General features: G+C 35.9%; 1 protein-coding gene across 2 annotated transcripts; it reads right to left on the bottom strand.

Annotated features, from left to right (window-relative positions):
• Positions 1 to 4,120: 4,120 nt before the first annotated feature.
• Positions 4,121 to 27,371, bottom strand: Frg1 (FSHD region gene 1). 2 transcript variants are annotated; one of them, XM_077792622.1, is made up of 10 exons: positions 27,289 to 27,371; positions 27,054 to 27,174; positions 25,602 to 25,672; positions 12,434 to 12,559; positions 11,577 to 11,634; positions 9,088 to 9,202; positions 8,195 to 8,299; positions 5,961 to 6,052; positions 5,363 to 5,473; positions 4,121 to 4,218 (listed from the first exon to the last, which is right to left on the bottom strand). In XM_077792622.1, the coding sequence occupies exons 2-10, from the start codon at positions 27,113 to 27,115 to the stop codon at positions 4,182 to 4,184; spliced, it is 777 nt and encodes a 258-aa protein (XP_077648748.1). In that variant the 5' UTR covers positions 27,116 to 27,174; positions 27,289 to 27,371; the 3' UTR covers positions 4,121 to 4,181. The 2 variants fall into 2 exon arrangements, with proteins under 2 accessions (XP_077648748.1, XP_077648747.1); XM_077792621.1 differs by lacking the exon at positions 27,289 to 27,371 and having other exon boundaries at positions 27,054 to 27,282.
• Between the last annotated feature and the right edge of the window lie 44,718 nt (positions 27,372 to 72,089).

Genomic DNA, 72,089 nt, shown 5'->3' on the forward strand with positions numbered 1-72,089 from the left:
TAAATACAATCCCTACAACATTTGAGGATTAGCTATGGACTGATCAGAATCTCCACATTGTATTTGTATGCATACTGGGTCATCCGATTTGATGAATCCATTTTATGAATTCAGGTGTATTTTAAGATGTATGAATATTTCAATTATTTTAATGATGTCATTATTTATTTCACTATTCAGGATGTCAGAATTTTGTCCTCGGGCTGTGGCTATGGCTCAGTGGCAGAATGCTGGCCAGCACTTGAGGCACTGGGTTTGATCCTTAGCACCACATAAAAATAAACAAAATAAAGGCATTCTGTCTATTTACAACTACAAAAAATTAAAAAACAAAACAAAAAACAAACCCAGGTCCTCAATCTTGGGAGGACAAGAGACCAATAATTGTTAGAGCAGGTCATAGTGGAGTAACTTCTATTAGAATAACCTTCTACACACACAATTAAACTTTGGTCAAAATGTTTTTTAAAATTATCTAAACAGATATTGGCCAAAAGCAGGCTGAAAGTAGAGGAGAGTTGACCGTATTAAAGGAATTATAAACCAGGCATGGTGGTACAAGCCTGTATTACCAGGGACTTGGAAGCCTGAGGCAGAAGGATCCCAAATTTGAGGTCAGCCTCAGCAACTAAGCAAGAACCTGTCTCAAAAGGGCTGGGAATGTAGCTTGCTGGTACAGTACCCCTGAGTTCAACCCACATTAACACAAACACGAATTTTTTACATATCTTAGCACAGGTGCCATGTAGTGCCATTCAGAGTCATGAAAACTCAGAGAAACCAAAGTCCTACTAGCTGAGGAATCAGAGGATTAAGTTTAGAGTGACAGAAGTATCTGGATGATAATGAGGAAATCTAGGCAAGGAAAGAGCCACAAGAGAGCCACACTGCCCTTATACCATACTGTTTTGAGTCTGACATGCATGAGACTGATTTCAAAAGTCCAGATAAAATTACAAGAATTGAAGGAAGTTTACAACTATTGCCCACTGTAGAGAGACTGAATTTTGGGCATGAGGTCAACCAAGTTAAATGTCTACTAAACCAACAAACGAGCACTCTCTCCACACCAAAACCTCCAAATTCGGGGCTGGGGATGTGGCTCAAGTGGTAGCGCGCTTGCCTGGCATGCATGCGGCCTGGGTTCAATCCTCAGCACCACATACAAACAAAGATGTTGTGTCTGCAGAAAACTAAAAAATAAACAATAAATATTAAAAAAATTCTCTCAAAAAAAAAACCCTCCAAATTCTTCAGAGGAACAAAACAAAATCCAATTTCTATCGTGTTCATGACATGATCCAATTATGTCAGACATATGAAGAAACATATTTAAAATAAAGGGCAATATGAAAACTGATCCCAAGGTGGCCTGGATGTTGAGATTAACAGATGCAGATTTTTAAGCAGTTAGTAAAACCTCTACCCAGACACAACCGTCAACCCCCTCGAAAATAAAACAAAACACACAACACTGTAATGAAGGAAGGAAATCACAGTAAAGAAATTAAAAGGAACTACAGAAAATTCTAGAAGTAAAAAATACAATATATCCCCAAATACTCCCCCCCTGAAAAAAATTGCCAGGTAGTGTTTAACAGCAGTTTAGAGATAGTAAAAAAATTGCCAGGTAGTGTTTAACAGCAGTTTAGAGATAGTAAAAGAATGTATTGGTGAACATGAATATAGAACAATTACTTAACATGAAAAAATTCATGTAAGCACTTTCTCTTGGATTAGCACCTTTATTATTATTTAAGATTACTAGACTGGTAAATTGGGAGAATGCTTAGTCAGAATGTATATGAAGTTCAACAACAGTTTAAGGAAATTCTCTCATCCTCACATATAAGAAAATAACATATGGACCAGATGACAATATTTAGATGCATTTTTAAAAATTTTGCAATGCTAGGGATCAAACTCTGGGCCCTGTGCATATTAGGAGGGCACTCTACCACCCTCAAGGATGTATTTATTAATTCTTACCTTTGCCATTCCTCCAGACAGACTTCAGTGCTATAAAGGCACTGGTATAAAGTACAATGGGAGAAAAAAGAGAGCACCTGTTATTTGCAATTGCTTTCCCCTTCACTAGTGCATAAACTCCATGAGAGAAGGTAATGCATATTTTTCATCTTTATCTTCTGATTTGGACCTCTAATTAGCTCTGCTCACTTCATAAGGGCAGGAACTAGAAATATGAGACTAAGTGAAATGATAAAGGGACCCAGAAACACACTATGTGCAGTAATGCAGGCAGATAGAATATTTCTTCCAGGGAGTAAGTCATCAAGGATATGGTCTCAGGTATCAAGCTAGCAAGACTTAATCTCGAGGGAATCTTCATCAAAGCATTATTCCTTTTACTTGTTAAAATGCAATTTTCCAGCCTAATCCTAGAATCACTAAGTATTGGTCTTAGAAATCTTTATTGGAGGGCAGGGGTGGCTCAGTGGTAGAGTGCTTGCCTTTAGCATGTGTAAAGCACTGGGTTTGATTCTCAGCACCACATAAAAATAAATAAAGGTCTATCAACAACTAATAAAACTGTAGGTGTTATAGGTGATTCTTTTTAAAATTTTTTTTTAGTTGTAATTGGACACATTACATTTTATTTATCTTTATTTGGTGCTGAGGATCAAACCCAGTGTCTCAGACATGCAAGACAAGCGCTCTACCACTGAGCTACAACCCCAACTCCAGTCATTCTTTTATATACAAATTCAAACTAGGGATTGGGAGCTGATAAAAGCAAAGAATAGATGAAGCCCTAGAGTAGGTTTCACATCTTGAAACGGTCGGCTTTATAGGCTGGATGATCTCTAATGGGGGAGAGGGGTGGCAGGTGGCTGTCCTGTCCGTGGTAGGATGTTTAGAAACATCCCTAGCATCTTTCTTGTCTCTCAATTTTTTTCAAACAAACAAGTCCCCATATTGATATATGTCCCTTAGGAGGCACAAAATCCTGGGATTGAGAATCAGAACCACTGCATTGGGGGATTCTAGTAGTAAACATTTTCCCAGTAAGAGGATAAGAAGCAGGAGAATACGTGGTTGGGGGCAGGGGGAACATCCGATTAATGGAGTAGGAATGCCAAGTTGGGGCTATACCTCCAGCATTAGCTTATATGAGACTGACAGTAGTAGCTTAGCTACCATGTTTGCAGAGGGGCCATATACAACTCTAGATTTAGTGACAGATGGAATATAAGGTTAGCACTAGACAGGATCAAATAGATCGGGAAGGTATGAATCCTACTTGTGAACTGGATTCAATTCGGACTTTTAAAAAAACAGAAATGCGTAGCCAATGTCAGTTCTAAATCAGAATTTCCTGTGGTGAAATCCAGGCATCTAGTACACAGTGTGGATTTGGAATCAACATCTAGAGTACTGTGTTCAACTCAGAAAGATTACCCTCAGCAAAGCTGAATGTGTTAGGCAGCTCCCATCCTGGAAGTGAAGATAAAAGCATTACACACATATAAACACTGAGGCTAACCCCCTGTCCTAATTAAACTCAGTTTTTAGAGTGCTTGCTTATCATGCAAAAGGCTCTGGGTTTGATCCCCAGCCTGCAAACAAATAAAAAACAAGAGGGAGAATCAAAGCCTTATTGATTGACTGCAGTGTGAATTTCTATGCTCCTTCTAAAGGTTCTGATTAAGCAATAATTGTGTCAAGTGAAGAGAGACTAAAGCAGTATGATGGATTTCACAAGCCACACAGGAAACATTAGTTTCTTAGAGTAGTACTTCACGCTTTATAACAAGAATTCCAGGGCTGGGGATGTGGCTCAAGCGGTAGCGCGCTCGCCTGGTATGCGTGCGACCCGGGTTCGATCCTCAGCACCACATACCAACAAAGATGTTGTGTCCGCCGAGAACTAAAAAATAAATATTAAAAATTCTTTCTCTCTCTCTCTCTCCTCTCTCACTCTCTCTTTAAAAAAAAAAAAAAAAAAAAAAAAAAAAAAAAAAACAAGAATTCCAGTAAAGAAATGTCTGTAGTACTTTTAAGTGTGAATAATAACTGAAAAGTAAATCTATCAAGAATCTTAATTAATCTTGATGAAAGTAGATACTAATAATTTCACATAACCCAAGAACTCTGTAAAAGCACTGCCACTGAATATTTTATTCAGAAAAAACAAAAGGAGAAAGAAATAAAAATCCTGGTCATTTGCAGTATCTATCAGCTTTCAATTTGGCTCTCCTGTTTAAGACAAATAAAAATTAATTAATGTAAAACATACTTTATACAGTCACACTATTACTAAATATAAAACTCAAACTTAAGTATCTGTGTTTTGTTTTGATTATATTACTACAATTATATATATAAAAGTTTTACTAAAACTTTACTTTTTAGCATTCTTTTTTTTAGAAAATAAAATGTAGTTTTATGCAATTTGTTTATTAATATTTAATAAATATTGCCTAATGGCTTTTTCAAGTTATAACAGCAATTTTAATTACTTGAATTTAAGCCTTCCTAAATTCCTATTGGGTGCTCTGGTATATTTTTTATAAGAGATAAAGTTACAGGGCAAACAGCTTATTTTATTTTAGAGTCCACATCTTGAATATATTTTATACCTTTTTTGATTTCTCAGAACTATATACATATTAATTTGCTCATTGGAAAAAATTCTTATGACACTTACTGTTTTCAGGTAAGAATTCCACCAAATAGTTACCAAGAAATATATGATTATATACTACCTTTATCAGACAATGTAAAGAAAGGATGAGTAATTTTGCAACATAGAACTTAAATGAGCGATAGGAAATTACTAACTCTTCTATATGGCACATATTTGATTTATAGCTGCAAGCTCACAACTAAACCTCTCTACCTATTTTTATAGGTTGTAAATGTAGAGCACTATTTATTTAATTAGAAATATTAATGAACAGTTATTACTATGCTATGATAAATTCCCTGCACATTTCTGAATCTAAAATAAAATAGATCTAATTTTACTTATTTAATTTTTATACTTGAGTTATTTTAAAAATTCATCTATTTTTATCTCATTTTTAGGAACTTGTACTATTCTAATAGAATCCAGAGTTCTGATATTATTCAAACAACCTTCTAATTCTGGTAAGTAAATTTATGCAATAGTTTCAATCAACCCTGAATTTCTTACAATAAAGCATATAATACTTAGACTCTGGTTATCATTAATCAGATTTATGATGTCCTCGCTAGGTAATAATACTATATACATAAATTAGAGATAAATAAAAACTGAAAAATGAAAACTATGGTAGTTTAAAAAGTACAATGGATTTATACATGCCACTTCTTCTGGATACTGAAAACAATTGGAAATACATAAACATATAATTACCTGTCCAGAAGTGTCTCATGCAAAAATCCATCTTTTCGAGCCCGTTTAAGTATTTTGCTGTCTTCTTTACTTATTTTAAGCTTGTGGTCTTGGAAGCTCTGAAATTTTTTTCTGTAAAGAAAATGTCATCATTGAGAAGTATCTCAAATTTTGATTATACATGTTTACTGATGAAGTTGCTAATATCATTCAAGTTTTTCTCATTGAAAGAATCTAAGCATACTTAATAATTTAAGAGCTTTTAAACTACAAAATGACCTCTATGACTACCACTAAGAAGGACGTCATTTGGGTAATTCTGAAAAGTTCCTTCTTCCAGGAAATATGGGCTGGAGTCCCCTGGGTTCTGAACATGAACAGCTCCTGGGTAACATCACAGAAATTCTTAAGGAACCAAGAGACATGAGGAGGCCAAGGGACTTTAGCCTAGAGGACAATTAGAAAAACTGAAGCTGAGAGAAAAGCTTTTAGCTGAGTGCTTTGCTTTACAGTATTCATTATGCTGCCTCTTCTTGTTATTCAGCTGTTTTTACTTTAAAAGTTCCTTGAGAAGTGCTTCACTATCAGATCTGTGAATCTAAAAGAGAAGAATACATACACATAATTGATTTCACATTGTTTTACATTTCCTTTGTCTTCTTCTGGGATGTCATCTTTTTTCTTGGTTTCCCTTTCAGCACAGGACCTAATCTGGATATTGGAGAGATAAGAGCCCAATAGGTTATACATTCATCTTCACCATTGCTTACCCAATTTATTACACAAAGCACAAGGACATTCTGGGTGATTTCCTTTTTTTTTTTTTTTTGTTAATAACAGTGCTAGAAAATTAAAATCAGGGCCTCCAGCAAGCGCTCTACCACTGAGCTACATTCCCAGCTTTCTAGGTGATTTTGTATGGAAAACAACATAATTAACTTAGGTATTAGACTGAAAAAAGGCTCTAGGGATGTGTTTTGGATTTATATGTGATTTATATAAAAAATTACCAAAATTACCATCATATGTTTCTCTAGAACTAACATTTAACTTTTCAAAGAATAAGATAAAATACTTAAGTTTTAAATGAGATTTCTGGCACTCAAAAGGCAGCAAAATTTCTAGTTCTCATACTATCTTTTAGGGGGTGTACTATTTCTCCATCAGCCAACTTCAAATGATGCAGTAAGAGTTAATGGTATTATTCTTGTCTAAAAAGATTAGCACTGTTTTTCAAGGAAAAAAGAATACTAAAAGACTAAATTGACTGCTGTGAAATTAAGACCATCTGTCAAATGAAATCGAATGTACAAAGAATCTAACACAAAGCATGTATAGATATTGGATAGATACTTATGGATTATGCTGGTAGTAGAGAATATGACAATCATTTTTTATGCTTTATTTGTAAAGATTAAGGTCATTTTAGAAATGGCTCCCCCCATTTTTAGAGCCTTCCACTCTGGCTCTCCCCAACGTGTTAAAAACACCAAATTTTGTTGAGACAACCTGCAAACTGTGATTCCCAACAATACAAATGAGGGGAGGTCCAGAATACTCAGTACTGAGATAGACACCAAGAAAAAGAAAAGTAATCTAAGAAGAAAATGGTAATTATTCTTTAGACACATCTTCATATGTGTTTGTCATTAAGATAAAGTGGATTTTTGAAAAAATTAAGGCTTTACTAAATGGCTTCATCTCCTTTGAGTTAACCACCTGATTCAGTTACTGGGCACTTTTATTTAGAATTTCACCTTGACATGAAAATGAGTGTGTAACTTTCACAAATAAAAGAAAGTAGGATTGGGGAATTTGCCTCACATAAAGAACTTTTATTTCCAGCTTAGTGACTGATAGGAAATTTTAAAAATGCCCTGTGTGTTTCATACTTCTCTTCACGTAAAGACAACATACTCATTCATAGAAAGAACAAAAATTTTAGGGATAAAGCCCTAGAAGTTCTGCTATAACTTTGCAGTGATTAGCTTCACAGATGGTCAAGTATTAATAAAACAACTTAGTAACCTTCTTATACATGTTGGTGCAAATATAATTTAGCACCACCTCTATGGGAATTAATCTTCAGATACACTTGCACATATACAAAATGATGCCCATTCATAATATTAAGTGCTACAACACTGTTTTTAAGAATAAAAGCCTGGAAACATCTCAAATTTCCCTCTACAAGAGAATGATTAAGTAAGTTAAAGTACATCTCTAAAATAGATCACTATGTAATTATCAAAACAAAGAAAGAGAAAGAGGGAGAGGGGATGAAAAGAAAGGGCAGGAGAGAGAACTTTCTACACATATACTAATAGGAAAAATCTCTAAGATACAATATTAAGGGGAAAATTTAAGGCATAAACTTACAAACATATTCATATATTTATAAAAAAAAAACTTTAGGGGCTATTAAAAAATAGGGAGTAATAGGGACAGGGTAGATAGAGGTGAACACTGTAATTTATGACTTTATATACTGTTATTTAAAACCAAGCCTGAGGGCTGGGGCTGTAACTCAATGGCAGAGCGCTTACTTTGCACATGGGTGGGTTCGATCCTCAGCATCACAAAACAATAAACAAGAAAATAAAGGCATGGGGTCCATCTAAAACTATAAAAAATAAAAACAAAAACAAGCCTGAAAAGTGCAGTAATTTCTCTATCACATTGTGCAAAAAAGTCAGCAATTATGGGATTTATAATTAAAAATAAAATCTATCTGGAACATATTATAAAAAGCCATGATGTCTTTGAAGTGATAAGTCAATGTTGTATAGAGCTGTAGTCATATCACATATGTGACATGTATTGTCTGTAGAAAAAAGTTAAAGTTATGATTACCTTTATCATTTCTTCTTCTCCTGCTGTTTTATTTTTTGCTTCTATATCTCCTGCTTCATTACATCTAATAAAGCAACTATTTGAGGCCAATAAAGCCATCTTCCCCTAAATAAAGCAAAATGGAACACAAAAAATATTTAGAGCTATGAGAATGCTGGCAAAAGAGTTTTTAGATTAAATTATTTTTTTCTCCTTGATTTTAAAAGCAACGTTATTTCTCAACTGGATTGGGGTTAAGAGTTTCAAAGTCACTAACTCAAGATTTTATTTTAGAGGGTAGAGAAATGAGTCTTACTTTTTGAGGGAATGTTGTGCTAATTTATGATCTTGAAAACCACAATTGGGTTCTATCTTGAATTTGTTATCCTATATAGCTGGTACTATCCAACTACTGAATTTCTCCTTCCCTTGATCTACCTGATGCCCACTGGTCCTTGCTATTCTTGCTGCAATTCTTTGCAATTTGTTTAGTCCCTGTATATTTTTGTTCAGTCTAGCCTTTCTTGCTCCACTCTCCACTTACCACATTCTGTAATTTTTGGAAAAAATACATGATTTCTGTTAGGAAGATACTCCTGAATTATCCTGTTTCCCTAGTTGGAGACTCAAGATTGGCCATTATTTAAAGTCCTGGTTAGATAAAAGAGACTTATATCTAGGCCCCATGGGTGTACTTAAACTATAGTAGGCAAATGTACTACTGTTCTTTTTGTTGCACTATTGTGTTTGAGTTCTTTTGAAGATTACAAGTTCATATTGATCTTTTACAATTTAATGTAATTATATTATTGCATATTGCACCTGTTATTTTTATTTATTTTTAGAAAACATGCTTTCACTGACTATTTAAGACTTAATGATAGGGAGCTTTTATAAATAACCATGGTACTTACATCTTGAAAGACAGGTTCCCATTGTTCTCTTGGTCCAATTGCATCTGAACGACCAACAACAAGCCCATCTGAATTTATACCAAGGTATTTTCCATATCCAGATTTCAGTGCAATTCTTTGAATTAATTAAATGGATAAATGTTAAAAATTAAGAACGAACAATAAATATAGAACATAAAAACAGCATATGAATATGTACCTGTGTATGTTTATATTTTGAAATATGCATACATTCAGACTAGATATAATTTCAGTGTTCAAAAACTGTATGTGGCTTGTTGATATCATATTGGTGACACTGTAATTTTATATACACAATATTACATTTTGCTTCTGAATATATGCATTATATAATATCTTACATTATATATTACATAACATTTTCTAAATGCACTATTCTATAAATGTGTTACTTTCAATACATTTAATGTTCTATTATAGGGGTATTAAAATTTATTTTTCTGCCATTATATGAAGTCCTGTTAATATAGTTTTTGATTATGAAATTACTAATTTATCCTTAGGAGAGATTTCTAGAAAAGGAAGTTACTGAATCAAAAGGTATCAACTTTAGGGACTGGGGTTGTGGCTCAGCAGAGGAGTGCTCGCCTAGCACATGTGAGGCCCTTGGTTCGGTCCTCAGCACCACATGAAAATAAATAAAATAAAGGTATTATGTCCAACTACAACAAAAAAATAAATAAATATTTAAAAAAGTATCAACTTTAAAGTTACCATATTCTGTAAAGTTACTTTCTAGAAAAGGATGTATCTATCAACTTGTTTTCTCAAGTTACAACTTGTTTTTAATCATGGATTTTTTAAATACATTTTTTGTAAATGGAGACAATACCTTCATTTTATTTTTATGTGGTGCTGAGGATTGAACCCAGTGCCTCATGTATGCTAGGCAAGCACTCTACCACTGAGCCACAAACCCAGCCCTAATCATGAATTTTTTTTAAACATCCTTTCTCTAAAAAAATACTTAAAAACATGATACAGAAAAAATAGCACCCTATTTAATTTGCATTACAATTATTGGTAAGAATGATGTATACATTTTTTTTTCATTTTTAATTTTTAAAATTATCTAGTTATATGCATGTCCATTCTTCTGTTGGGGGCTTATTGTTGGTCATTTTTCTTTTTTTTTAATATTTATTTTTTAGTTGTAGTTGAACACAATACCTTTATTTTATTTATTTTTTTGTGGTGCTGAGGATGGAACCCAGGGCCTTGCACATGCTAGGTGAGTGCTCTACCGCTGAGCCACCACCCCAGCCCCTGTTGGCCATTTTTCTATTAGATCATTAGTATTAAGAAACTCATACATATGTATAAAGAGTAGGAACTGAATGCTTATTAAAGTTGTTGATCATTTGTCTGTTTATAATGTTTTTTGTTATGACAAAGTTTGCATTTTTCCTACCAGTTTCATTTTTAAAGTCTTTTACTAACTTATTACACTTTTAAAGAAAGTATAAAACTAATCATCTTAATAATTTTCCCCACAATTATGACTTCCAATTATTTTACCATACTAGTCTCCTGTGATGCCAGAATTAACAAAGTAGTCATTTATAGGTTTATGACAATATAATGCAAATCATTATCATATTGATGTAACCAATTAACTAGAATATTAAAATTCAATTTTGGTATCTAATACCCATTCTGCACTTCTTTCTCACTGTGAGAAAAAAAAGATCAGCTCATGAAAGAATTATAAAAACAGTAAATAAAATATTCTTTGGGTTCTTTAGGATTAAGTAACATTCTATGCTGGTTTCAAAATACTCCTTTCTTTTATCCTCCTGTTTCTTGACTTCTGAGTAATAAATTTATATGCCACAGCATCAATGAACCAGGTTTTATGCCGTTTATTTTCTTCACATAATCTTTCCAACCTATTTTATTTGGTCTCTGGTAGCATTAATTTTTTTATAAAATCATGTTTTATAAAAGTAAGTATTATATATTGTAAGAATTATAATATATATTTTATACAGGTTGAACATCCCTACTCTGAAAATGTGAAGTGCTCCAAACTTCTCAATTATACACATTACCACAGGTGGAAAAGTTTACAGTTAACCTCATGTAGCAAAATGTAAGAATACTAAAAGTATTGTATGAAATTATCTTTAGTCTATATATATGGGGAATATGAAATATAAATGAATTTTTTTGTTTATGTGTCATTCTATGCCCAAGATATATATCTCATTATGTATGTGTATGTGTATAAAACTTTATATATAAATATAAAATTCAAAATCCCCCAAATCAGAAATCCAAAACACTTGGGCATTTTGAATACGGGACAACTAATCTATACCTGAAAGTTTCATTTTCCTCTTAAATAACAGTTAATACAAATCTAACTAAAAACTTAAACATATACTGGGTATATAAATAACATTTTTGAATGTCACAAAATCTACTTTTCAAAAAAGTTGCTTAATTGTAGGTCAACTCAAACTTACCTGGAATCAGACAATTTGACAGCAGTAAACTGCTCTGGAGGACTAGGACCCTCATCAACTATAGGAGAAAAGGATTGAAAAATATTTTTTATATATATATATATATATATACACACACACACACACACACACACACACATACACACATGTAAAGATATTTTTTGCTTTAAAACATTTTTCTCCTCTGAAAATTAAATCTAAGAAAAGATACTTGGGCACAATTGTGATAATATAGTGTCCACAGTATTATGATCTTGTTATCTTATCACTACACAGTTAATTTTACATACTTCCTAAGATATGTTGGCATGAGATTTACTTAATCACTTCCAAGATATTTTCTCTTTGTGTCTTAAAATACAATACATAAGTAAGCACTTAATATTTAAAATATTTACTTGTTCAAGGAATGACCATTCTGACCAAATGATACTACTCCTTTTTACACTTCACACTTCATTAATGTTTCCCCTATATGCTAAAGAGAATGAGAAAATTTCCAGTTGCCAACTATACCCAGGCTACTTCTGGCAAAAGTCTGAAGAAAAAAAATTTAAACTTTTGACTTAACAAGGTTTTCTTTTTTCTTCCCACTTAATATTTCAATTATTTATGTTGCTTTTGATTTCCACAGAAACTCTAGCATTATTTGCAATGTTTTCAAATGCTTATACTGGAAAGAGGAAATTGCCAATAATGGGTATACTAAGGATGGGAAAATGTGGAAGAATCCAGTGCAGTGACTCCATTCTTTTAGAATATGCTGAGGACTAGTTAAAATTTGGCCAAAGCGTATGAATGTCATAAAAAGATATATTAAAGGCCTTTCCCTTTGAAAATTTTCATCAGCTACAAACCTTCTTTATGTGGTGCTCCCAGTGTAAAAAGACCATTGTCAAGAGCATGAATATAGGTTCCTTTATCCATTTCAATGGCAATGGTTCCTGAAATTTCACCAAAGTTGGATACTGTCCACCAGATTCCTAAAAAGAAAAATCCATATTGAAACTTAGGTTTGACACACATTTTTGTTCTTGTTATAACTTATTTTTAAAAGTTTTTGTTTTGCAGTTGTAAGAAATAATTCAGAGATCTTATTTATTCTTTACTCACTTTCCCCTAATGGTAATTAATGTCTTTCATAACTACTGTACAAGTCAAAGCTAGGAAATTGATAATGACATAATCTATAAGCCTCATTCAGATTTCACCAGTAAATAAGCCCTTGTTTGTGTGTATGTAGGCAGAGTCATGTAACTATCACCACTGTCAAGAGTAGGTTTTCTTTAAATCTAATCTTAGGTTTCAAACCAAATCCTTTTTTTTTTTTTTTTTTTGGCAGGGGGTACTAGTGAGTAAACCTAAGGGTGCTTAACTACTGAGCAACATCCCCAGCCCTTTTCTAAAATTTTGAGACAGGGTCTAAGTTGCTTAGGGTCTAAGTTGCTGAGGCTAGCTTTGAACTTGCGATCCTCCTGCCACAGTTTCCTGAGATGCTGGGATTACAGGAGTGTGCCACCATGCCTGGCTAAACATAATCTTTAAACAGGAATATATGTGAAGGTAAAAAATAGTTTAGAAAAAAACAGTCTCATTCCAGAACCCCTCCAACCAACCAACCATCCATCCATCCATCCATCCATCCATCCATCCACCATGCCTGTTTTCCACTGCAGTGTCTATTATGAACTGTTTCTTAGCCCTATACAAAAAGAGGTACTTTCCAGCACATATAGTAGTATCCTTTTTTGCAGGGCATACATTTCAAGAGTCTCAGCTGATGCCTGAACCTGTGGCTAGTACCAAATCCTATATATATATATCTGTTTTTTCCTATGCATGTATACCTATGCTGAAGCCTAATTTATAAACTAGGTACAATATGAGGTTAAAACAACAACAAAAAAGAACAATTATAACAATATACTGTAAGAAAGTTATATGAATATGATCCCTCTATCTCGAAATATCATTCTCCCCCTCCCTCTCCTTTTTAATTAAAGGAAGAACTTTATAGCTTCTTCTTGGCATTTTCAACCTTTCGACATCATTACTCTTGTGCTTTGGGGTCATTATTAAGTAAAATAAGGGCTATGTAAACAACACTGTGATAGAATGACAATTACATCTGATAACCAAGTGGGCTACTAAGGGAGATTCATATATTAGCCAGGAAGGTGGGAGATCTGATCATGTTATACCAGATAAAATGCATTTTAAAACTCATTGCTTATTTCTGGAATTTTATCTTTAATAATTGGTTGACTATAGGTAATTAAAACCACAGAAAAAGAAACTATGGGACAAGGAAGTGGGGGGTCACTGTAGACTTTTATGATTTTAGATTAGAAACAAAATTAGTGGAATCTGTATCTATGAACACTAATGTTCACCAATAAAGTGTTAGAGTTCAATTATTTAAGCAATCATTGCAAAAGTTTATATATTTTTAAAAAATATTTTTTAGGATTGAACCCAGTGCCTCAGACTCCCCAGCGCTCTACCACTGAGCCACAACCCCAGCTCCAAAGTTTATATTTTAATAGAACAAAAATGATCTCAAATCTTTCCTTGAATTGTACTTTAGCTAGAGTAGAAAGAAACCAGTCATTAACTGTATATTAGACAGAATTAAGGAATTCTTATTAATTTTGCAAGGTTCTGATAATGGCACAGTGATATGTATAAAAAGAAGTACAAACCAGACAGGGGTAAAGAGGAGAAAGACTGACCTTATAAAAAATGTACATTTATGGGGGAATCCAAGATGTAAGGCTAGAGGGAGGCTTGGGATTCTAGTAGTGGCAATACTGTTTCTCTGTGAGTTATTAGAGGACCCCCAACAGCTGCTCCTGTGCAGGTCTCCAGACCTTAGCATCAGTGCAGGACTCCCTGGCGCTTGCCCACGCAGCCAGGCATCAGCCCCCGTGTGAGACCACCAGCTGCCCACCTGCCCAGGAATCCTGGCCGCTATTCCCACTCAGGATACCTGGCCACTGCCTACACGCAGGACCTCCGGCCACCACTCCCATGTGGACCCCATCTATCAACGTGGGCCTCTCCTGGTTTCCTCCATCATGGGACCCTGCAACCACTGCCATGTCCCCTACACATGGTAGCTGGCACCTAGGGACACAGGACAGGGTCTGGAGAGAGCCACCAGCCATAACACTGCATGCACACCACAGAGTTGCATCTCTGAACACGGTGCCTAATGCCACCACCCGGCCCAACCCAATCTGACATCCCATCTCTGAAAGCAGCTACCTCCTTCTGAGGACACCTTTGTTGCCATCCTTAGTTGGGGCAAATCCCAGCTTGGGACAACTGTTGGGTCCTAGAAGCAATATCAAGGTATCTATAGTCCCCAACTCCCCCCAACTCCCACAGCCACTAACCCAGCACAGTGCGTGCAGCTAGGTGGCTAGTCTGTAGCTTGCAAAGCCTGGCCCTGAACTGCCCAATACAAAACAGCTCTCTGTGGCAGGTGCGCAGCCTCCATAGTGTAGTCAACAAGACCTCAAAGAGAAAGGTTCGTTGGGATGTAGAAAGGGAGAGGGTGAGTGAGATACAGTTTAGAGACTAAATTAAAGACCAGGAATTGTGAGGTCTATAGGTGCTATAAGGAGATAAGACCAGGTGCCTACATCACACCAACAGGCCTCAAAGAAGAGGCCTTGGGGTGCAGTCTTCTATCAGGACAGGCAGTTGCTATACCCTACGTCCAGGAGCTCTGCCCCCAAGACCAACCCTCTCACCCTAATAACTTTTACCATCCTGAGGATGGAGATACCAGCAAACAACAGAAAACCTCACCTACTGGATGAGAAGCGGGAAACATACTGAATTCCAACAAAAACAATCCTTATAAAAATTTCCTTGGACTTTTTTCTTTTCTCTCTCTTCTCCTGCCCTCATATCCCCAACACTTGTGAAACCATATACTTTTCATGAATTGGCTACGAGTTCTGGGATGTCTGAATAGCATATTAGAGTTGTATTGCATATTATCTCCTAGTTTTACATTTTAAATTTTTCTTAATTTTTATTTGTTTTTTGTACTCAATTGTCTTCACACTTACTTGTCTCCCCAAAATTACTTTCTTTTCTCCTGCTACTAGTCAACTTCTTTAGATTCTTCTTTCAAGCTTCCTAAGATCTAATAACACTCTATCATCACCCCCGACCTCCTTTAACATCTCATCCTACACCCCACCCCTGGTTCTCTCTTTGGCAACCATCAGAAACCGTAGACCCTTTAGCAAACCTACTGTTTATATTGTAGATAATAATTTCTGTATATTGTGACAAAACTGTAAACGTCTTAATAGCAGCTATTTGGATAAAGACTGTATAATGTTTGTATTGGAATCTGTTAATATTATTCTCCCCCTTAAAGGAGAGGTATTGGAAGCCTGTAGGGACACTATAAGCCTATAGGGTAAAAACTGTAACACCTGGGATCTGCAGTGCTGGAAGGGAAGACACACGAACAACATGAAAAAACAAGTGTAGAAAGTGCTCCAAACAAACAAAGATACTACATTATTAGAATCCATGGCTAGCAAAGCTGAAAACATGACAGAGAAGGAGTTCAGGATGTACATGATTAAAATGTTCTGTGAATTAAAGGATGATATAGGAGAGCAAATACAGACAGCAAAAGACCATTTCAATGAAGAGCTACATAAGCAAATACAGGAAGCAAAAGATTACTCCATAAGGAGATAAAGGTTCTGAAATAAAATCAAACAGAAATCCTTGAAATGAAGGAAACAATAAACCAAATTAAAATCTCAATAGAAAGCATCACCAACATCTAGACCACTTGGAAGACAGAACCTCAGATAATGAAGATAAAATATATAATCTTGAAAAGAATGTTGACCACACAGTGAAGATGGCAAGAAACCATGATTAGAACATTCAAGAATTATGGGATAACATAAAAAGACCAAATTTAAGAATTATTTGGATAGAAGAAGGTACAGAATTACAAATCAAAGGAATGAACAATCTATTGAATGAAATAATATCATATAATTTTCCAAACATGAAGAATGAATTGGAAAATCAAATACAAGGGCTTACAGGATGCCAAATGTACAAAACCACAACAGATCCACACCAAGGCACATTATAATGAAAATACCTAGTATCCAGAATACAGAGAGAATTTTAAAAGCCACAAGAGAAAGGATATATGTAATATCAGATTACATATAGATCCAATTAGGATCTCTGTAGATTTTTTCAACCAAGAGCCTGAAAGCTAGAAGGTCCTGCAACAACATATACCAAGCTCTGAAAGAAAATGGATGCCAACCATTCAAGAATTTATATCCAGCAAAATTAAGCTTTAGATTTGATGATGAAATAGAAACCTTCCATGATAAATAAATGTATATTTATGTAGTATGGGTGTCATATTATAATATCTTTGATTTATATAAAATTCTCCAAGGGAAAAAAAATGTGTGGGTAGTGTATAAATGAAACAACATTGGCAAAATATTCATAATTACTATTGCTAAGGGGTATGGGTACACATGGGATTCATTATACTTTTCTATTGTTTTTAAAAATTCAGTTAATCACACTACATACAATTTACTATGCAGATAAACAGTTTAGGCTTCTTACAACTAATTTAAAACATTGGTAACATTTTAGCTATCACATGCTGTAATCAACTGAAAATAGATGTAAGACCAAAATGGAAAGGCTAACACTATAAAACTTTTAGGGGAAAAAAGGGAAAATCTCCAATATGATATTGGTGCTTTTTTTTTTAATTGTAGATGGACACAATAATAACTTTATTTATTTATTTTTATGTGGTGCTGAGAATTGAACCCAGAGCCTCACATGTGCTAGGCAAATGCTCTACCACTAAGCTACAAACCCAGCCCCATGATATTGATTTTGTACTGACTTTTTGCATATGATATCAAAAGCATAGGAAACAGAAGAAAAAATGTGATAAATCGACTTCCATAAAAATATCTTTGCCCATCAAAGACTACTGTTTTTCTCTGTGTATGATATTGGAAATTAAACCCAAGGGCTCCCACATGCTAGGTAAGCATTCTACACTTAGCTACAACTCTAGCATTTTTTGTTTCTTTCTTTTTGAAACAGGGTCTTGCTAAGTTGTCCTTCGAGTAATCTCAAATTTGTGATTCTCTTGCCTCAACTTTCTCAGAAGCTGGGATTTTAGGCATGGTAGGCTCAAACACTACTTTTAACACAATAATAAGGTAACCCACAGAATGGAGATTTGCAAAGGACATGTATGATAAGAATTTAATATCCAGAATATATGGAGTTTCTCCAAAATAACAACATAATTGAAAGGTGGCAAAAACATAGGAAAAGATGCTCAGCATCACTCTTCACTAGGGAAATGCAAATAAAAACCATAACTGGATACCACTTCATACGAGTTAGGATGGTTTGTATTAAAACCAACCAACCAACCAGAAAAACAAGCACCATTGAAGATGTGGAAAAATTGAAATCCTGTGCACTGCTGGTGGGAAGGTAAAATGTTGCAGGTCCTATGGAAAAGAGTATGACAGTTACTCAAACAATTTAAAAAATAGGACTACTATACAACCTTGCAATTCTGCTTCTGAGTATATACCCCAAAGCATTGAAAACAGGGTCTTATAGAGATATCTGTATACCCAGGATCACAGCAGAATTACTCACAATAGTAAAAAAGTGGAGGCAACCCAAGTATCCATTGAGTGATGAATGACCAAACAAAATATGGGATATACATACAATGAAATATCATTCAGCCTTAAAAAGGAAGGACATTGTAACACATGCTACACATGTACAGATGAACCTTGAAGACATATTAAGTGAAAAAGTCAATTACAAAAACATAAGAAGTATGTGATTCTACTCATAGGAGGTTTTACTTAGAAAAATCAAAGGTAAGTAGAATGGTGGTTTCTAGGGACGAGGGAAAAGAGGTGTAATATTTAAGTGGCACAAAGTTTCAGCTTTCCAAGATGAAAAAGTTCTGGATATAGAGGGCACAGTTGGTTGCACAAGAATGTGAATATACTTAAAAGTTATTGCAGTGTATATTTAAAAATGGTTAAAATAGCAAATTTTAAGCTATGTAAATTTTACCACAAAAAAATTTAATGGAAAGAAACAAAATTTTAGCTAGACTATTAGAAAGCAATAAAAAAATTCAGTGTTAATTTAGATGATAATTTGTTACTTACAGTTGTTAAAATGCTTCAATTAGAATCCTTATATGGTCTTATGATCAGCATATCCTTCTTAAAAATGTAAGTTAATTATTTAAATTTTTTTTTGTATTTAGTATGCTCTAGGCCAGACTTTTTCTTTTTTTTTTTTGGAGGTGCTGGGAATTGAACCCAAGTCCTCACAGACATGCTAGGCAAGCACTCCGGCACTAAACTACACTTCCAGCCTATACTTATTAAGTGAAATAATTTTAATATAGTATCTCAATGGTAACTTGCAGAGGAAGACATTTTTGGCAGACAAGCTCTTCAAAATTTTCAACTCTGCCAAAGTAGAAAAATGATAAAATATATTCCTTATACAGTTTTGAACTGATAAAAGAGATGTCTTGAGCAGAAACCTGTTTTCTTCTTCTGAGATTTCCAGTTGCCTACATTCAAAGATGGAAGTATGCTTACAGGTTTAATGACTAAAGTAATGTAGCTCAATACGTGCTGGTATTGCCCCAGAGATTTAGACTGCAAAAATGCAGTCTCTAAAGACACTAAGAACAGTTGTCACTGAAGCTGCCCATCTCTAAGTCAGTTATAGCTTAAAGCTATGTTTATGTGCTACATTGAAGTTGAATCTCAGAATCCATTCCTACACTTTACTTACTACTTGTCCAAACAAAATGTAGAGACATGCTTAAAGCTATTTGCTTTTAAACCTTACATAGACTGTTAGATGTTGCTACAGTGCATTCTCATATCACATAACAAAGCTTGACATATAACGTTTTTATGTAATTGTTTAGAAAACAATATTTGTAATAATGTTTGTGATGGTAAGGACCAAATCTATGTTTTTTAAGAATATCTGGCACATAGAAGGGACTGAATATATGCTTTCTAAATATCAAATGGATGGATGTCTTAGTATAAAAGTGATGCAGTTGATAACGTACTGTCATAGTCCCCACTCTTTCTATTATTAAGGCTACTAGAGACACTAAAGGATGGGTCTATACTTTGAGAAGTCTCACTCTGTGGTTAATCGACCTCCCAGTGGTGCTCACAGCCTTATGCTTATGGCCACACAATTACCAATCCTTCTAAAGAGGTGAGAGAGATGAGAGGTTGTGCAACAGTTTATCTCACTTTCTTTTTAAAAATATGTTTTAGTTGACAATGGACTTTTATTTTTATTTACTTATTTATATGTAAGAGTTTGACAAACTATGCTTTTAAACTATTAAAACTTTTAAACTATTAAAAAATTTGGTTACTTCCAACCCTGGTAGATCTCACTGAAACTGTTTCCTTGCAGACATGCTCTTCTGTATTACTGTCCAGACTTGATATTTTTCATATGAAAGGCAGAATATGCCAATCCATTCTGGTTTAGATCTTCCTTCATGGCCTGGTATGGAACCAACAGAACAGTTTTAAAACATTAAGTTTTCTTTCTTTTCCCCTTCAAAAATAGGTATATACCTACCTATAGATCAAGCTTGAAAAATCATGTGAAAGAAGGTAAGAGGACAAAAACAAGACACAGAAGGACTTCCTCTTCCAGCCGAGACAGAGTAATTGGTACTGGACTTGTCCTTCCACCATGAACAACTAGGACATAGGACAGAGTATGTGAGAAAACTGTTTTATAAGTATTGGAACAAAGGTGAAGCAGTCCTGCTGTCTTGTAGAAAAGGAAAACACATGAGGTGAACCTAGCTATCATTTTGGTTTTCTGCCTAATGACAGTTTTGCAAACATAGGGCAGGTAGCTGAAGCTCCAGAAGAACCCAGAAATCCCACTGAGCTGAGACTTAGAGTCTGGAATTTACATAGCAAGATACTGTAGAAGAGGAAACTGCATAAAAGTGGGGACCATAAAAAGTGTATATAAGGTTTCTCCATAGGTCTTCGGTCAAGGGCTTGGCTAAGGCATGTACTGGGTAGGATTCACAAGGCTAGAAGAGAGACCATAGTTCCTGAGAACTGAATGGAGATATTGGAGAGAACAGGAAATTGGGAGACATGAGGATGGCTTCAACACATGAGTATACTTGGGCATTTAGTTAAAGCCCCATAAGGACCAATGCCTAAAGTAAATGCCACAATCTAGGCAGGCACAACCAAATAGCCCTAACAATTAAGAGCAAAAACAAAAAAACAACCAACCAACAAACAAATAACTACCAAACCTCACAGAAGCAAAAAATTATCAATGATTTAAACTAGACTTAAAGGTAAGGGACATTATCAGAAATAAAAATAAACATTTTTATCAAGATAAATAGTTGATTTTACAAGGATGATTTAACAATCCTAAATGTATATACATCTTAAATAGAAATTTAAAATACTTCCAAGAAAAACTGAGAGAAGTAGACACATTGAGAATTGGAGAGTTACTCAGTAATTTGTAGAATTAGTTAAAAACCAGGAAAGATACAGAAGATTTGAAAATCTACCCCATCCCCCAAATGATCTGACATTTAGAAAATATGTAATTGACATATGCAGAATATACTTTTTCAAGTATACTTGCAAATTCACAAAGGATGTATATTCTTAGATCATACTATGAACAAATTAGAAATCAGCAATAAGATATCTACTATATCTCTACATGGCAGAAATTAAATGCTATGTTTTCAAATAACCTATGGGTCAAAGGTAAAAAGTCACAAGATGATTAGAAAATATTATGAACTGAATAAAAATTATCATAAGTCAAAACTTGTGGGATATAGTTCAAGTTGTGGGAAGAGGTAAATTCCCACCTTAAGAAGCTATTAGACAAGAGCAAAGAAAACCAAAAGTAAATTAAAGAAGGGAATAAATAAGTGAAATACAAAATAAATAAAGAGTACAGAAAACAATAGAGTATCAACTTTATAAAAATCAACAAATTAGTAAACCTGTAGCTAGATTGATACAAGGAAAAAACAGCAATATGAGGAATGAGGAAAATACATTATAAATTCTACAAACCCTATAAAGATAAGGAAATACTCTGAACAGTTTAATGTCCATAAATTCAATGACTTAGATCAAAAATTTTTATTTTTTTTAAAGTTTTTTAAGTGGTAGATGGACACAATATCTTTATTTTATTTATTTTTATGTGGTGCTGAGGCTCAAACCCATTGCCTTACTAATGCTAGGCAAGCACTCTACCACTGAGCTACAACCCCAGCCCCCAAACTTTCTTAAGTGATGTGTAATAATAAAATGATAAATATAAAATTTAATTCAAAAATTAAAAATTCCCATAAGGACTAAATCAAAAAACCCTCATTGGTGTAGATAATATCACAAGTGAATTCTATCAAAAGTCTGAAGAAGAAATCTTATACACTATACCAAACCAAATATACTCCGAGAAAAAGGAAATAAAAGTCTAATCTCTCTCAACACAAATACAAAAATAATTTAAAAAATATTAGAAATCAAGTCTAGCAAAATACAAAATACAAAGGGCTATACACCACAACCATATGGGGTTTAACTCAGGAATGTGAAGAGAGGTCACGAGTTGAAAATGAAATCAAAGTAATTCACTGGCAGAATAAATGAAGAAAACATGCACAACATGTCAACACATGCAGAAAAGAGCACCTGACAGAATCGAATACCTTTATGATAAAAATCCCAGGATATGCCAGGCGTGGTAGTGCACACCTGTAATGGGGGATGGGGGGCACTGGCAGGAGGATAGTGAGTTCAAACCCAGTCTCAGCAATTTAGTGAGACCCTGTCTCTAACAAAATATAAAAAAGGGCTGGGGATGTGGCTCGGTGGTTAAGCATCCTGGGTTCAATTCCTGGTACCAGAAAAACAAAACAAAAAAATAATCCAAAGACACTGACCAAGTACAGAGGTCACGCTTATAATCCCAGCTACTCAGGAGGCTGAAGCAAGAGAATTGCAAGTCTGATGTCAGCCTGGATAACACTGTGAACCTCTACCTCAAATATTAAAAATAAAAAGGGTTGGGGATGGGCTGGGGATGTGGCTTAAGCGTAGCATGCTTGCGTGGCATGTGTGTGACGCTGAGTTCGATCCTCAGCACCACATACAAATAAAGATGTGTGTCTGCCGAAAACTAAACAATAAATATTAAAAAAATTCTCTCTCTCTCTCTTAAAAAAAAAAAGGGTTGGGGATGTAGCTCAGCTGTAGAGTGCTTGCCTAGCATGCAGGAGACCATGGGTTCAATCCCCAGTATTGCAAAAAAAACCCCCAAACATCTCCCAGGATGCTAAATGATGCTAATTTTGATAAAGAAAGTCTAAGAAAATCTTACAGCTAAATCATATTATATGGGGGACGACTACTAAAAGCTTTCTAAGTAAGACTGAGAACAAAGCAATTATGATTATTCTTATCACTTTTGTTCAACGTTACAGAAGTCCTGTATAGAATAAAAAAGCAATAAAGAGAAATAAAACATAATAAAGATTGGAAAGGAAGAAGTAAAGCTATAGGGCTAGGATTGTGGCTTAGTGGTAGAGTGCTTGCCTAGCATGTGTGAGGCACTGGGTTCGATTCTCAGCATCACATACAAATAAATAAAATAAAAAATTTCATCAATAATTAATAAAAATATTTAAAAAAGAAGTAAAGCTATAGTCACAGGAAATATGGGTGCATACTTCTTGGTTCTCTACATAGCAAACAAACAAAATCAATAAAATTAATAAGGGAATTTTATGTCTCCAGCTATAAGGCTTGATATATAGATAAACTGATTGTATATCAAATAATGACAGCAAACAAAGAAAATTTAAAAATTCAATTTATAAAAATTTATAAAATACTTAATAAAAATTTTGAAAAGACATGAGAAGACTATAACATTGAAAACTAAAATTATTTAGCTTCTATATCGCTAAGGTGTTGATGCTATCCAAATGATATGAATTTAATACAATTCTTCCAGAAAATCAAGTGGATTTTAATGTAGAAAGTAATAAATTGATCCTAAAATTTATATGAAAGTATAAGTGACTTGGGATAGTTAATCTTGAAAAAAGATGTAAAAACTTGCAGGACTCACTAGTTGATCTCACAATTTATGAAGTTATAGTAATGACATCAATTGAAGAGAAAAATATGTCAATGAAGCAAGAGTTAAGAAACAAATATATATGGGGCTGGGGTTGTAGCTCAATGGTAGAGCACTTGCCTAGCATGTGTTAGGCACTGGGTTCAATCCTCAGCACCATGTAAAAAATCAATAAAAACAAAACAAACAAAAAACAAAATAAAGGTATTGTGTTCATCTACAACTAAAAAAATTTTTTAAAAAAGCAAATACATAGAGATTCAGTTGATTTTAAACAGATATACCAAAGCAGTTTCATGAGGAAAGTCTATTTTACAATGGGGGTGAAGAAAAACATTATCCATGTGGGGAAAGGGAACGCTTGACACCCTCTCACACTATGTCAAAAATTAATTTGAAACGGATAATAGAGCTAATGTAAAAACTAAAAATGCCTATCGAAAAGCAAAAGTAGATGAATTTTTCATAACCTTAGAGTAAGCAAAATATTTCTTGGAACAGAGGTAAGGATGTAACTATAAAAGAAAAACCAAACAAAACAAAACTGAGCTTTAGAAAAACTAAAAACTTTTCACCAAAAATAACAAATATAGCTGGGCATGGTGGTGCCTTCCTGTAATCAAGCGGCTCCAGAGGCTGAGACAGGAGTATTGCGAGTTCATCAATGGTGGGGTGCTAAGCAACTCAGTGAGACCCTGTCTCTAAATAAAATACAAAACAGAGTTGAGGATGTGGCTCAGTGCCCAGTGCCCCTGAGTTCAATCTCTGGTACCTCCCCACCACAAAACAAAAAACAAAGACAAAACAAAACACCAAGAAGAAAACGAAAAGTTGCATGACTGGGAGAAAAGACTGATAATGCCATCAACTGCTGGCCAGGATGTGGAGCAACAGGGACTTCTGGGACTTTCACTCATTCTTGGTGGGAGGATAAAGTAGCACCAATTCAGGAAATCTGGGGTGGTTTCTTTTTATAGTTAAATATTCACCTTTCAACACAGTAATTCCACAACTACAAGTATTCCCAAGATATTTACCCTAGTTTTAGAATTGCTGATTTGTTCTTTCCAAAAAATGTGCAATTTTCCAGAACTATACCATTTCCTACTTTTACATAGACTTAAAGCAGTCATAAATTAAGAAAAGCCAGAATATAACTTGCCACATTGTAAAAGTAAAGAAATTTCTTCTTAAGTACAGGTATGGAGAGGATAAAACAACTAGACAGAGAATTGGCTCATAAATGTGTTTGGGTCTGTTTATTTTTAGTACTACCTACAGAATACCTACATATTCTATTCTGTTTAATTAGGAGTTTCATTTTACTGCTTACAAAATAATTATTTTTTACTATGATTATACTTCCTTGAGAGACAAATTACTGACTTCTACAAATAAACTGCATAGATGTTCAAAGAAAATAATTTGGTTAAATAAACTTATCTACAGTAGGCCTTTAAAATGATGGATAGGAAGCTTTGCCTACTAAGGAGTTTAAAGGTGCCTACTAAATCCAAGAGTCACACTTCCTCTCTCCTGCACATTGTTCTGATGATGAAGAAAAAGCATCAGTGACATCTACGGGGCTCACAAATATGAGGAATCTTCAACTCTAAGTATATATGAGCACTTTCAGACAAAAATTAATAGGTCATAAATTTCTATCTAGGAAATTATTTTAAATGGAATCTTAACAAATGTTAAGTTTTCTCAGAATAAAGTACTGAAATGACCCACCAACAATATCAAGTTGGGTTTTTTCATCATCTTCTCTCTTTCTCTTCTTATCTTTGCTTTTTTTCTTCTTACTATGGGAGAAAAGTATGATAAATGAGTTTAGGCATATTGTTTTGGGTGTTAAATGTCACTAGATATAAGCATAGAAAAGTCTTAAAACTGTACATAAGGCCTTCCTTATCCTGTCACTTCTTAGCTCTGTAATTTCAATATTATAAAAAGGTGAATTTTATGGCATACAAAATAATCTCAATAATAAAAAACAAGGGTACAAAAAAAGTTAATATGCTGTGCTTAGAACAATCCTTGGCACACAGCACTACACAGATGCTAATTACAATTGATAATTATGAAAACTATAAAACACATTTGTTTGCCTTTTAACTATAAAGGAAGTTTTCAGAAGTTAACTCCCCTCTCCTCCCTGCTGAGTTAGACAGTAAAAGTTTCAAAGATAAGAAGATTTAGGGTAAATTTTTCATAATAAATAGGCCCCTAGCAAGAGTTCTCAAGGCAGTGACTTCAGTTAGCTCCTTGACACACTTTCCTTTTTACCTAAAAATGCCCCAAATTCTGTTTATCATTCAGATTAGGAGTAAATGCTCAACATTTGTATGATAATCAAGCAGACAAATCTACCGGTTCAAAAAGAAATGCAGATATGAATGGACATGTGTCTTTCCCTACACAGTTAATAACCATAAATCATCATTAAAACCTCCTTTCATTTGGCTCTATTTATTTCTTTGGTCACATGTCATATCATTTAATCCTCATAATTCTTTACCAGTATCAACAAATACAAGGAAACTCAGATTTTAATCAATTTGCCACTAATTACAAACTCCATAATCGGTGCATTCCCCATTTGAGCTCACATCTCTATCAAAACCAATATCCTTAATCACTGTGTAATTCAGCCCAGTTTCCCCTAGCATATTACGTGGGAAACAATCATGAATCTTTTTCTTTATTAAATTATTTATTCTATTTTATTATACATGGTGGGAGAATGCAATTCATTTCATATTACACACAGAGCACAATTTTTCAAGTTACTGGTTGTACACAAACAATTATGAATTTTTACGGGGAAGGGAGGCAAAGGTGAAAACTAATTTCTCCTAAAAGCCAGTTATCATTATGACAAACGGGAACAGATTAGCGCAGTCCCATCATACAGAGGTCGGAAGGAGGCCTCCTGGACTCTAACATGACGCTCCTGGGCTACAGGTCTCCACTTTTCCCGTCTTTTTTCCGGGACGCTACAGCTTGGTCGCCTCTCTGCCAACTGTCTGCCCAGCTCTGCACAAGTGCCGCGAACTGAGTCGCAGCCTCTGTACAGCTCAGGGGGCTAAAAAGACAGAACTCTAGGACTTCGAAGGGACTCGCCCGCCGCGGGGACGCGACAGAAAATCCGAGAAGCCCCCTGCCCGAGCTTCGGGGTCTCACCTCTTAGCCTTCGTTCCCTTCAGCACAAGTTTGGTGGACTTCACATAGGAGTATTCGGCCATGGTTCTGACAAGGCTTCTGTACCAATTAGTGAGACCTGGCTCAGGACAAATTGCTTAGACTGTAAGAAAAAGGTGGAGCAGAATCAAAAGTAAGCACTCCGTGACAACTTACGAACCCCCTACAGTCAAACTCTACTGCGGGATACCCTCTACTTTTACACCGGAACACTGACTTTCGGAGAGGAAAACCCGCTTCCGGTTTCCTGTCGGGGAGCTACGGCAGCTGCAGAGGACCTAACTACATCAGCATTCCTTTGCGCCCTCTGGTAGAATTCCCGGATGTTAGGGCTTTTATACTTTCTACCCTATGCCCCGCCTTGAGGCAACCAGAGAACAGCGCCTCTAGTGGATGCCGGAAGTGTCACAGCCGTCGTAAGCTCCTCCTGCTTCTGAGACAGCCTCATGCTAGGTTTCAGGAGTTAAGTGATGAACCAGAGGGTAGGCTGACTCAATTAGCCCTCCCCGCGCACTGAACACAGTTTTAGTGAATTTCGTACAACTGGTCTGAACCTTATGTAGACCTCGCAGTTTGTATATTTACATAACCTCTGCTCTTTCCCCGCCAGAAAACTGGGAACAAAGTATGTATGCGCATGTCAAAATAAATCCTTTCCATGGGTCTTACTGGCACTGCATGGGGCCTGTGCTAAGATTTTAGAATATAGTTCTTTTTTTGACAACTCTCCTCTACATTCAGCCTGCTTTTAGTCATTATTTATTACCTTCAGATAATTAAAAAATGTATTTGTCCAAATTTTAATTTAATTTAATGTTTTTTGCAAGAGAGTTAAAAACTCTGACATCATAAATAAAGAAATAATTAAAATAAATATGTTCCTACACAATGAACATTCAGAAAATATGCTTGAATTCTTAAAATGGAATCATCAAATCAGATTGCCCAGTATCCACTCAAATACAAAGGTGGAGTTCCTATTTGGTCCTTGTGTAGATTGATGAGTCCATGGCTTATCTTCAGTTAACCTTTAAAGGAACTATAACCCTATGCTAACTTCTTACGATTAAGAATGTGCTGCTTAATGCTACATTTTATTGGCCAAATTATTATAATGTGATAGTTTTCATGCTGTGATAAAAAAAAACATAAAAAATGTCTCTCTTTTTATGATAGTCAGTGCTACTATCACCGGAAGAAGCTCAATGCACATAAGCTCCATTATAATTTTAGGCTTTCAAATGTTGCAATTCACTCATTTAATGTAAAGATTAGAAACAAAATGAGGAAAAGAGTGACATCATACTTTTATTATCCCTTTCCTTACTTATTTCCAGTTTTTAAGAAAGCACATGTTTAATTGTGGGAAGATGATGGTATTAAGGCACATTTTTTCCTTTTGATATTTCTTGTGCTTATAATACTGCATGCAGCAAAATCCCTGGCACTATTTGTTGTGTTTCTGTTTTATGCTGGCGGAAGGCTGCTCTTAAATTTTACTGAGGCTTATTTTCTGTGATGGAACAAAATAAACCTCCTTTCCATTTAGTCTGTTTCAACACTGCCTCATATTTCATAAAATATAAGTTTTATTTTCAGAGTGTGATGTGAGGACTTACAAATTAAAATCTGCAGGTGGTTGTTTTTCTTACAGTGTTTTGCAAACCTAATGAGGTTTTGCAATCCTGAATGCTGCTACTAGAGAAGAAATGACAACAGTACTTGTGTTTATTTTTCCATCATACAATTTCCTAATTCCAATCCTTGGTAATAAGTGAAACTACAAGGAAGAGAACAAAGAGAAGAGAGCACATCTCTTCATTTCTTTTTTGTTTTTAATTTTTGTACTTGTAAATGGACAGCATGCCTTTATTTTTTTTGTTTATTTTTATGTAGTACTGAGGATTGAACCAGCGCCTCACACGTGCAAGGCAAGTGCTCTGCCACTGAGCTACAGCTCCAGCCCTCTTTATTTCTTAAAAGGGAGAAACTTAAATATAAGTATACTCCAAGGTAAGCAGTCAATTTTTGACTTCTCACCCCAGTCTCCTGAATGCCACCTAATAAAGTTGACCGATAAGCTGACAGTGACTGTGTAGCTGCAATCACACAGAAAAAAGTACTAGATTTAAGTTTCTAATCTCTTATGTATTCTTTTCCTTTGTTATCCTTTATGTGTGAGTCACAAAATATTATTCCCTATTTTCTTATCTTGCTGCTAAATATGTTTCTCATATTTTTTGAAACTGACAACCAAAAAATACCCAAAGATACACTTAGGCTCAGGAGAACCTGAAGTTATGATAATTGCACTTAAGACCAAGCATTTATTTAGTCTGAGGTTACTTGTATATGTAACAGTTATCTGAAGCTATGGTGACTCTTTTGAAAATGACCAGTTGAGCCTATACCAGGCTAGGCTCTTTCATAGTTCCTCAGTCCCATAATGCTATTTTAGATCAGTTTTAAAGTATTCTTTCCTCTTGTTCTTTTTTTTTTTTTTTTTTTTTTTTAAAGAGAGAGTGAGAGAGAGAGAGAGAGAATTTTTTTTTTATTTTTCAGTTCTCGGCGGACACAACATCTTTGTTGGTATGTGGTGCTGAGGAGGATCGAACCCGGGTCGCACGCATACCAGACGCGCGCGCTACCACTTGAGCCACATCCCCAGCCCTCCTCTTGTTCTTTAGGGAAATAATTTCTGTAAATTCCTACAGAAACAGAAGCTTTTTGCATGTTCTCTTGTTCTTCCTTTTTTTTTGTCCCCAAATCCTCTCTTGAGGACTTTTTATATATCCCATCACTGCCTCTCAACCTTTCTACCTATTGTTACCCCTTTTCCCTTATTTGTATTACTTTTGACTCTTCCATGAAAATGTCCCTCTCTATTTTTTTCCAACAAGAATTTAGCTCTCATTCCAATGTATCCAAAGTTGGAGAATCATGTACTGTGACCCCAAGAATCAGTTTGGGAGCTTTTCACTGTCCCCACCCATCAACTCAGGTTTTGAAGCACCTACATTCACACCCATCACAACTGCAATTGATTTGCTTTCCATTAGAGTGCTGGACCCACCTGAAACCTGCTCGTTGTGTTCCTCTTCACTTCTCCCACTCTCAATTTCAGTGACTTAAGCATCTACACTAATGTGACCTTACATCTACCTGCCTTAAAATTCTGTTTCTCAGCTTAGCTGATCTTTTACTCCACCTTAAATTAGTTCCAGGCCAACTACGGAACACATTTTGCCTTTGCTCCATCTTGGCAGTTTGTATTTTATGTCTAATTTATTTATTCATTTATGTAGTACTGGGGATTGAACCCTGGGCCTCATGCATACCAGGCAAGTTCTCTACCGCTGAGCTACATCCCCATTCCTTTTAATTTCATTTTTCAGACAGCATCTTGCAAAGTTACCCAAGCTGAACTTGAATTTGTAATCCTCCTGCCCAAGCCTTCCGAATGCCAGAATTACTGTGTCACTGGGCCTGGCATGTTACTAGCTTTTAAACATGTAGTATTATTTAATAGTTATAAAGAGTTCATAGTGTATAAGTTAACATATGTGGTGCTGAGAATTGACCCCAGTACCTCATACATGCCAGGCAATTATGCTACTGCTGAGCCCCAGCCACAACCCCAATAATATTTTCTTATATAAAATGTAAATATTACATCTAAGAAATTTCACATCATACCCAGTTCCAACTGTGGAGTACCCTCAGTTTTTTCTTTAATATTTAAAATATTACTGGTCTATTTGTCATATGGTATGAATAAGAAATGAAGGAGGCATAGTCATCTCACATGTCTGAGGGCACTTTCTACACTTCCCTCAGCTATTCTGCCCGTCCCCATTGTTGTAACTTATACCCACAAGTTCAGAGGATTGACACTAGAGTGTCACAAGTTAAATAATAAATTCATTGATTTCCATTTTTCTTCTCATATTTCTCATCTCACATCAAACTCCAAAATAGGAGGGTTTCACTTTGAATTTTAAAAAAACCATGGCTTCCATTTTCATTAGTATGGTGGATTAGATACCAAGAAACCACTAATTTACTGGACAAAATATTTTAAAATATTACTTAAACACACGTAATTTGGCACAAAATAAGGAACCTATAGATCCCAAACAAAGAAAAAGCAAGAACCCTCAGAATGTGTACGAAAGCTACCTCTCACCTGAATATTCCTGCTGAATCAAGGACACCTGGAGTTTCTGCTTGGTTGAGTTCCCAAGATAAAGGAGGTAGGAGCCTGGGCTCATGAAGCAGGGAATCTGTGACTGTACCTTTGGGGTAACAGTGAATGAGCCATAAATCTTACTGCATAAAGAGGAGATAAAACAGAGATGTTTTGTCTTTTACTAGGCAATGTAACTACTAGATGGCTTCAGGTGAGTTTGCCATCCAAAATCACACTACCTCTGATTGAAAACAAAACCTCAATTTGAGAATTGAAATCAAAGTTGTCTCAACTGGTATTGCCTTTTTGACTGTAAACTCTATAAAAACAATAGTGAAGAAAATAAGAAGTTTACAGTCAAAATACATTAAAAATAATGAGGACCAGGACAAACATCCAGACATTAAATATAGAATATTATTAAATACTACTCATAATGTGTTTGGGCAAATAAAACTTAAGCTAAATATGACCCAGAATTAGAACATTTGTTAATGTCTAGGGTATTTATGGAAAAATGTAATAATTTCAAATAAAAAAAACATAATTAAAAATTCACTGGATGTATATCATCTTCTGAGAAGGGTCTGTTTAGTTCCTTGACCCATTTATTGATCGGATTATTTGTTTTTTGGTGTTAAGATGTTTGAGTTCTTTATATATCCTAGAGATTAGTGCTCTATCTGATGTGTGTGGTAAAAATTTGCTTCTATTCTGTAGGCTCTCTGTTTACCTATCTGATTGTTTCTTTTGCTGAGAAGAAGCTTTTTAGTTTGAATCCATCCCATTTATTGATTCATAATTTTATTTCTTGCACTATTGGAGTCTTTATTTATTTATTTATATTATTTATTTTTATGTGGTGCTGAGGATCGAACCCAGCACCTCTTTGCACATGCTAGGCAAGTGCTCTACCACTGAGCCACGGCCCCATATAGCAGTCTTATTAAAGAAGCTGGGGCCTAATCTGACATGATGAAGATTTGGGCCTACTTTTTCTTCTATGAGGCACAGAGTCTCTGGTTTAATTCCTAGATCCTTGAGACACTTCTCAGAAGATGATATACAATCAATCAACAAATATATGAACAAATGCTCAACATCTCTAGCAATTAGAGAAATACAAATCAAAACTAAGATTTCATCTTGCTCTAATCAGAACATCAGCTATTAAGAATACAAACAACAATAAGTGTTGAAGAGGATGTGGGGAGAAAGGCACGCTTATACATTGCTGGTGGGACTGCAAATTGGTGCAACTAATATGGAAAGCAGTATGGAGACTCCTTGAAAACCTTGGAATGGAATCACCATTTCACCCACCTATCCCACTCCTCAGTTTATACCCAAAGGACTTAAAAAACAGCATACTACAGTGACACAGCCACATCAATGTTTATAGCAGCACAATTCACAATAGCTAAACTGTGGAACCAACTTCGATGCCCTTCAGTAGATGAATGGATAAAGAACCTGTGAGATATATGTATGTGTGTAATATATATATATGTGAGCAATGGAATATTGCTCAGCAATAAAAGAGAAGAAAATCATGGCATTTGCAGGTAAATGGATGGAGTTGGAGAGTACTATGCTAATTGAAGTAAGCCAGTCCCCAAAAAACAAATGCCAAAATGTTTTTTCTGTCTGATATGAGGATGCTGATCCATAATGGGGATGTGGGGTGGTGGGGGGAGCAATAGAGGAACTTTAGATAGGGCAAAGGGGAGGGTGAGGAGGGGAGACAACAGGTGGGTAGGAGAGGCAGTGGAATGAGATGGACATCATTACCCCAAGTACAGGTATGAAGACATGAATGATGTGACTCTACTTTGTGTTTAACCAGAGACATGAAAAACTGTGCTCTCTCTGTGTGCTGTGAGTTGAAATACAGTCTATCATATATAACAAATTAGAATAAATAAGTAACTTTAAAATAATTCACTGGATGGATTGAACATCAGATTAGATACAGAAAAGGATAATGAAGTAGAGGATATCTTATTAATATATGACTCCTAATACTGTTCACAGACACAAGGAAAGATGATGAACTAGAGGTCAAGAGATGTGGAGAGCAGAGTGAGAATGCAAAATACATGTTCAGTTGAAGTACAGAATGGACATAATAGATAGTCTGGGAAAGAGATGTGTATATATATATATATATATATATATATATATACACACACACACACACACACACAGAGATAAAACCTGAGACAACAAATCTTTGAATCCCAGTGAGGCCTAGGCATGATAAGTAAAAAACACACATAAGCACATTGTGGAGAAACCGCAGAAGTACATAGGGGGGGAAAAAAAAACAGCCAGGGAGAAAAGAGTGATTTCCCACAATTGCTGGCTTCTCACCAACAGGTGTGAAGCCAAAGAGAGCAGAAGGGTGTCTTCCATGAGCTGAGAGAAAATAACCGATCTAGAATGCTATATTCTAGGAAACTGTCTTTCCAGACTAAGAAAGAGTTAAAGCAAAATAAAGACATTGTCACACAGGTAAAAATTGAGATAATTTATTACCAATAAATCATCAATTAAAAGAAATTATAAAATTCTAGGCAGCAGGCCAGTGATGTCAGAAGGAAAATCAGAGGTGTAAGAAGAAACAATAAATAGCACAAAAAAGTGAGTGAAGTTAAGTGAAACTGACTAAATATAAAAGAATAGTAATTGTTAATTTATATAAAATATTGGATTAAAATAACAATTGAGGCTTTGCAATGATTGGAATTAAACCATTATAATGCCCTTAGTTTGTTCCAGAGGAAAGAAAAACTGTTACCTTAGACTGTGGTAAGAAAGCAAATTAAAATACTTATCATAACCATTAAAAGAAGAGACACCGAGCAAAAAACATTCAATCAGTAGACAGGAAAAACTAAAACAAGAAAAAGGCGGAAAATATTAATCCAAAAGAAATATGTAAAGAAATTAAAAAATATTCATCATCAGAGTGAAAGTAAAGGAACTAAGAGTTTAAAAAATTCAATTGGATTTTTAAATATCTAACAAAAATTGTTTAAAGTGATGCAAGAGTTCAAAAAGTCAATGAATAGAAAAAAGATGTACTAAGAAAGCATTATAGCTATGAGTCATAAATTCAAAACAAAAGAAATTGTTAGAAGTAAATCTGATTACTATGTAACAATAAAAGGGTCATTTCAATATGAAGATAAAACAATTTATTTTTTTATTTTTATTTTTTGAGATAGGGTGTTGGTATGTTATCTGGGTTGGCCTTGAGCTTGTGATCTTCCTGTCTTAGCTTTCCAAGTAGCAGGAATCACAGGCGAAGATAAAGCAATTCTAAACTTATATGCACCTTAACATCATCTCAAAATATATGAGCAAAAATTAAAGAACTACAAGGAGAAATTGGCAAATCTATCAATCATGGTAGATTTGTAACATACCTCTCTCAATAACTGATAAATCAAGGAGATACAGAGACTTGAGTAGCATAATCATCAAGTGTGACCTAATGGAGGCATATAGAGCATTTTACATAACAATAAGAGAATTGCCATTCTTTTCAAGCATGTGGACCACATACAAAAATTAACTCCACGCTTGGTTGTAAAGTTAATCTTCAAAAATAAAAACAGCCTAACAAAGACCATATGTTCTTCAAAATGCAATTGATTTAGATAAAAATGTATTATTAAAAAATAACTTACAAAGTTGACTTATACCTTGTGAATAATATCTCTGATACATATGAAAAAAAGTTGCCTCCTTTTTGATTTTATAATATATAATCAAGAAATAAAAGAGAGGAAAGTTGGTGTAGTGGTGTGTGCCTATAATCCCAGCCACTGAGGAGGCTAAAGCAGGAGGATCACAAGTTTGAGGCCTGTCTCAGCAAGTTGGTGACACCCTGTCTCAAAATAAATAAATAGAGGGCTGGGGATATAGCTCAGTAGTAGAGCACCCCTGGTTTCAATCCCCAGTACTACAAAAAATAAAACACAAAACAAAAAGAACCAAAAGAGAGGGTATAAATAACAATTTTACATATGAAAAAAATGAATGTAAATACAGTTCTGTGCAGATTAATAACAAGGGATTTCATGAAAATCTAAGTAACATTTGAAAGCTTATATGATACTATAATTTCCTTAAAAATACATTTTATCAAAACTAATTCAAGAAAAAAATTAAAATCCTGAATGATTTTATAACCATTACAGTAAATTAAAGCAGTATTTATTAAAACATTTCCTAAAGAAAATATGAGGTCAAGAAATGAATTCTATCAACATTTAAGGAATAGGTAAATTAAAATGCTTTAAAAGAACACACACACACACATACACATACACACATTTCAATTTATAAGGTTAGTATAACCTTGATACCCAAACCAGAGAGATATAATTGAAATAACAAAATGTAAAAGGAAAAAATTATAAGCCAAGTTCACTGATGAACAAAAACAAATATTAGTCAACTATTATAAAACGCAATAAGCCATGATTGTCAGCCATACTGGCAATGCAAATTTGGTTTATTATTTTAAAATTAATTGATTTCAGTTGTCGTAATAACACTTAAAAGAAGCAAACCATATGATCACCTCCAGAGGAAAAAAAAAAAGCCTGATGATTTCTTTTCAACATCCATTCAATCCATTCATACATATTTTTAAAAAACAAAATCTTACATAAATAGTATAATTATGAGAAACTGAAAGCTTTTCCTTTAAGTCAGGGACAAGACAAGGACACCCTAACATCCTCCTATTCAATTTTTTTCTGGATATTCTAAAAAATACAAAAGGATAATATGAAGTATAAAGTATAAGATTTGAAGAAGAAGAAGAAAAGATGTTACTATTTTCAGATAATATGACCATTTATATAGAAAACCTGAAAATCTACACATATATTTTTAAAAATAAAAAAATTTATCAAGACTGATGGATACAAAATCAATACAAAAAATAAATTTCTGTACACCAGCAACATTAAGAAAATTTCACAGCATTAAAACTGTGAAATATTTAGGAATAAATATTTTGTATCAAAGATGTAGTAAATTCCATGTGGAAAATTATGCAATTTTTTGAAAGACTATAGGAGACCTTATTTACTGAATACTTTTAGATAAGAAGACTCAAAATTATAAAGACATCAATTCTCCTCAGATCTACAGCTTTGCTTAGAACTTGACAAGCAGATTTAAAAATTACTTGGAAGAGCAAATACTTAAAAGTAATCCATACATATCAGAGGAGGAAGCTGGAGAGAGTTTTTTTTCTCTGCTAGTTATTATGACATTATTGACCAGGGTAATTAAAATAATTTACAAAAACTTAGACGAGTGCAACCAATAAAAAGTTCACAAATATAGGAAATTGGACTTTTGATAAAGCAGACACTGCAGATGGAAGGAGGGGGTTGGGGGGAGAAGAGTGATAATTAGGGAAATGGTGCTGGAATGATTGTATCTTTATAGAAAAAAAACCATTTAATTATGAGTAGATTAAAAACTTCAATGTGGAAAACAAAGCTATAAAATTCTAGAAGTCAGAAGAGATGAAAAAATTTATTACCCAGATAAGGGAATGATTCATTAAGAAGACAACATAAATAATAAATTCAACTGTATTATAATTAAAAAATGGTTATTCTTAAAAAGACTCAGTTAAAGAAGAAGAGCGGTCCTTAAAGTCTTCGAAAAAGTAGATGAAGAAAATACTTTTAAATTGTTTTTATGAGGTTAGTATTTCCTTGATTTAAAAGCCAGACAGATAGCACAAAACCAGAAAACTTGCAGGCCAATATCTCTGAACATGAATGTGGAAATCCTCTGCAAAATACTAGCAAATGGAATTCAATGGCACATTAAAAGGATTATACATCATGAGAAGTAGTTGGGATTCAAATTCAAGGATGGTTCAACATATGTGCAAATCATTAGTGTGATACACTCTATCAAGAAAATGTAGGTGATAATCACATTATCTCCTCAATACATGTAGAAAAAAACACGAAAAAAAAATCAGCACTCTTTCATGATAAAATAACTCAACAAATAAGGTATAGAAGGAACTTACTTGAGCAAAATAAAGGCCATAGTGAAAATGTCAGAGCTAACATCATATTACATAGTGAAAAACTGAAAACTTTTCCTGTAAGAGGAGAACAAGACAAGAACACTCGCTTGCAACTGTTGTTCAATGTAGTACTAGAGGTTACGGTATTGCAATTAGACAAGAAAAAGAAATAAAAGTTATCCAAATCAGAAAGGAAGATGAAAAATTATCTTTGATTGAAAATGACATGATCCCATATAGAGAAAACCTTAAAAACTCTGGACCCCCCCCCCCAAAAAAACCACTAAAAACAATAAAATAAAACTAAACACAATTGTTAGAATTAATCCACACATTTAGCAAAGTTGCAGGATGAAAAATCAACACAAAAATCAGTCACATTTCTATACACAAACAACACTTTATCCAACAATGAAACTAAGAAAATTTCCTTTTACAATAGCATCAAAAAGAATAAAATGGTCAGGAATAAATTTAATCAAAATGGTAAAATAGTTATAAAACAGAAAAGAGTTTCTGTTATTTTAAGATGGAACCACAAAGATCACGAATAGTCAAAGCAATGTTGAGCAAGAAGAATAAATCATTCTTTCTGACTTCAAATAGATTACAGAGCTACAATAATTAAGACAGTTATGATACTGGCTGGCATAAAAACAGACACATAGACCAGTAGTGCAGATAGAATGATTAGTAATAAACTCTCATATGTATAGTAAATTGATCTTGGATAAGGGTGCTAATATTACATAGTGAGGAAAGGACAATCTCTTTATAAATTGCATTGGGAAAACTGTGCATTTACATGCAAGGGTGAAATTGAAATTGAACACATGCCTCACACCATACACAAAAATCAGCTCCCAATGAATTAAAGACTTTAAACAGAAGTCTTGAAACCATAAAACTCTTTCAAGAAAACATAGGGGGAAAGTGCTCGTTGGCTTTGATTTCTTGGGTATGACACCTGAGTGTAGGCAGCAAAAGCAGAAATAGACAAATGTGATTATATCAAACTTTAGAAGCCTCTACACTTGTAAAAGAATGAACAAAATGAAAAAGGCAATCTACAGAATGAAACTATGTGCAAACCATAAATCTGATAGAGAGTTAATATCCAAAATATATAAGAAACTTGTATAACTCAATAGCAAAAGCCCAAATAACCTGATTAAAAATGGGCAAACAAGTTTTCTATGGTTTGAGTGTGTCTCCCAAGAGTTCATAGGTTCGGAGTTTGGGTCTTAGTGTGGCAGCACTGAGAGGCAGTGGGACCTTAGGAGGTAGGCCTAGTGGAAAATCCTTAGGTCACTGTGGGACCTTCTCTTAGAAGGGACAGGAGCTCTTGTGGGACCTTTGAGCTCTCACAAGAGTGTTGTGAGCTAAACTCCTGAGTTACTCTTTGACTTCTTATTTTGAGATGCGATCTCTTTCTTCCCACATGCACTCCTGCCATTGCCATCCACCATGAGGGAACGCAGCCAAAGGAGACCCTTGCCAGAACTTGTGTCACCATCCTGTTTGAACTTTCAGTCTCCCAAATTATGAGCTAAAACCCCATTTTTAAAAATAAAGTTATCCTTCCTCGGGTATTTCATTATATTAATGAAAAAATGGACTAAGAACTAAATAGACATTTCTCCAAAGAAGACATGCAAATGGGCAATGGACAATATGAAAAGGTGTTCAGCAGCACTAATCATTAGGGAAATGCAAATGCAAGCTACAGTAAGATGTTATCTTCCAGTAAGACAGTTATTATAAAAAAAAGACACAAAATAACAAGTATTGGCAAGTATGTAGAGAAAAGAAACATTTGTGTTCTTCTGGTGGAAATGTAGATTAAGAAAACATGAAAAACAGTATGGAAGTGACACAAATGATAAAAAATAAAACTACTATATAATCCAGCACTTCAGTGTGTGTGTGTGTGTGTGTGTGTGTGTGTGTGTGTTGCAATCAGCCTCCAGAAGAGATATCTACATTCCCATGTTTGTTGCAGCATATTCACCATAGCCAAGATATTGAAACAACCTATATGTTCTTTGATGGATCAATGGATAAAGAAAATTTAATATATATGTAAAACATCTCAGACTGAAGAAGGAAATCCCACCATTTGTGACAGTGTGGATTGAGTGGAAGAAATTATGCTAAGCAACATAAGTAAGACATGGGAAAACAAATACTGCATGATCTCACATGTAGAATTTAACATAGTCAAATTCACAGAATTCATAGGATAGTGGTTGTGGGGATGAGTGTAGGGGGAAATGGGGTAATGTTGGTCGAAATGTACAGTTTCAGTTAGAATCAATTCAGCAGATTTAATGTACTAGTATGGTGTTGGTAGTTAATGATCCTATTTATGTAGTTGTAATTTGGTAAGAAGGTAGATAAAAGCAAAAGCTTACCATACACATAAAAACACATACACATTATTTATGTAGTGATAATGGATATATTAATTTGCTTGATTGCAACAATCATTTCACAGTGCACATGTGTATGAAAATATCAAGGTGTACAATTTATATAATTTTTATGTCAGTGATATCTTAATGAAGTTGTTATAAATAAAGATGTTAATAAGTAATGCCCACAGCATTCAGAACTATATAATAGGGAAGACTGGCAGATGAATATAATCTCTGAATTTTGCAGCAGGGGTAAGATTAGGGGAATGGGAGGTGATTGATCAGGTATTGTTCTTAAGAAAGGCCCTAGGTAGAAGCTGTATGTGCTTTATAGCAACTGTTCTCAAACTTTTTGGCTTCAGGACCTCTTCATGCCATTAAAAGTTATTCAGGACCCAAAGCACTTTTGATAATGTGGATTATATCTATGTACATTTATCATCTTAAAAATTAAAACCGAAAAAACTAAAAATATTAAGATATTACATTTTAAAATAAATCATATTTTCATTAAAATTATCACTTTTAATTAAAATTATTACTTTCATCAATTCAATAACATTGATCAGAAGAGTGGAATTGCTTCATTATTTTGCATAGATCTTTAAGTCTGGCTTAATGGAGGAGAGCCTTATTCTCCTATCTGATTCTACATTCAATTTCTATTGATATCTTATGACAGGCAGTCTCTGAGCAACTCCAGTATACTGAGTGAGATTGGAAGTGGAAAATGTGATAACACTTGTGAATTTTTTTAAAAAAGCATTTGATTTTGCAGACACCCTAGAAGGCACTGAGGGATCTCCCAGGATTCCCTAACCATATGTTCACAGAGCAGAGGGTAAGCACGGGAGAAAAAGGAGTGGTTGTGGGGTCTTATTAATTTGGAGTGGAGGAGTGTTCAGGATATGGAGGTTATGGGCCCCCTTCCACTTGGGTTCTTGTTGTTAGAATTTCCTTTTTAGATGATAATATCACTGTGACTTAGGAATGGCATGAAAGGATATCCTTAATATTACCTGGTTAATGTTTTTCTTCTCCTTGTCCTTCTGAGTTTTGGTATATTCTAAAATATCTCTTTTTTTTCCACCAAATTTGGAATTTACTAAACAGTCCGTATACCTATTTTGAGATAATATATCTCCCCAAAGACATTTTTGGATCATTTATATATCTATAAGCGATTCTTTGCTGTCATTTCAATACAAATAGGATTACTAGTTCCCTTTTAGAAAGTGCTACAAAAACCTAGAGTACTTTTACTGAAACTTAATATTACATGAGCAAATTTCATCTAGGTTCTTTCTTATTTCTCCACAAGGTGCTGCTGTTTCCCTTCTAATAAGGCAAGGCAACTGACCCTCTAAGAACACAATGCACTCTAGATATCACCATAGCTTCTGTTCCATAATTATTACGATTTTGGGGTGTTATTAGATTTATCTCATAGAAGGATACGTAGAGTTTTTCTTGCAGAAATATAATTTTTTTGGCAATGAATTAACTCAAAATTTGGCATTGTCATAATGAATATTTCTTTTTAGCCTTGCAATTTTATTCATAATATTTATATTTTTAATGATAGCAACTGATTTTTTAAAAACATATTTATATTATGTAGCCAATGACTGAAATAATTTGCCTTGGAGCACAGAAATATCACCCATCAAGAAACTGGGTTTAAAATAGTAACATTTTAAGAAAGCAATTTACACTCCAATTTGCAAGGTTTTTTTTTTTTTTTAATTAAAACATTTCTAAAATGCACTATGGTTGTTTAAAAAAAGTAATGTTGTTTTTTTTATGGTAAGGAAATAAATTGAACCTCTGTGCTGGAAAGCACAGAAAACAAATCAGCATTCTTTATAAATAGATTTTACTACTGGTTCAGAAATTACCTTATGTGCTTTTTAGATGATGGAGAAATGAAGTCAACTGTGGTTTGCACTGTGCATGCATCATATTTGCTGTGTCATTTTCAAAAGGATTATGGAATGTTGGGAGGTCAAGATTTTCTAGATGGAGACCTCTAAAGAAGTGGCAAAATGAGAAAATGAAAATAAAGCAAGCTTGGTTGTTTTATATATACAGCAATAAGTTGAGGGGAAGTTCTGGATTGGGAGCCAGCAGATCTATGTTCTCAGTTTGACTGTCATTAGTGACCACAGCAGGCAAAACACACAATAAATGCTAAGGCTGCATGGGAGCTAGGTTGACTGGCAACTGTAATAGGGAGAGAGGATGCTGGTCAGAGGTGGCAGCCGAATGTTCAGTGTTCAGTGCTAAGAAGGGAGTTAAGGTGCATTCTGAGCCCCAAGCTGACACTAGAATCTGAACTTCCTGGCTGAATCTGAGACCCCAGTCTAATGGGCAGGATCAAGAAGTCTCAGAAGTCTAAGCCAGTGAGAACCCACAGAGCTGTGCTCTGCAGGTGTTGCCTGGTGAGTAGCATCAAGATGTTCAAATCCATTGAGCACACATTCTGTGATCGTTTAGATTAGACAGAAGCACTCCATGGGAGCAGAGACAAATTTTTCAGATGTGGGCTGGAGGTTCAGTCCCAGAGCCTATACTTCAAGGACTTCAAACTGGATTGAGAGATAGAGATAGAGATAGAGAGAGAGAGAGAGAGAGAGAGAGAGAGAGAGAGAGAAAGTGAATCCTATGTCTTAGTCTGCCTGATTTTTTTCACAAATTACCGTAGACTGGGTAGCTTAAATAAGAATTGGTTTCCAGCAGTCCTAGACTGGGAAGTCAAAGGTCAAGGCACTGGCCTATCTGGTGTTCAGTGAAGACCCTCTTACTAGTTTGCAGATGGCTGTCTTCTCACTGTATTCTCACATGGCTCAAAGAATGAGCTCTACTTTTGTCCCGTCTTCTTATAAAGACACTAATCCATCCTGAGGATCCACTCTAATCTCAACCTAATTACTTCTCAATGGCCCCAACTCTGAATATCATCCCATTGTCAGTTTGGGTTTCAACATGAGTTTGGAGGAGGACACAAAAATGCAGTGAATAACATTTCATCTAATGACAATCAGTTATCCTTTGGATAAAAATCTAGCCCCTATAAAAAGACTTCATTTGACTCTTACTAAAAGTGTCTGGATTTGTTAAAAACTATGCACACTTCATTATTACTCTGAAGATTTTCCCATTCCTATCCTATTATGTATACAGATGTTTTACAGAATTACCTCCACAAGCCTAATAGCTCAAACTATTACCGGCAGCTTTTTAACACTGTAGGTAAAATAATGTGCTTTGGAATCCTACAAGAAAATTTATTAAATGCTAATGCTAAACATTTTTATATACTATTTAATCTAATCCACATGAAACCCTGTTTTTTGGCTAGCCTTGTTGTTCCCATTTTACAGAAGAACTGCATTTGACAGAGTTGTTCACAGTCACACTGTTGATAACTGGGATCCTACTCCACATCTCTCTGATTCCAGGACCTATTTACCATTCTCCTACAACACTTTTTAAGTCTCTGATAATTCTGACATCCTTTCTTTTGAAATCTCACTTCTTTATGGGTAGCATTTTATAATCTGTGACCAGGACACCATATTGCCAGCAAGAAATCCTTTGAAATTTTTAATATTCATTTTGAGATAAGGAACAGTTCTGTGGAATTGTCAATTGGTAAACAGCATTTGGAGGCTTGCTACATGGGCTCTCCAAGTAGCAGACACATCAGTTGGGCAAGAGAAGACAGAAAGCTCCCAGCTTCTACTCATACCTCTCTTTTACTTCATCTTCAGGGAGATGTACTGCTATGGTTGGCCAAGGATAAGGAGCTTTGAGGGGCCATAGCTAATAGTGGGACTTTTCTGACTCTAGGTGGAGATTCATGGGCAAATTGGAGAGTTAACAGTAGCCTGGGGTTGGCTGCTTTTTTTCAGGAGAAAGTCTAATCATTTCTCCCTCTTTTGCAGATCCTCTTTGTTCCCCCAAATGTTGATAAGACATGACTGCAGACTAATCTTTAGCAGTAGGCTTCCTATCCACTCTCTTACACCAAACTCATAACCAAAAACAAATAAGAAAAATAAGTTGTAGGCAAGCTTCCCTGGTACCAGTGAGGCTACCCTCTGATTGGTGGTTTTCCTCTACCTTCCTGCCTGCTAAGTATTCCAGCTCTTTCTTACCTTGGAGTGTCCAGATCTAAGTCATGCGTTTGGGCTGGGGAGAAGCAAGTGAAAGGAGGTCTCTGCTCTAATTTGGCACTAGACCAAGTTAGTAACAGAGTTCTGGCTTTAGGCTCAGCTCAGTAGAGTTCTGTGTTTGGGGAAAATCTCCAGGTAGTAATAAAGTGTTATTTAACTGTGAAACTGTGAGTTGTTTTATATATATATATATATATATATATATATATATATATATATATATATATATATATATCTTTCTTAGGGACATTGTAGGGATATTTGTTCCTTGGCCAAATACCATCTTAATCACCTCCATTATTATAAAATTTATTTCCCTTGTGGAATTAAAATCTAAATGGAGATTGAAGAAACAAGTACAGTGAGAGAATTAGGTTATGAGGTAAATCTTTTAGCATCTTCTTGGGGATATCTATTAGTTTCTCCTCTTGTTTTTCACCAAGTTGTAGGCTTGCATAATAGTAGTGATTTGGTTCCAAGCAAGCTTACTGGTTGGTTTGTGGCAAATTTGACCACCTGTAGGACTCTTGTCATCAACCAGAAATCCCACTGTTTGGAGGTGGGAACTGGGAAGGCTATATTTACACAGTGTTTTGTTCCTACCACTTTATTAAGTACTGAACACTTTGAATAATTTTGAATGTTTTCAAATTCAACTCTCACAACAGTACCATGATGTGTATATTATTAGCCCATTTTAGAGATGGCAAAACTGAGGACCAGAGGCTGAGTCACACAGCTAAAAGAACCACAAGAGAGGAGATCTGAAGCTGTTCTCTTTGGTATACCATTTCTATGCAACCTTTTATCCGACAGTCCTTTCTTTGATTCTTCAATATCATTAGTCTTCAGAAATTTTTCTTCAAACTGCAGAATTCATGAGGAGGAGATACTTGAAGTGGAGATGGACTGAAAGTGGAGATTTGGAGTTGGAGAGAAACACAAGAGGGTTTTATTGATAAACTTCAGTCATGTGTGGGGCTCTGAAAATTTGTCTCTAAGTTCTCTGTCCTACCAGCTCTTTATATTAATTTAGATGTCATACGAGCCTCTCTTTTTGGTTAAATTATGAAAAATTTCTGTGAAAGATTATTATTAAAAAAAGGATCAGGAGGGATAATATAAAAAATTGACTCTGATCTCATGAATTTTATTCAATCCAAATAGAGGTTGGTCCAATTTGAAGAGAGCAGAATTGACTTTTGCAAATCCTTCCCTGCCCAATGCCCCCTCAATCACAAGTAGTTAAGTTTATTTAACTGCACCAAACTCATTAGTTTGTACAGTCTAAAGGAAGCCAATACAGGAATGCTAGGCTTTGACTGGGGCAAAGGTCAAGTCCAGGGACAGTGAGTGTGGGCAGATCACCATAAAGGGGTCAGGGTCTGGTTACCTTTAGGTTGGCTGAAAATCACACAAATCAGTGAGGCTGCTTTCAAATGCTACCCATGCCTGCTGGAGTTAAACAGAGCTCTGCAGAGGACAGCAGCCAGCCCGAGTATGGTCCTGAGCTGCCTGTACTCATCAATATCTTGGCTGGTGGCCCTGTGCTCAGGGGCAGTTTACCTAGCTTTCTTGACCCACACCAGAAAATTTGCTTTTGAAGCAGTTTGGAAAACTCCAAAAGAAACATTTTTCATGCTATTGGTATTTTCTGCCAAAGAGAAAAGATTCTGCTTTTCATCAGCTGTGTGTTTTTGCTCTCTGTGTTTCTCTAGCATCTACTGCTGATGGTTCTGCTCATGATGACATGGAGTGTAACTGCAGCAGAAGAACAGAACAGGACCTCCTGGCCCTCAATTCCAGGCTGGCCTGGGAACAGGCTTGTGGATGTTCAGATGCTTGAATGCAGGCGAGCTGGAGATCCATAGCAATTCTTTTGACATGAGGCTGGACATTCTTTATAGCTTCCCCAGACACAAGAATTGGCAGGGCTTGAAAAAGAATCACTGGCAGGAAGTTCATTTTCTTTATTGCTACCTCCCCAGATGTAAAACTAAAAGCTTTTTACCTAAATCATGTTTGCTATCTCACGGGAGTAGGAGGTCATTTCCTTTAGAGTTTTCCCCAATTGAAGTCTAGTCCCAGAGGTTCAGTAGTTCGAACAGTCCATTTGAATTTGAAGAGCTTTCTAATTGATGTTTCTTATTCTTTTCTTCAGATTTGTGGTCATTCTTGCTCCTCTCCCTCTTTCTCCCACCAAATCTCAGATTCCTGAAAGTGAAATCCTTCCATTGTGAACTTCCTTGTCTTTCAATTGATTAGAATCTTCTTTTGAGTTTTTTCTAATTATTTGACCCAAGGTTTTATAGATGTGTGTGTGTGTGTGTGTGTGTGTGTGTGTGTGTGTATAGTTATGATGTTGTAGATGGACACAATACCTTTATTTAATTTATTTATTTTTATGTGGTGCTGAGGATGGAACCCAGTGGCTCACACGTGCTAGACAAGTGCTCTACCACTGTGCTACAGCCTCACAGCCCCCACCCCCTTTTTAAAACTCTGTAAATAAGCAGAAAATCAGAGGCCTCCTGATGTGTCCAGTGATCTGGGTTACAAAATATCATGGGGTGCTGACCCTCCTGTTTTGTATTTTGTAAATGAATAAAAATCTATGAATTTCTTATTTCCAAGATTGAGAAATATAATAAGTGACATTTTATCTAGTTCTGTCTACAATTCTGGTGTGAAATAACAAGCTGGGAACCCTGTGATCTGAAGTGGACAGAGTGACTAACCCTCTGTGTGACCTCCAGTAAAATGGCTTCCTCTTTGCTGCCCTTTCTGTCCTCATCTGTGAAATGTGAATAACTTTGCCCCACTTAATTCACTGGCTGACTGTATCAGGTCATGCACAACAGAGTGGATTGGGAAGCATGAAGCTCTACAATTTGGTACAATATTGCTTGTCATTTATAAGCTTCTCCAGTCCTTGGGTAGTGCAGGAAATATTTCTTCTATAGTAAAAAGGTCTTCTACATGAGCTCTGGGTCCTTCCTTTTTGTGGCTCTTCACAGAGTCTGTTCATTACTTTTCAATTTTTTTTTCATCTGCATTTCTCATTTATTCCTTCTTGATATTTTCTGTCGGCATTTAAATGTAAATCTTTCATTTTACAAAAAGTTTATTTTTTTTATCTGGGAGAAACTCTTCCCCTTGGCTTTCACTTTGTACTGAAATCATTAAACTACTTTTGTGAAGGTCTCTGAATTAGGGGGCCAGGGCTGCCATTACAAAATGCCACTAATTGGGTGGTTTGTTTTCTCACATTTCTGGAGGCTGGAAGTCCAAGATCAGGCTGTTTGCAGGTTTGGTTTCTTGTGAAGTCTCCTCAGCTTGCAGATGGCCACTTTTCTTATAAGGATTAGGATCCACCCATATGGCTTCATTTTACCTTAATTACTTCTTTATCGGCCCCTTCTCCAAATATAGATGCATTCTAATCCTTATAAGAAAAGGAGATTAGGCCACAAACAACAGAGACTAAGAGAGGTAGTGAGGGTCAGGATTTTATGAATTTATGAATAGGAATTTTGGGGGAGGGACACTATTAATCCTACCTGTCACCTATAGCCTTTTTATTTCTAGGACCAATGGAATCTTCAGAGTAAATTCAACAGAATAGACTTCTTCCTCTAGTTTGGAACTTTCCTTTGGGGGGATTCACTGGCTTCATTGGCTGTATGTGAATGGTTTTCTTCCCTTTTCTCTGGCTTAACTCTCACACTTTTTCTTTTTTTCCAATTCCTCTTGTTTTTTTTTTTGTTTTTTTTTTTTTTGGCCCAAACTCTCTAAATGTTAAGGTTCTTTAGTCCTCTGCCCTGGGTCCTTTTTCTTCTCACTGTTCTCAGACTCTAGACATGATCTTAATAATTCCAATGCCTTTAAATACCATCTGTATGCCTATGACTCCTAAATGTAAATGTGTACTTTAGCTCTTTTCTACTAAACTTTAAAACAGTATGTCCAACTGCTGTCTTGAAATTACCACGTGGATTTTCACAAGCATTATAAATATTAGAGCTCAGAACTCTTAAATTCTATTTCAAAATCTATGCCTCTTCTCAAATCAACTTTTTCCTGCCAACTTACTTCTTCTCCAGACTTTTTGGTCTTCATAAAAATCATCTCCATTTACCTACTCGCTTCTGCCAGAAATGAGGAATAATCTTTGATGCTTCCTTCTCATCACTCCTCTGCATACTTGCAACTAAATCCTGTTATTCTGTCTTCAAAATGTCTTAAGGCTATCCACTCCTGACATCTCCATCCTCATCTTCCATCTGATCTATAGAATGAAACTCTTTTTCCCAGCTTTGTGCTCTTCCAATGCCTTCTTTATGGAGCATCCAGATAGATCCTTTAAAGATTTCAATTAGATCATGTTTAGTTTTTGTTTAAAAATTTTACATGTTTTCCCAGGACTGCAAACACTGAGCATGTAGGCATTAGTGCTGACTTAATTATTTCTGTTTATGCAGAGCCTAGCCCAGTGTCTTGCATTTAATAGGCACTTGCACATTGACCTAGCTCTTGTCTACTTCTTCAGCTCTACCTCTCACACCAGTAATCATGTCTCAGTTATGTTGTCCCTTTTTTTTCAGGCTCCTGGAGCTGGTCTACTTCAGAGCTGCTTTCAGCTTTTTTTTGTTGGCTAGCATCCATTTATATTTTTGCCCCTCTAAGGAGTGTCCAAAGCCACCTGCATGGGCATCGATGGGTGTTAGAACTCAAGCCTCGCCCCAGAATTAATGAATTAGAATCTATGTGAATTAGAATCTACATTTTAACAAGGACCTCAGGTGAGATATATACAATTCTGTGCTTTAGATTTCAGCCTCGTTATTAGTTCTTTAGAGAGACATTTCCCAACTAGCTAATGCCCTTTAGACCACTTAATGGGTGGTAATGCCCAGAAAGCATCTGTGATACCCAAGAAGTATAGGAAGTGAAGCCCAAACATGGGAGGTGCTGCCTACCAATCAGAAGCTATATATATATATATATATATATATAAAACAATATATATATTATTGTTTTGCTGAAGGCTGACGCTATCAAAGTTTTGGATTGTGTAAAGGAACCAAAAATATGTGAAGAGTTTTGATTTCAACAGATTGAAAATTATAAGAAGTTTTGTTTACTTTAATAAATATTTTTGAGTTCTATCTGAAAAACACTTTATAGAATTGTTTAGTTTTAATTTACTACATCATGATGCTGTAGACTAAATGCACAGCAGTGAGCCACAATTGGTTTGGTTTTTCCAATATTCCATTGATCCATGGTTGTGAGGTGCATTGTAGAATGTCCAGCTAGAACTCCTATTCCTTAATGTAGTTTGATTTCTGCTTTGTAACAAGCCAATTGTTCAGTGTTTTGTTGCAAACACTTTAGACATTACATAGTTGACTGATTGGTTTGTGGTTCCTGGGGTCTTCTGTGGATTCTGCCAGAAGCCAAGTAATCACATTATTGTAAATCCAGCATTTTACAAGGAACATAGAATGAGTGCTGAACTCATGAACTAAACCTTGGTTGGTGACTGTGAGATGAAAGAAAACACACTAATTAAAAATAAACACTTAAACGTGCCTCTAAACGTGCCTCTAAACACTTAAACGTGATCTCTAAAAATCTTACCACCTAGTCAGGCATTTATTGTAACAAAAGCAAGGATGAGGAAAGAGAAATGAATGGACTCAGAAGTTTCTCTGAGGCTCTACAGAAGATGTGTGGGGTCATAACACCAGAGACAGGTGCAGAGAGGGCAGTTCCTGGCTCCCCATTCTTTGCCCACCTCCTACTTTACTGTTCCTCCCCATCACCCACTCAGTTTCCTCTGGGGTCCTGAGTTCTGAGCCTTCCTCAGGTCTAGTCATCTCCCTTCTACCCGCTGTAATAAAGGAGCATGATTTAAGTGAGGATGCCAATTTGCATTAAATTAAATGAATTCAGCAATCATGATTAATTCCATGCCGGCTTCTAACACCAGAAAAAAAATAATAATAAAAAGAAAAAAACTGTCTGCCTTTCACTGAAGTCACCATGTACCATTTTATCATTGTCTTCCTGAGACATAATCCACATTTGATATCCACCTGGGTACACATGTCACTTTCCTTTTGTGTAAAATAGTGCTGGACTAAATAATCTGTCAAGTCTCTGGAAACCCTAAGATTATGTCCTTTTATGGCAGAGTTCCCTTATTTCTCAGTGACTCCTAAGTCTAGATTTTTCTTTGAATAGTCAAACCTAGCCTTTCCTTTCCATTTACTGCCCACACCCAATTGATCTAATATATAATTTGATTTTTTTTTACCCAAGAAACTGCAACTTCTTTTATACATCTTCTTTCATGAAGCTGAACTCTGATGATGTTTTGGTTGAGGACAATGAAAAAAGACAAGATTGAATATAGTTACAGTATGCACTAAAAGTGTTTAATCACCAGGCAGTGTAGATAAAGAGGAATAAATTCCAGAATTTCACAACTTTCAAACATAGGTATCTCCTCACTCATTTTTCTTTAGGCCTCAAAAATACATTTCGTCAGGAGTTGACTCCCAAACTGCTTGGCTCAAATGGAATATAGTGTGGAACTGGTAACTGGAGAATCCTATGTGCTGTGCTCTGCTGGAGCTGGTAATTAAATATTCAGGATTTTTTTGAGGTGGTTGCCAGTGTTTTGGTAGCTTGACATTGACGATGGTGGAAATATATATGGACACAATGGAAATAAGGAAATGCTACTATTCTAGGCTTCCCCACATCCTCTTTTCTCTAAATAACTGGTTTACTTTCTAGCTCACCACTTTTTTTATTCTTATCAACTTTCATAATTCCTATAAAATTTCACAGATCTTCCTATGCTCCCTATCTCATTCAGAATAAACCAAAGTTCTTATGATGGCCAATAAGGCTATCTAAATGAGTGTTGCGGCAGGCCCCAAATGGCTATAGTTAGGCTGTCTTGCTGAGACTTCTGGACAGCTATGCTGTTTTGGGTGTGTAGCCAGGCCTGGGAACTAGCTATGTTATGGTTAGTCAAGGCCAGAACACTCTGATTCAGCACATATACTCAAGGTCATTACCCTTAACATGTGAGCATGTACCCCCTCATGCAAACTGTTGGCAGTGTGCCTTCTTTGGCCTGTGTATAAAAAGGGCCTACGGAAAAGACTTGGTGGCGGGGTGGTGATAAGGGGCTAAAATGGAACTGTCTGGAAACTAAAGCTGATGCTGGAGGCTGTTACCACCTTGGAATAAAGCATGTCTACTATCCTAACTGCATCTTGCATCTTCTTCCACCTGCCCAGCTCCAAACCTTATTTCCTAGGTCTGAGCATCCTGCACAGCAATGAGTTGACCCATTTTTCCTCTCAATCTGCCTCCTGTCTCCTTCTATTTCTCGGATTGTTTGCCCTTTCTCCCTGGAGTACTCTTCCCCAAATATCCACAGTGCTGGCTCCCTCACCTCCTTTGAATGTTTGCTCAATTGTTATTTTCTCAGTGTGACCTTCTGTATTAGTTCCCGGTGATTGCTGTCACAAATTCGTATGCTACCTCTGCTTCCTCAGCTTTTCCATCATTGAGGATGCCCACATCCCTGTACTCCTGGCTCCCTTCTACCCAGCAATTCTAGCCACCAGTGATCTCAGTCTTCATGTTTCCTGCCTCTCACCTTTATTCCTCCTTCTTTCTTTCACAAACACTTTTGTGATTACAATAGGCCCACTGGATAAGCCAAGATAACCTCCCCATCTCACGATGCCTAATTTAAACATGTCTACAAAATCCCTTCTGCTGGGTAAGGATATGGACATGTTTGGAGGGCATTATGTTCCCTACTATACCTTCCTTGACCATCCTGTCCCATTACTTATCCCTCTTCCACTCTGGAGTTTTCTCTGTATTTAGCCTCTAACACATTACTATTTTACATATTTATTTGGTTGATGGTCTGACTTCCCTCCCCCACTGAGTGTACTCTGTATAAGGGTAAATATTTTTGTTTCATATACCATTGCTGATTTTTTGATGTTTAGAACAGTGCCAGGATTACCCAAGGCAGAACCACTATGTTCACATTGCAATAGTTACCCTTGTTCTGATTTTTAATATTCTCCCTCATATTTGCTTTTGCTCTTTCTTTAGAATATATTGAAAAATTATATTAGTTTCCAATTCTAGATTATAAAGTCCTAAAGCAAAGAAAACTTTTCACCCTTCATATTTCTGTAACTCTTCTTTGCATAGTGCCTGGTATTGAATATATAGATGCCTAGTATTTGCTTTTCTATTTCTTACATTTTGTTTCTTAGAAATTAATCTAAGGGAGAATAGGATCAATTTTATCAGCTGTCTGTGGGGTTTGTTGTTGTTGTTGTTGTTCGTTTGGTGGAGGCAGGGAGGATAGGGAGTGAAGGAGGTCTTTACTTTTATTTTGTTTTACTTTTTGGTGCTGGATATTGAACCCTGAGTAGCTTTACCACTGAGCTACATCCTACCTATTTTAATTTTTTATCTTTATCAGTTGCTGAGGCTGGCCTGGAACTTGTGATCCTCTTGCCTCAGCCTCCTGAGTTCCTGGGATTAGAGGCATGTACCACTGCTGAGGTCTTTACTTTTAGAAGAGAGCTTCTTTATATGGGAAGTGTATCTCAGTTTGGGCATAGTGGTAAGAAATTTGGAATTTACAACCCATAAGACCATACACCTTCAGAAATAATTTTTCCATGTAGGATTTCTATGACTGGTATTCTGATTATTGTGAAAGGATAGGTTTGGATGTCTACATTTAAATCCAGCAAAGCCTTGAAGTTAGGGTGGTGGTGCAAGGGATAAGTTTTGCTTGAAAATTTTGCAACCTGTTTATGTGAAGTGCAGAAGGATCTATATTTTAAAACGTCAAGAGAATTTTCTTGATGTTATGATTATGGTAAAAATTAGAATGCTTAGAATTCTCAATGCTAAGTTGAGAATAGATGTTTTGATACTTTTCCTGCTGTGGTCTGAGACTTGGAATCAGGAATTAAGATCTTGCATCGACATGAAATCCTCATTAACATTTCTGGTGGTTATATTTACTTCTTCCAGAGCAAAATTGATGTGTGATAAGAAGGAGAACATTTTCTATTGATACTTAGATTATGATGGCAAGACTCTTCCTTAGAAAAGCAAGAGAGTTGTGAGGACATCAGATTCTGCAACATCCTTTGCCTTCAAGCCATTGCAAATAACTCAGATCTATCTAGTAACCTTATCAAGTAAAAGCAAACAGTAAAATAAAAGCCATTTATCTGAAACAGCAGGTTGGAAACTTTATGGGTACACTGTGATGGCAGTTTGCTAACCCAGTCAAAGCTTTGCTCCACCAGAGCAGGGCATGAATTTTTCATTCCCCTAGTAATCCAGGTCTTCAGAATTTCGTGGAGTTTTCTCACTAATACAGCAAATATGTGGAGCATTGTTGACATTCTGCTTATGGTTGCCAAGGATAAAATAAAACTTGCTTTGAATAATGTTGTAAAAACATTGAAAGAAATCTTTGCTGCGGGAACTGAAGTTCAATTATGTGCTTTATACATAGCTTCCAAAGGTGGGAGGGGGCAAACCTTTTGAGTTGATTTTTAGATAATAGGAGCAGACATCTTTATTGGATTTTTTTTTTCTGGTAAAGAGAAAGGAAAATCCCAATATTATCTTTTCTGGTCAACATGTGTAAAGTTTAGTCCTCTTTTGTTTCTTTGCTTCCCCTTTGGATCCTTTTTTCCTAACTCGAATCCATGTATAGAGAAGTTTAAATGAGTCTAAATAAGTAACTCTGGGAATTTTTCAACTTATTCTCATGATGTTTCCATTAATGCTGAAGCATTTTGAAAAACTTTTTATTGGAATGGGCTAAGGGACATGTGAGATACATGTCATCATACCCAAACACTGTGTTGATGAATTACCATCCTATGCACAAATCCAGGGCAGTGTCTTCTTTCCCTCTTCTACCAGCTCCCGATTTCCCATCAACATTTATGTCTGGGTCTGAGTTCTGAGAGGTTTGTCACACAGTTAAGGTTGATACTGACTACAAATGAAGAGCTTGACTTACGTGTTGGTGTGATAGGACTGGGGACTTCCAAGAAACTGAGGCAGCACGAATATCCCCCTTCAAATCCTGATTCTTGCCATCAAGGCAGAAAGATTTCAGACATGTCATTCAGAGTAACAGGCATGAGTTTATTAGAAGTGATAGGAAAGGAGAAAAGGAGTGAATCCTCTTAGAGAGGAGAGGGGCAACGTGCCTCTCCGTCCCTCTCCTGAATTCTAGTTTTATTAGAAGTTTCCAGAGAAGTCCCACCCAGGTTCACCTCTTAACTTCTGACTGACAGAAGGACAGTATCAGCCTTTGAAGTCACCACTGCCTTGACAACTCTAGGTCACCTTGGCCCAGGCGGACCAGTTCTAATTGGATTCTGAACCATAAATTCTTATAGGTTTTATGGTTAGCAGAAATTATCTTTATCTCTCTTGAGTTTCAGGATCTAGTCTGTGAAAGGGATGTCACATTTTTTCCTTTCAGGGTAACTTGGGTTCATTTGAATGACATTATTTTGGGTCTGCATTTCTCCTGAAGATAATAGGTAGTTTTCTGAGGAATGTGACATGTCCTGTCCACTTCAGCCAGGCAAGGCTGCAGGAAAATTGCTTCTTAGAAAAGAAAAGCATGTGAGGACCAACACAGTGGTCCTGTTATGTACAGAATTATTCCATGACTGTGAGTTCTTACCACTTACATCTTTCTGTCCTCCTATCATTAGGAAACCAGGGAATGACATCTAGAGTCTGCAGGCTCCTTTAAGGCCTGTGAAGAAAGGGAGGCAGGTCAGCAGAGTAGGAAATGATGCTCTTGAAGCCACTTTAAGGCAGTCACTAGGGGCTCTGGTAAAGGCATTGTTAGTATTAAGCTGCTTGGAAACAGGGGTGGTAGAAGGTATATAAGACGGATGGCAGTATTGATTTGTTAGGGTAATTTCTGTTTCCTCTGAGTCCCATTTAATCCCTTCTATCCCAGTCAAATTCACAGGCAATGAAAAATCCTCCTGAATTTCTGACTAGGCCTCTTTGCCATCATTTCTCCTCTTTGAAGGGATCTTCTTTGAGCAAGTGGGAAAGTCAGTATGCTTGGAGCAGTGGGGCACTTGATTCTCTTTCCTCATCAAAACTGTTGGTAGCCAAGGTCAAGACAGAGCCTGGTTATAGTATGTGTGCACTAGTCTCTCATTTTTTTTTTTAAATAAATATGCCTTTCTACTGTGTATTCTTCCACTTCTTTTATTTTGTAGCTCACTAGTTCAACACATTTATTTATGGATCAGCTGGTTTGGAAAGAGAAGGGAACCTTCCTTAGCATCAAAAGGGGAGAAAGAGAATGTACAGAGATAGAGAGTTGGTCTTATAAAATTTTCGACAGTTTTTGAAATAAAATAAGACAACCTGGAAGAGCAAAGACCTGATACATCTGGAGATTCTTAAAGAAATCTAAAAAATCAGTTCAATAGAACTTTACTTTTGTAAAGTGATTGGCCATGTTGGAATAGTAATGTATAATTCCAAGGTTTTAAAGTGTTCAGCCAACATTTGTTAGGGCTACTGTGAGTCTGGTGCAGGACAATTGTAGTGGGACCCCAGCAATGAAGTGGAAGTCCTTGCTGTCATGCCCTCAGTTACTGCCCCAGTGTCGAGTACCTCACAGCACGTATCACATATCCTACACAATAGATATGGTCAGCAAGTTCATCTGGTGGCCAAACAGGGCAGGCTTCAAGGAGGAGGTGTCACTGAGTTGGTTGAGAAGAACAAGTAGACTTTTATCAGGCAGAACCTGAGGGATGTGACATGCCATTTTGTTAAAGTTACATTATACCTTGGCACTTGTTTGAAATTTTGATGTCAGGATAATAAGAGAGAAATGGTGTGTGTGTGTGTGTGTGTGTGTGTGTGTAGTATTTTTTTTTTACAGAATTTCTTTGTGTTGCTAAGCTTATTTGTAGAGATGAAGTTTTCCTGAGTTCTCACAACTGAGGTATGATTGAGCTAAATTGTAATTAATCACCCCCCAATGCTGGGGGCCTTATGGCCTTCCAGGTGGGCTGGATTACTTTCTGTGATTTATTTACAGACCAAATTCTAACATACAACAATTCCAAGGCTTAAACCTATAAAGAGACCAGAAATAGTTAAAACTTTGTGATTTGTACTAACAAATACCCCCTTTTCAAACTATTCTTTTCTGATCTGTATCAATATACTGAACAAGTTGCAGACTTTGTGTATATATATACATATATAATGTATATATATAAAATAGTGATGAAAGTATCTTATAAAGTAAGTTCTAATATCATATTTGATCACATGATCATTGCCACCATATTAAATGCATATTCACAAGCATTCTGTGTATCCTAATCTAGCACCAAATACAGTTTAGTAATAAATGATTTTAAAGTAATACTGGTAATTTAAAAAAAGCTTCACATGATGGTTGCATCCATTTTTTTTGCAAAAAGGCATAAATATGTGAAGATTATGTGATAAAATATAGTATTATTATTATAGATATACTTTATTAATTGGGCGATGGTTTTAGAAAGCACAGGAGTTTTAACTATGAAGCTATACTGAACCACGAAGAATTTGGTGATATTTAGAATATCATAACTGTTTTTAAAAGTTCCTTTGATTTATACTTTTATCATATTATGAATTAGCAACTGAGTGTATTATAGTCTTTACGATGTATCAAGATTTTGTATAAATTTTTAATCTGTCAAGGATAAGGGTAGATAAGTCAATAAGATCACATTTATCTCCTAACACATCATTTTGAAAGATTACTTAAGACCATGGGAAACACTGATTCATGTTTTCCAAAGAGGAAAAAAAAATTTTCAGCTTCTCCCTCCTACCATGGATTGAACCACTAAGATGCATCCCAAGCCCTTTTTAAAAAGATTTTACTTTGAGACCTCACTAAGTTGCCCAGGCTGGCCTCAAACTTGCAACCTCCTGCCACTTGAGCAGCTGGGATTACAGGTGTGTGCCATGGTGCCCAGTTCTTAAATACAAATCCATCCTGCCTACTTTTGATCAGTTGAAATAATAGGTTATCATTAACCTTACAGAAAAATTCTTCCTCTATTTAAACCAAAAGAGAACTGTGACACATTTTGCTTTCTTGGGCCTGCTTTTTTACACCTAAACATCCTAAAGCCATTCATTCTTCTACTCCCACCCCTGGGACTGTTTCATTCCTGTAGTCCTTATTATTCCACCTGATATTCAGGTCTGAAATCTGTGAATCTCCCCACCTTCTGGTCCAGTTTCTGTAAGTCCTGCCTTCCAGGGGGTCTCTTACTTTCTCTCTGAAAAATGTGGCTGCTGTGTAATTAAGACTCTTGTCATTTATTATAAGAGATAGCTTTTGGCCTCCCTGCCTCTGCCCCTCTGATTTATATTCTTTCTGAAATGTGATGTGATCATGTCTTAGCAATCTTACTCTGGTCCCCCAAAGCATGCAGAATCAAAGCGTCAACTCTTTACTAGGGTTGAGACCGTTCTCTGCATCCGTCTTCCAATTATTTTCTCAGTCTCACATCAGCACCTCACACTCCAAACACATCAGTAACTTTTGCCCTCCTGTTGCAGACCCATAGGCCTTTGCTCTATCCCAAAGCTCTCTCTGCTTCTCAGCAGCCTGGCCCCTTACATGAGCTTTGGTCAGTTAACCCGTGTGGTTTTATTGAACTTTGGATTTCTCGCCTCTTGTGTCCTCTGTTATTTGTCCACTTCTGGATTTTGTCTGTCTTCCTATTTTGACCCACCACTTGTATTGCCTCTGGCTGATCTGTTTAATTCTGGTTGACAGTGTTATTTGTAAGCTTTGTATTTATTTGTTCTTTCAATTACTTTTCAGCTTTCTCTGACCCGGCTCCTTACACTGTATCTGTAAACTGTTATTGGCTTGAGAGTGACGGTGTATTTCTAATCAATCTATTTTGTAGATTTATAGCTACAATGGTATAGTAAGAAAAGTGAATATTGTTGTAGCTATTTTTTCAAATGTGGTGTCATTGTAGGCAGAGTCTTGGTCACTGAACTGAGACCTGGCTTTAGTCTTTCTTAGGATATTTGTTGATCTCTGAAAATATTCTGAAATTTAAATGACATTTCGTGGCCTGATAAAAATAGGAATTTTATTTTATTAAGAATGGAGCAGAAAAAAAAAAGAATGGAGCAGAATTTTAGCATTTGACTATTGCAACATCATTTCTACAGATTTATATTAAAAAATATTATCTTTTGACATAGGAGTATTCCAGGTCTCAGTTCTTGACCCTCTTTCTCAGGTCACCTCTATGTGATCTCATAAAAACCAGTAGCATTAAATACTTTGTATGTGCTGAAGGTTTGTACAGGTTTATGTCCACCTCAAACCTCTTCCTTGAATATCAGTCTCATGTTTAATTGTCTGCTAATTATTACTACTGGGAGGATTAATAGTCAACTCAAACATCACAAATCCATAATGGATGTCTTAATCTTTTACTCCCAACCCTTGGGTCCTACACCTGTTCTTCTCTCAGTCATTCTCATCACAGTAAATAGCATCTCCAATGAACCTACTGGTTGCTGCGCCAAAAAACTGCTCCCTTTTTGTTTCTTTGACCCCGTATCAGCAAACACAGTTGAACTATGTTTCTTGCACTTTATATCATTCCTCTCCTGGATTATTTAAATCGTTTCTTAACTCATCTCCCATATATTCACCCTTGTTCCCTGCAATTTATTCTTCACTTAACAGCCACAGTATGATTTTTAAAACACAATGCAGATAATGTTTTTCATGGGCTTAAAGTCTTCCAGATCAAAGTCAAAGCTAATAGCCTATCATAGCTAACAAGGTCTTACTTGTATTGTCCCCTGACACTTCTATGATTTCACGTCCTATCATGCTTTGGTCTTCCACTGTATTCCTCAAAAATGCCAGACAGATGTGCTTTTGCCTCAGGGCCTTTGCACTTGTGGTACCCTTTTCCTGGAATGTTCTGCCACCAGCTATCAGCCTGGCTCACTTCCATTCTTTATTCAGGCTTCTGCTTAATTATAAAAGGACTTAATTATATAAAGTCTTTTCTGACCACTTCATTTACAATAACACCCTATCATTATTTCCTCATTATATTTTATTCTTCTTTATGGCACTTCCTATCACCTGACATATTTTATGTACTTATTTTAAAAATTTATTTCTTGGTTGCTCCTGATCTTCTCCACATAAGCTTTACAACACTAGAGACTTGATTTTGTTCATTGTCTCTCTCTTGCTCTTTTACTAGGGCTAGCTGTATCATCAGCGTGCAGATTCCTGTTGCATGCATAGATGAATATGTAGATATAAGAGGTGCAATAAGTTATTTGGAAGGTTGTTTCAGTGGGCTAGGTGCTGATTATTCATTTATGAAAAAAAAACAAAAACAGACAGACATACTGTAAGGAGCCCAAATCCTTCCTGAAAGTTTTCCCGCAGTATAGGACCTGGCTTAGTACCTCCCACATTTCTTGGTTTCTTGACTATTAATGACTTATTTATTACGTCTTTGGATCTTTTTTGATGACTGTGTGTTACCTTGTGGATTATTTTTTATGTTCATGTTCATTGTCTGTAAGAAGACTACAGATTGCTTGAGGGTAAGGACTGGGTCCTGTGTTTGTAGCAAGTACAAAAATGAGATTTTAACCCATGAATAAAATTTGGTTTTATTAGAATTAGTTTAGTTATCTAATGGCCCTAGTCTTTAATTTTTTTGTATGCACACAGGTGGTGCATACAAGAAATTAAAGATTAGGGCCATTTAATGTATTGTGTAGTTTGGGGTTAAAAAGTGAGGGTCAAAGAAGAACCCCAGAAAAAGGAATCTGTATCTTTTGTTTCTCTAGTCTGAAGTTTGTTTGGTTCAGTAAATTCTACACATAACAGAGTCCCCTCCTGGCTTGTTGGAAATTGGATAGAATAACGTCAATCTCAGCTTTAGAATTAGCAGTTGAATAAGTCCTAGATGACAAACATTAGGGCAGAAGGGTTGAAGAGCCCATGTTAATAATGCAGATGGGGGATTTAAATATTTTTCACACATTTTGCACCAGGCTTTGAGTAATGTAGATGTTTAGGGCACAGAGAAATGGTGGGGGAAACGTATGCCGAGTCATTCAGGAAAAAGGAAATATCCATAATTTTCTTCTATGCCATAAAATAACCCCTAAATCACATGCAGTGCAAGATTTGGGAGTTTGCTTGATGCCTTTTAAAAGATTGTTATCAAATCCAGAAAGATGCACTACAAAAATTCTTTTAACCTCCAATCTTTTTTTTAAAAATATTTACTTTTTAGTTGTACACAATACCTTTATTTTGTTTATTTATTTTTATGTGGTGCTGAGGATCGAACCCAGGGCCTCGAATGTGCTAGACGAGCGCTCTACCTCTGAGCCACAACCCCAGCCCCTAACCTCCAATCTTGTCTCCTTATTTTCAGATACCCTCTGTAGTGTTCTAGGTAATTTTGATGTTTTCTTAAATAGTGACCCTTTCCTAACATTTATAGCTTGTTGATCTCTTCAAAGGCATTATTTAGGCAAACCACACAGGTCTGATTTTTTTCTTCTTCCCATAAATACTCTAATTTACTTGATTATTATCGGTTTTTTTTTTTTTTTGCCTCAATGTACTTCAATTTTCCATATTTTTCTCACCAGTAAGTCCTGAGAACTAAGCATGGCACTATGAGGCTGACTCTCTTGGTCCATCCTGAGGCTCCCTTATCACTTCTAAGTGGAACTCGATGCCTGTGTTTCTACCACCCACCCTCCAGTCACTCCTTTTTTAGCTGTCATCACTCATAGTAAATCCTGGTTTAGTTTCTTGTAACAGTTCCCTGTCTCTTCTACCATTATGCCTTTACAAGGACCTTCCTTCTATTACATCGAGGTGTTTTATAACACTCCCCACAGAGGTCTTAGCTTACTAGGCTGGGTCTTATTTTTACTGCCTGCCTCCATTTCCAATCTGACTGTATACCTTGGTTTCATTTCTCAGCTCTGAATGTTAATGATGCTCTACAGGTGGATGTTGTGATTTGCCTGCAGAGGTTATTAAGATGCTATTTGCTTCTCCTCCTCAAATCTTTAATAAAGATGGGGAGTTCAGAAGTATTCCCTCTATTGTAACATTAGAAAATCCCCCATTCCCAAACAAATTTAATATGCCATTATTTAACCTTTCTTTCTGTTTTCTTTTGTTCAGTCAGCTGAATCTCTTTCACCATGCTCATGACAGAAGAAATACTGTCCAATTCTGTAAGTGGAGTTATATGAACTTTCATCCTTGTTAAGTCAGAATTTAGGACTTTTTTCTATTATGAATTAACTGCATCAAAAGAGCTTAATGAGATTCACCTGGTATGATTTGTAAGGTGATTATTTTTTCATAATTTACTGAAAAAGAAAATTCCTTTGATTTGTTATGCTTTCGAGGAGTGGAAAACAGCAGCTGGAAAAAAAATATTGAAAAGGGTCAAAGGCATTGTTGAGCTCTTTTGAAACAAATTGGTGGGGAATGAGCTTGTGTCCAAGTTATACTGGTGTGAGCAGACTGAATATTACCACAGATGGGATGACCACAGCCCTTGTTTGAAGGACGAACCAGAAGCTAGGGTCCTCATTCATTTAATAACTGAATACCTAGGGATGGAGTCTGGTATTCAGTTCTGAATATCAAAGATGGCTTCTCCTCCCAGGAAGTGCACCTGAGATAACCTGTGTGGTGCAGCTGCCCTGCCCTGGCTTCCTGACTGTGAAAAGAGTAGGGATGCCTTTGATGCAGAGACTGTGCAGTCTGCTCTCTAAGTCCAGCTCTGTAGCAGTAGAACAGTTTTAGAGGTTGAATCTTAGATGTTATGTTGGCTTGCTACTTTCCCAGGTTTTAAAAATTGCTACTGTGACAGAATTTTCCTTACTTCATGAACACACGGAGTTACTTAGAGAGTTCTTGATGACAGTCCCCGCTCACCATCCTGCATTCCTTCTGCTCTTTTGGATTACATTTATCTACTTTGTATCAACTGCTCATCTTGATTTCAAATTCTTCTAATATTAGGAGTAAAAAAAAAAGAGAAAAATTTGACTTCTCTTCTTTTTTTGTATCTCCCCAAGAGACAGGGAAGGATAAAGATGGAATAACATAGATTATGGAAATAGAGGAGAGACACAGCAACAGGGCCCAGAACAAAGGACTGTGAGGTCAAGGTTATCCACTACTCTGGGGACTCTTAACATTTGCCAGTCTTGAGACTTGGATACTTTCTTTGCCGTCTTAAAAATGTTCCTGTTATCTCTGTGCTGACAGTGATGTGCAGCAAGTATGGTCTGCTGAAAACAAGACTTTGATTTAGAAAAATTGCAGTTGTCAACTGGATCTTTTTGAGATGGCAGATTATGAAAAATGGATATGAAAAATGGACCCCTATTGTGAAAATAACATTTGGGTGATAACGGAATGTGTGACAATCAGGCAATACTTTGGAATTTTCTATTTACTGCAGTGTAGCTGCTGGCCAAACAAAAAATAAATTGTGAGGGATCCTTGTGATGATAGAACTATTCAGTATACTGAATGTGGGGGTGGACACATACACTTACACTGATGAGAAAATTGTATAGAATTTAATACACACACACACACACACACACACACATACACACATGAGTACTATAGTTCCCCTTTATTCACAGTTTTGCTTTTTGCAGTGTCAATTACCCAAGGTCAAAAAATTGAAAATATTAATATTTATTTTGACTCTTTCAAGAGGAAGAGACCACATTCACATAAACTTTATTATAACCTATTGTTAAAAATCATTCCGTTTTATCATTATCATTGCTTATCTCTTTCTGTGCCTAATTTATAAATTAAACTTTATCATAGGTATGTAGGTATAGAAAAAAGCAGATTAGACATAGGATTTGGTGTTCTGCATGACTTCAGGCATCCACTGGGGGTCTTGGAATACATCCTCCATAGATAGGGGGTTCTACCGTATAAGAAAACAGGAAATCTGAATACATTTACTGGATTGAATAACATCAGTTTTCTGATTGCAATACTATATCACAGTGTTGCAAAATATTAACATTTGGAACAAACAGAAAAGTGTACAAAGGACATCTTTGTATTATTCTTACAAATACATGCAAATCTATAATTATCTCAGTAAAAAATTAAACTAAATTAAAAACTTATTTATCTCTAGTCTAAGTATTATATCATGATGACTTTAAAATTTTTTTTAGTTGTAGATGGACACAATACCTTTATTTATTTTTTTAAAAAATTTTTTAAACCTTTTTAAATTTTTATGTGGTACTGAGGATCGAAGCTAGAGCCTCACACATGTTAGGCAAGCACTCTACCACTGAGCCACAACCCCAGCCCCATCTTTATTTATTTTTACGTGGTGCTGAGGACTCAACCCAGTGTCTCACACGTGCTAGGCTCTCTACCACTGAGCTTCAGCCCCAGATCATGACTTTTGCTTTTGAATAAAGAACAAATCAGAGAAAATGACTTTAAGAATTAGGATATAAAAATATGGTGGCAGAGGAAAAACATTTCTGGAAATTTTATCTAACTAATTTGCTTATAAGGAGAATGATAGAATCTTGTGGTTTTTTTTTTTGGAGATTTGGTTTACAAAGTTCAGAGTAATATAAGCAATGTGAAAATAATGCATAAAGAAGCACTTTCAGTAAATTCTTAAATTGGGTGATACATATTATCATATGTAGGACTTCAAATGAAAACTATTAAATAGTAGGAACTATGGTAAGCATGATGAGTTAGGGAACGGAATCTATATTCTTTATGCTTTAAAATCTATAAAAAATGAAGTCTTTCCCTACAAATACAGAAAACAACCTGATATAAAATCAACTATGAGTCAAGTAATAAAAGTGCTTAGCATACCATTCTTGGTCATTATTTGCCATTTGTGTGTGTGTGTGTGAGAGAGAGAGAGAGAGAGAGAGAGAGAGAGAGAGAGAGAGAGAGGGAGGGAGGGAGAGAATATCTTGGGAGGTCACAACCTTATTTCAACTATGTTTTTTTACTTTAAAGCATCCTCTGACATTTTCTTTTTGAAAAAAAATCTTTGAACTCCATGGCACATTAATTTGGCTATCACTAGGGGAGGAAAGTTGTTCATTTTTTTTTATGGAGGGTGAAATAGTGAAAATCTAGTAAGTTAGGTGTGATAAGTAATGGTAGATGAGACTGAATTATAATCTAATTGATCAAAACCAAGAAGTTGTTATAAAACAATGAATGCATTAATTTTTTTACATAGTCATTTATTGGTTAAGAAAAAAAAACAAGGAAGATTTAGAGTGCAAAAGAGGTAAGCATATATGATACTCATTTGCTTGGTAATATTTGTGATAGTGTCAGTAACCAATTTTATGACTATGGGGGCCAATCTTATTCATTACATAATTTGATATACTATCGACCATTTAATCATGGCATTTTTATTGAACACCCACTATACTCCAAGTGGTGAAAGTGATGGGGTTCAGGAAATGCTACTGCAAAACATGGCACTTTAGAATTGGAGAAACAGCTGGGCGTGGTGGTGCACGCCTATAACCCCAGTAGCTCAAGAGGCCGAGACAGAAGGATCTCAAAGCCAGCCTCAGCAAAAGTGAGGCTTTAAGTCCACTCATTGAGACCTTGTCTCTAAATAAAAATACGAAATAGGGCTGGGGTTGTGGTTCAGAGATTGAGTACCCTTGAGTTCATTCCCCAGTAACTCTCCAAGACAACAAAACAAAACAAAACAAACAAACAAACAAACAAAAACACAATTGGAGAAACAACAGAAGCTGACAGCTTACTCTCTGACCTCCCACCATTCTCTTCTGGAACATTTGAGAGGTGCCATCTCTCTATCTGAAGGAAAGAAACCTCCTTATTTCTGTTGACACAGAGACACAAAGCATGTGAACGAAGAAACCTTGCTAAGTCTCCCCTTGTTGATTACTCTTAGGACTTACCCACTTTGTCCAATCACATTTTCCCATGACAGGTCTTCATTAAACCTAAGCATAAAAATACAAGTTTTCCTGTCTCTTTTCCATCTTTGTTTCCTTGCAAAGGGTATTGTACCACATAAAATTTATATTAAATAAATTGGAATGTTTTTCTCTTGTTAATCTTGTTATGGGGGTTGGATATATTCTCAAGGAGACAATTCCATTTTATATGTTTGATTTACTCCCTGTGCTCAGTTATTGATGGACAGAACTTCTGTTTTCAAACCACTTGATTGAGAGATTTGCAATTACTGCATTCTGGACCATGCACTGAGAATGGAGTGCCCAGCAGCTGGGTGTAAAACTGGATCCTCTTGAACCAGAGCTGCTGAGCAGGAAGTCTTGATGATGTTGAGTAGAAGGCATTCAGGGAACTCAGCTTGGACTGATAAAAATTTTGGGAGAACTCTTGCTTCTGGACATTCTGGGGAGATTTTCTTATTCATAGCAGCAGCTGAGAAGTTCTTTTGGCGCCCTTTACCATGAGGAAAGCTCTGAGTTCCTATTTTTTTTTTTTTTCTCCCAAGGCATCCAAGCAAATGCCGTGCTTACTCACAGCTAATTGCAGTTTTCTACTATGGTCAAGAAATCAGGGCAATATCTAGAAATTTATGTGCTATGCCACATAATGAAATTGTAAACTCTGAGTAAATAGGAATTAAATGTTAGGCACGCAGGGTCCTGCAAATTACTAAAAGACTCCATTCTGGGCACACAACTGTTGGTTGTGATCAGTTACTAAATATCCATGTTGCTCCCCCAACCAGCATTGTTTCTGAATATTGATATCTCTGATGGAGATTGCACAGTGATTTGAATGTTTGTACTTACATATTGAAGAATTGTTTCTTTGCTATTTCAGATGAAACATTTAAAATTTTAGTTTAATCACCCATTGAGTTCTACAGATCACAAAAATGAACATTATATTGATATAAATTTGCATACATAGTAGAAAAATTCCCTAAGAAATATTTGGACAACAGGTGTCAAAAAGGAATGTTGACTTTTTCAATGAGACAACACACAGTGTAGACAGCTAGATGGGTTAAAAAAGAAGATGCTAAAAATAATTGGAATAAATTGTGATTGTTAGTTTTTGTGTTTTTTTTTTTTGATAGGTTTGGTGCATCTAGTTCTGTAATAAATTTTTCCTCATTGTTTTTCTCCTAGTGGGTCTTGTAATTAGGAGAAAATTCAAAACTTGTCCCTCCTTGCTATGTTTTGGTTGTGCAACCTTATTCTTGCATTCCGACAACATGAATATAAGCTTGTATCCAAATCAAGCTTGCAAAATGAACTATTCTTTCTTTCACATTTGCCTCTGTTGCTTCTACGCCTCATCAGATGTCAAGATGAATTCTCCAGAATGGAAACAAGGCTTGTTCTTTCCATAAGAAAGAAAGCATTGTTTTCTTACAAATGAATAAAGCTGTTGAAAGATGGGCCCCCAGTATCACACTTTCATCTTGAATTCCTGGGAGAGTCCTGGTGCTAAGAGATATTATCCATCCTTCTCCCAGATATTTTTAAAGATCCCTAGGCCTCCCATGTGCTGGAAGGTGAGAGAAGATTTAAAGTCTTTCTGAGAATGATTCCTCACATTACTGTGGTTTTCTATTACTAATACAACTACTTTCTCAACATCTGTGACACAGTTTTTTCGTTTTCTTTTGTTTCTCCAAGGTAATAAACACAAGGTAACTCCTTTTAAGAAACAGTATAGTTAAGCATAAAATAAGCATCAGTTTGTTTAGGCTTAGCTCAGAGGGGTTAAATTATTCATCCTCTGATTTCTCCTTTGCTTTTCTAAGGAAAGTGCAACTTTATGTATACTAAGACTAGAGAAATTCAGGTGTAATGCCAGATTCGTGGGACCCCAATAGACCTCCAGGAGCCGAATCCAAAGTAATCACAGAAGAGTCTTTATTGCAAGCTTGAGCCTGGACTCACAACCGTTCCCGATGCAGCCGTCCCAGGGAGTGAGTCCTGGTCCTTTGTTCAATAAGATTTTATAGGTTTTGGGGGGATACTCTATGCGTCACAACATCACACAGCAAATAATTCTACACTTCGGGGAAAGTCAAACAACAACTCTTAACATTGATTAGCACATTCACTGGCGGGAACAAGTTGGGTAGGGGTGATTGGTTAGTACAAGAGGGGGATTCCTTTGAACTGATTGGCTTAGGCCACGAGGGGTGTACGTGCTAAACTACATGGTTTCCCAACACGTTATCAACCACCATAAACTACTGGGGGGTCATCTGGCGTCCCAGGTATTTTCCCTGTCTCATGCTGATTGGTGGTTGCTAGGGAGGTTGCTCTGGGTCCTCACCTGAGTCAGGGACACCTGGCCCCACAGATCTCTCCTGTTATTTGCAGACAAACAACTCAGCAGGGTGGGTATGTGCTTAGGAGTGCTCTGTGGGTTTTTCCCAGGACAAGGGTCACGCCCCCTTCCTTAGGACAGGCCTTGAGGTTGAAGCTGGTTTCTCAAAAATGGAGTCACCTCAGTTTCTCACAGGTTTGGAAATGAATGTAACATTTCAATGTCTATAGTCTTTGTAATTGTTATTTGTAACTAGGAGCTCTAATTTTTATTAGAACCTGTGATTTTTATTAGAACCTGTGATTAACTCAACAGGTCTGTTTTGATGCTAGAGAAGGAATGATTCCTCCCTTCTGGGTTCTCTTAGTGGTAGAAGCCTTCCAAAATGTGGCTCCAGGCTCTTCTAGAGAGGGCATTTCTATCTCTGTAGCTTGTTCCATCCTGACACTTAGAATAGTGCTTGGTACAAAGTGGCTCTCAGTAGATATTTGTGGAATGAATGAATGAATCCTCATCCTCAAGAAAAACTATAGGATGTGGGCTTATTGGAACTTGACCTCCAGTGACTTTTTTTCACATGGAAAGAAAATGTTACCAGTGAGATAAGCAGTTGTCTTTCCATCATTTGTCCTGGGAGGAGCTTGTCCCACCTCTTCCAAGGCTCAGTAATGGAGGAAGCAGACCTCCGTGACCTAGGTTTACCAGAATTGAGATTTTGAAGGCTCAGGATTGCTAGAGGAAGGTTAGAGAGAATTGGCAATCAGCAGAGGGTCCATTCCCAGGGCCACAAGGCTTGCTGAGCTGGATCCTGTCCATAAACAGAACCCCCCACCACCACCACCTTTTTTTTGAGGCTCAAAAAATGCATACCTATATGATTTAATTTTTAAATGCCACAGGTTTGGTTAATAAAGTATAAAACAGCAACCTGCGATTATATTTTAGAGTTCTTATTTCATCCCAAAAAAACTGAGAGTATGTGAGGATAGGTTAGAATGTGTAAAGAAAAGTTAGGAAGGCAGGTTTGTGATAAGGCCAGCATGTGACTGGTATAACAGCTCTGAATTACAGTCTGAAGGAGGGAATGCTGACAGTTCCTCCTTTCTTACCTGTGACTGCTAGGATTTTATTTTCCCCCTTAACAGATCATTTTTGAGCCATTCTTAAGAAGAGAAAATTCTTTAAAGAATTATGCATGATGTGGAGTATATTCTTTCCCTTGTTATCAGTGAAGGTTCCACTGCTTGCAGAGGGCAGATTTCTTGCAGGCAGGGTAGATGGAGATGATGCCCATGTCTTTGGATATAATAGTGTATGACAGATAGACTGAAATAATTCCTTTTTAGCCATGCAGTTGTCTATAAATCTGCTTAGTTGGTCATCCAGAGTGATGACATTTAGGATATAGTTGATATGCCGTTTATCTTAAAGAAACATTTTTAAATTAATTCTTCAGACCTGTGCAATATTTTATCTTTTCAGTTTAATAATATCCAAATGTGCTTTTGGTTACTTTTGTGAAGCAAAAACCACATGTGTGTTTCTTCATAAATCAGGTCAGTTAGCTTTGAAAATCGAATACATTTCAAGTATGTAGCAAAGGCCCTCTAAACACAATTATTGAAGCAATATGAGGAGTTGAGTTTGCTTCACTTTGGATTTTTAATCGACTTCACTGTTATGTAGTGAAGACAGAAATATGCCATAGAAATCTCTGATTAAGAGCCAAGACTTTTTCTTTTGTATTATTTTAGATCCTATGGTTTTTACCTGATATTCAGAATGGAACATTCACATTCACACTGTTGGGTAAAATTATAAGGAAATATAATGCCCATAAACTTACTCTTTTGACTCTTTAGGTTAATATTCTGGCACATGAGCTCATAATTTTAAATTCTGACTTTGCATGACATTTTCCTGTACTTCCAGTGAAGATATTGTTGCACTTTTTGTTCTTTGTGCATAATTTATGATACAATTAGATGAGATTTTTTTACATTTGTGGAAATAAAACATGTAACTTGGAAGTTATTTCAAAATACACATCAAATCCATCACTTTGTTCTGCCATTTTTATCTGTATTTCTCATATTTCTTCATTTACTTCCACTCCTACTCCCACCATCCCAGTCCAGATCACCATCATTCCTTATTGTCTGACTACTGAATAGAACCCTTCCCCTCATGCCCTGGAATAGTTAATGACACAGTATGAATTCATTACATAAAACACTTTATGTAAAAATTAGAGGTCCAAATTGAATATTACAATTAATCTTAATAGAAATGCACCCAAATGCTAGAGGTGACATAATTAGGAGTACTACTTATTTGTCTCATTTATGCTTTTTTAACATATCCAAGTGTTCTATAATAAGTATGAATTAATCTTAGAAGATTTTTATTAAGATGCATTCTCGTTTAAAAAATTAAAAAAAAACCAGAAAAATTAATAGTAGAACAAATACCACCTGAAATCCTATTCCGTAGGGATAACATCATGAAATTGAGAATATTTCATGCCAAACATCTCTCTTTCTTGCCACTTGTAGTCACAGATACAACACACACACACACACACACACACACACACACACACAGAAAGGGGAAGGGGAAGCTTGCCAGCTAGTTAGACTTGGAAAATTTTAATTGTATAATTATGGGATCACACTACAAATATTTTTAAAAGGATTAAAATGTATATCAATTTAAAAATTTGTGCAAAAACATTGAGCCCCATTTAAAAAACAAGGAGTCGACTGTCATTTGAGAGCTTTTTAGATTTAGATGTGCACTGTGAGAAGCTGTTTCATCATTCCTCTCCCCCTTTTCTCAACTTTCTTGTAATATGTTTGCCTTTTAGAGAAAGCACAGCAACCTGCTAGTGCTTTTTGAGACAGCATGCTTATTAGGGAGGGGGAGACAGAAGGGATGTTTTTTCCACCTTGCAGATGGGTTCTTCTATGCAGAAACATGCTTCCTGCTTTATTCAGAGTTTTCCTGGACAGTTCTCAAATTCACTCACCAGCCAGTGGTCAGGTATGTGCCTGCATGGCTGGACCATTACATTGAATTCATTACATAAAACTTTCTGAAGAAAAAAAAAATGGAAAAAAAATAAAATTCAAGTTCTTCAAATTGTGAAGTCTAGAGAAAATAAGAGGAGAGTGAACAAATTAGTTTATAGTCTAAAGATTTTTAATTTTAGTGGCCTATGAATTCATAGTCAACCATAACAGTGTCAACAAAAAAAGATTACCCCCAAACCAAAACAGATGTACTGAGAACCAGTTAATGGCACCTTCAGTAGAGAAAAATCTTTATTTTTGCTTGTTACTTGACATTCAAGAGACATTTTCAGTATCACCTTTCCCACTTGAAAGCCTAAACCACTGTGTTATATGGCAGCCTGCTGATGTTAGCAAAAGCCACATTTTTGCTTTGAGAACTGGGTTTGAATATGCCTTTCCTGCAAACTAATCTCAGGTGTGATTCTGGGTATGTCCTTTAAACTCATTACACTCTAGTTTCTCCTGCCCTGTAATATGGAAATAAAAAGAAAAATCTAATTCTGAGACATAATTTCCATAAAGTGTATATTATAGGAGGTAGTTAAATAGTATTAATAACCACAGCAGGTAGTTACAAGTCTCATTCCCTTTCCCACCTTTTAATATCTAATCTGTTTTATCTGGGGTGAGAGGAGGCACATGTGTTTTAAATATGTCACTTATAACAATTTATAACTAAATTAAAATTAGATCTGAAATTGTTTTTAAATTGGGTACTTTGGTTCATTTATACTTTGTATGGTTCCTTTTAAAATTGAATTTATTTTAATCATCTGATTTGGTGCTTTATATTTTTTTCCTACTTTTACTATGTTTTGTTTTCTTTTCCTTCTTACTTTTTTTTTTCTTTTGGTACTGGGGATTGAACCCAGGGGCTCTTTTCCACTGAGCTACCCTTAGCCTCCCCCGCCCTTTTTTTTTTAAAGAGGGGGGGGAGAGAATTTTTTAATATTTATTTTTTAGTTTTCAGTGGACACAACACCCTTATTTTATTTTTATGTGGTGCTGAGGATTGAAACCAGCACCCCACGCATGCCAGGCGAGTGTGCTACCGCTTGAGCCACATCCCCAGCCCAGCCATTTTTATTTTTGATTTTGAGATAGGTTCTTCCTAAGTTGCTGAGGCTGGCTTTGAATTTGTGATCCTTCAGCCTGGACCTCCTGAGTAGATGGGATTGCAGGATTGTGCCACAATGCCCAGCTGAGTGTTTGCATTTTTTATTTGTGAGATTCTTTTTAGTTCTTTTCTCAAATTGGCCTGGATTTTCCTTTTTTGGATAGTATTTTTGTTCCTACTTCATGACTTCAATTTCTTATTAGAGTAATTTAGAAACAATTATTTTATATTTTATGTACTATTTCTAATATCTGAAGTTATTGGTAGTTTAATTCTGCTGTTGGTTTTGCTAACTCTTATGTTTTTATATTTTGGATTGGACTCATGTTTAAATGGACTTTATATTCAAGAATCTTGTAAGATTTATGTTGAAGGTGCTTCCTTCTATAAAGAATTTATGTTTGCACCTCTTGGGCATTCCAAGGTATAAC

This window comes from Urocitellus parryii, chromosome 14 (assembly GCF_045843805.1).
Source record: "Urocitellus parryii isolate mUroPar1 chromosome 14, mUroPar1.hap1, whole genome shotgun sequence".
Classification (NCBI taxonomy): domain Eukaryota; kingdom Metazoa; phylum Chordata; class Mammalia; order Rodentia; family Sciuridae; genus Urocitellus; species Urocitellus parryii.

Excerpts from the sequence above, each read along its gene's own strand:
- Frg1 (XM_077792622.1), bottom strand. The coding sequence starts at position 27,115 with ATGGCCGAATACTCCTATGTGAAGTCCACCAAACTTGTGCTGAAGGGA. Across the intron at positions 9,203-11,576 it reads GTCAAATTGTCTGATTCCAG|AATTGCACTGAAATCTGGAT; the intron begins GTAAGTTTGAGT and ends ATTAATTCAAAG. Across the intron at positions 6,053-8,194 it reads GAGAAGAAGAAATGATAAAG|ATTAGGTCCTGTGCTGAAAG; the intron begins GTAATCATAACT and ends TCCAATATCCAG.